Source organism: Phascolarctos cinereus, unplaced genomic scaffold (assembly GCF_003287225.1).
Source record: "Phascolarctos cinereus isolate Bilbo 61053 unplaced genomic scaffold, phaCin_HiC Scaffold_8;HRSCAF=390, whole genome shotgun sequence".
Taxonomy (NCBI): domain Eukaryota; kingdom Metazoa; phylum Chordata; class Mammalia; order Diprotodontia; family Phascolarctidae; genus Phascolarctos; species Phascolarctos cinereus.
Genome location: NW_027556291.1, coordinates 1,194,889 through 1,264,453, shown reverse-complemented (window position 1 = coordinate 1,264,453; position 69,565 = coordinate 1,194,889). Strand labels below are relative to the sequence as shown.

Below are 69,565 nucleotides of genomic sequence, written 5' to 3'. Positions count from 1 at the left end.
ATTTCTGTATGTTACCAACAGAATCCAGTAGGAAGAGAGAGAAAGGGAAATTCCATTTCAAATAACTACAGACAGTATAAAATACTTGAGAGTCGACCTGCCAAGTCATGGCTAATGCAGAAATGTGTTGCCTTCTCAATGAATAGGGGAGGGGCAGGGGGAGAAAGGGAGAGAATTTGGGACTGAAAATAAAATAAAATTGAATTAGAATTTTTTAAAAAGACCATTGTGGTGGCAGGCTGGAGGTCCAGGGCTAGGAGTCTGTGGATCAGAATAAGCCATTCTACATGAATCCATCATAATGGCAGCTCCTGGCTGATAAGCCCCATCTAGCCCCGTATGACTTAAGGGAAAACCTGTTGGAGCCTGACATGCACTGTAATTCCATTTACAGAAACCCCAGAAGACGTCACAAGTAGGCAGCCCATCTGGTCCAAACTCCTTCATTGGACAGATGAGAAACTGAGGCTCTGGAGTCTGGCAAAGTTCTTGCTACTCTGATGTACTTGTGCAGGACATAAAGCCCTCACAACCAAACGCAGAAAAGCAGAAAATAGTAAATACTCCCTTTTCGGATCATAATGTAATAAAAATTATATTCAATAAAGGGCCATGGAAACATAGATTTAAAATTAAGTGGTTTTTTAAATGATATTTCATTTTCCCTTAATTACATGTAAAAACAATTTTTAACATCTTTTGTTGCTTTTGTTAAGTTTTGAGTTCCAAATTCTATCCCTCCCTCCTTCTCTTCCTTACCCCCTCCCTGAGACAGTACGCAATCTGATATAGGTTATACATGTGCATAGATTAAAAATTAATTGGAAACTAAATAAACTAATCCCAAAGAATAAGTGGGTCAAACAACAAATCATAGAAACAATCAGTAATTTCATTAACAAGAATGACAATGAGACAACATACAGAAATTTATGAGATTCAGCCAAAGCAGTACTCAAGGTAAAATTTATATCTCTGAATGCTTGTATCAATAAAATAAAGAGCACTGTGTGACCCTGGGCAAGTCACTTAACCCCAATTGCCTTGCCAAAAAAAATAATAAAATAAAATAAAGAACAGATCAATAAATTGGGCATGCAACCAAAAAAAAAAAACTAGAAAAAGAACAAATTTTAAATCACCAATTAAACACCAAATTGGAAATCCTGAAAATCAAAGATGAGATTAATAAAATTGAAAATAAGAAAACCATTGAACTAATAAATGCAACTAGGATCTGGCTTTATGGAGGGGAAAACAAACCACTGGTTAATTTGATTTAAAAAAAAAAAAGAAAGAAAGAAGAAAACCAAATTGCCAGTATCGAAAATGAAAAAGGTAAATTTCACCACCAATGAAGAAGAAATTAAAGCATTTATTAGGAGTTATTTTGCCCAAATATATGCCAATAAATCAAACAACCTAAGTGAAATGGATGAATATTTACAAAAATATAAATTGCTCAGATTAACAGCATACTTAAATAATCCTATCTTAGAAAAAAAAAATTGAATAAGCCACCAATGATCTCCCCAGGAAAAGTCACCAGGACCACAAGTGAATTCTACTAAACATTTACAGAACAGTTAATTCTAATACTATATAAACTATTTGGGAAAACAGGTGAAGAAAGAGTCTTACCAAATTCCTTTTATGACACAAATATGGTGCTGATACCTAAACTAGGAAGAGCCAAAACAGAGAAAGAAAACTCTAGACCAATTTCCCTACTAAATGTTGATGCAAAAATTTTAAATAGCAAGAAGATTACAGCAATATCACAAAGATCATAGCCTTTGAGTAGGTGGGATTTATGCCAGGAATGCAGGGCTGGTTCAATATTAGGAAAGCTATTGACCATGTCAATAACAAAAACAACAAAAATCATCTGACGTCTCAATAGAAGCAGGAAAAGCTTTGGGCAAAATACAGCATCCATTACTGTGATTAGTATCTAAAACCATCAGCAAGCATTGTCTGCAACAGGGATAAGCTAGAAACCTTCCCAATAAGATCAAGGGTGAAGCAAGGATGCCCATTGTCACCACTATTATTCAATATTGCACTAGCAATAAGAAAAAGAAAAAGAAATTGAAGGAATTAGACTAGGCAATAAGGAAACAAAACTCTCACTCTTTGCAGATGATATGATGGTATGCTTAGAGAATCCCAGAGAATTAGTGGAAAAACTAATTGAAATAATTAAAAACTTTAGCAAAGATGTAACCCTCATAAATCATCAGTGTTTCTATGTATTACCAACAAAGTTCAGCAGCAAGAGACAGAAAGAGAAATTCCATTTAAATAATTGTAGACAATAGAAAATACCTGGGAGTCTAAATGCAATGCAATGCAAACCCAAGAACTATATAAGCACAATTACAAAACAGTTCACACAAATAAAATCATATCTAAACAATTGGGAAAATATTAATCACTCATGGGTAGGCCAAGCCTATATAAGAAAAATGACAATTCTACCTAAGTTAATTTATTCAGTGCCATACCAAACTACCAAAAACTATTTTGTAGAGCTAGAAAAAAAAATAACAAAATTCATCTAGAAGAACAAAAGGTCAAGAACATCAAGGGAATCAATGGAAAAGATGTGAAGGGGAAAATGACAAATGCTGGAGGTGATGTGGAAAAACTGGGACACTAATACTGTGTTGGTGGAACTGTGAACTGATCCAACCACTCTCGAGAACAATCTGCAATTATATCCAAAGAGTTATAAAACTGTGTACACCCTTAGCAATACCACTTATTAGGCCTGTTTCCCAAGGTGTTCTAAAATATTTATAGCAGCTCTCTTTGTGGTGATAAAGAATTGAAAATTGAGGAGATGCCCATTAACTGGAAAATGGCTGAATAAGTTCTGATATATGATGGTAATGGAATACTATTGTTCTGTAAGAAATGATGAGAAGGTTCGTTTTAGAAAAAACATGGAAAGCCTTGCATGAAATAATGCAAAGTGAAATGAGCAGAACCAAGAGAACACTGTATACACTAACAACAATATTGTTCAAAGAGTAACTGCAAATGACTTCACTAAGCTCTTCTGAGTAATATGATCACTCATATAAACTATGAAGGACTTATGAAGGAAGATGCTATCCACCTCCAGAGGAAGATCTGATATATGGAAGTATGTATTGTATGGCATCAATGTCAAATGTTGTCATTCTCTAATGCGGGGTTGGGAGGAGGGGGAAGGAGACAACTCAGAAGTCAAAATATAACCAAAAAAAATTTTTTAAAGAATTCCTTAAAAAGCAGAATTGGCCAAGTGGGAAAAGAAGTACAAAAGCTCACTAAAGAAAATGCTTCTTTAAAAATTAGAATTGGGCAAGTGGAAGCTAATGACTCCATGAGAAGTCAGGAAGCAACCAAAAAATGAAAAGGTAGAAGAAAATGTGAAATCTCTCATTGGAAAAACAACTGACCTAGAAAACAGATCAAGGAGAGAGAATTTAAGAATTATCAGACTACCTGAAAGCCAAAAAAGAACCTAGACATCATCTTTCAAGAAATTATAAAGGAAAACTACCCCACTATCTTAAATCCAAAGTGTAAAACAGAAATTCAAAGAATCTACTGATCGTGTCCTGAAAGAGATCTCAAAATGAAAACTCTTCAGAATAGTATAGCCAAATTCCAAAGCTGCCAGGTCAAGGAGAAAATACTGCGAAGCAGCCCGAAAGAAATCATTCAAATATCATGGAGCCACAGTCAGATAACACAAGATCTAGCAGCTTCCATGTTGGAGAGGAGCAGAAGGCAAAAGAGCTAGGATCACAACCAAGAATAACCTACCCAACAAAATTACTAAAAGGTGTCATAAACGATGAAGTAACATCAAACATGTTTACAAGTTTCTCTGATAAAGGCCTCATTTCTCAGATATATTTGGAACTGAGTCAAATTTATGGAAAAAAAAAAGAGTCATTCTCCAATTGGTAAATGGTCAAAAGATATCAGCAAGCAGTTTTTAGAAGAAGAAATCAAAGCTATCTATAGTCATCTTTAAAAAATGCTTTAAAACACTATTGATTAAAGAAATGCAAATTACAGCAACCCTGAGGCACCACCTATCAGACATGATAAACGCTGGAGGAGATGAGGGAAAATAGGTACATTACTGTTGGTGGAGTAGTGAACTGGTCCAACCGTTCTGGAGAACAATTTGGAACCATGCCCAAAGGCCTATAAAATGGTGCCTATCCTTTATCCCAGCAATACCACTTTTAGGTCTGTATTTCAAAGAGATCAAAATAATGGGAAAGGACCCGCATGTACAAAAATATTCCTAGCAGCTCTTTTTGTGGTGGCAAAGAAGTGGAAATTGAGGGATTGCTCATCCATCGGGGAATGGCTGAACAAGTTGTGGTATGTGAATGTAATGGAATACTATCGTGTGTGATAAGGAATAAAGAGGGAAGTTGTTTCAGAAAAAAACAAAACAAAACATGGTAAGGCCTATATGAACTGATGCAAAGTGAAGTGAGAAGAACCAGGAGATTACTGTGCACGGTAACAGCAATGCTGCAATGGTGACCACCTGTGAAAGACTTGGCTACTCTGATCAACACAATGATCCAAAATAGTTCCAAAGGAATATGATGAGAAAGTGCTTTCCACCTCCAGAGAGAGAACTGATGGACTCTGAGTGCAGACTGAAGTAGAATTTTTCTTGCTTTTTTTGCTTTTTTGTGATAGGGCTAATACGGAAATGTTTTGCATGATTTCACATGTATAACTGATATTATACTGTCTGCCTTCTTCTTGGTGGGTGGGGGAGACATAAGGGGGGGGAATCCGGAACTCAAAATTTAAAAAGAAAAGAATGTTAAAAAATGAATTCGAAAAACTAAAAAACAAGCCTAGCAGTTCGGCAAAAGCAAGCAATGCCCCGATTACGTTTGTGATCTGCTCCCTCAATTGTCCCCCACTGGATATATTTGGTGCCTTACATACAGTAGGTATTTAATAAATGGTTGGTAAATTTGATTAAGAAGATTCTTTCTTTGACCATCTTTGGGACTTGGCATCATTTAATGTATGTTTGTCGGTTGTTGATTCATTCATGATGTGAAGAAATGAAGTAAAGCTTGCATTTGGGTGTGGGACACAGAGAGGGGAGGAGGTTCCCAACCTAAAACACCAACTGATTTTGAAAGGTCTCTCTCTCTTTCTATAAATTCTCCTCTGCGGTGTTTTCTTGCCTGTCATAATGTCAGCCTCTCTGCTGGGAAGGGGAAGGCAGAAAGAGAAGGCTGGCATCCAGGCTGGCCTCCCAGTAGGAAGCTCTTCAGGCTTGGGTTTGACTGTGGGTGAGCATGTTAACTGGGAAAATGAAGCTCTGTAAGGGCCCAGTTTAGCTACTGATTATGGGGTAAGTGCAGCTCAGAGAGGGCTTGTGACCAACACAATCTGGTGTGGTTACTGGCAAATGTCTCCGATACTCCCCAAGATTCGGGAGCACTCCTCACTGGGGGACTTAGTCCTCCTGTCGTCTTTCCATTTCTGAAAGCATTTGTGCGACAAGTAAATTCTTGCAGACCCCAAATGACACAGGCTATGTTTTCTGGTGACTGGCGTCTACCTCCCATCATCCTCCATCTCCTGAAAATGCAGGGATCTTGCTTGGGTTATCCAAAGAAGCTTTCTCTGCCCTTTCACCCCTGGCTTGTGCCCAGCCTGAACCCACCCCTGGGTCTTCATTGCAGTGAGGACTTCACTCTCCCTGGCTCTCCTGCTAAGGCTACTGCTGCTCATAGAGGAAAAAAAAAAAGGCACACAAATATTTTCCCAGGGTAATTCTCTGAACACACTGGTTTTCTAATCCAATCAACCAAGCAATTGAACACCTAGTCAAATATCTATTAAACACCTACTATGTGCCAGGCACTGTACTAGGCACTGAGAGATACAAGGGCCACAGTCCCTACCCTTCTTATGGAGAGGAGGGACTATGTGTGCATATGAGTAAGTACAGAACACATATGTAGGTGTGGTAGACAGCTTGGACCTATGTGTGCCATTGGTCAACATTTGATCTGGGGTCTGGTCTCCTCCTCTCCAGAGGCCGCAGTTTCCCCTTTTGTGAAAAGCAGGAGGATGGCCATGGCTGAGTGTTCCATCCTTCCCGTTGCCTGTCTCCAAGAGAAGAGAGACTCTGATTGGTCTAGAGTTCTGGAGAGAGCCAATTTTCTGGATTCCCAGAACAGAACCCAAATGTGGCACAGGTCTCCTTGTATCCTTTGTTCCCACAGGGATTTTATGCTATTAATAAGCCCCACAGTTAGATTAGAGATGAGTCTGGTGGTATTTCTGTCCCTGGGAATCCGGAATCAGCCCAGCCCACCACTGCTTGGGATGCTAAAGACAAATGTCTTCTCTCTCTATGCCTTGGACTGTATCCCTGGAACTCCTTGATTCTGGGACGAGTACTGCCCTGTGTATTCGTGGGCTCTGTTGATGGTAGCTGGACTGGGACACTTCCATCCTTCAGCTCCTTTTAAAAGAAAGGAATTTATAACACAATTTCAATATTAATCATCAAGACAAGTAACTAGAAATGTTTGCAAGTCTATGTAAATCCATGTTAGTGCACAGGGTGTCACGGCAGTTTTGCAGTCACCCCCTGGAAGTTTCCATCTGGCTTCCTCGTCCATTTCTTCTCTTCTCAGTCCAGTCCTGCTTTTTCCACTCTGGGCCTTCCTTCACATGAATGTACCAGTTTATTCAAGCCATTTATTTCATCATTGCTGTTTCCAGGGTTGGGGTTGCTGTTTATTGTTTTTCTTCATTTCAATACCGTGTATGGCTTGGTCTGCCCATCAAGTGCACACAGTCTGTTCCTTGAGCTACACTATGGCAAGGCATGGCATGACAGAGCAAGGAAAGGGTGGGGGATGGGATGGGAAATATCCCATTACTACAGGAGGATGAGGAGGGAGAGGACCTCATCCCAGACTCCCCCCTCTGCCTTGGACTTCAAGGAGCCCCATTTCCTTCCTCAGACAGAGGGCACTGGAGTCAGCAAGACTTGAGTTCAGCCATCTTACTAGCTGTGTGGCCCTGGGCAAGTCACTTAACCCACATTTGCCTCATCTTCTTCAGCTGTAACATGGAGATCATAACAGCACTAACCTCCCAGGGTGGTTGTGAGGATCAAACGAGATCATAGTTGTGAAGTGCTTAGCACACTGCTTGGCACGCAGTGGGCACCCTACAAATATTGTTATCGTCAGCCCTCACAGGGCTCTGCTAACGTTTCTCCGAATCTCTCACCTGCCCAACAATTTTCTAATACATTCCTATACCTCAATCTGTTTAGCGGGTCCCTAATTAGTGGGTGGCGGCCACTTTGCTTTCAGTTCTTTGCAGCTACATCTCTGTCTTTGACATTAGTGGGATCATTGGGTCAAAGAGTGTGGACAATTTAGTCGCATGATATCAGGAACAGGTGGCCCACTTGCAGGCTGCCCAGCATTGTCTGCCCTCAGCCCCTCCAACATGGGCCAGGCCTGGGATGGGCTGAAATCTGAGTAGTTTTAATTTGCTTTCTCTCGCTATGAGGGATTCAAAGGATATTTGCATATGGCCATTCTTACTGCCAAAATGTACGCATTTCTACCTTCTGACCATTCATCTGTTAAGGATGCTCTTGGTATTATAGACTCGGGTCATTTGCTTATATATCCTGGAAAGCAGATTCATATCACTGATATTTGAGACCATTTCTTCCCACTCAACAGTTTCTCTGCTTTTTGCTTTTTTCATGGTTTGGTGTTTTTTTTTTTTCAGGTAAAAGCTTTATTTCAGTACTCAACATTGTCCATCTTGTGTTTTACCATTTTCTCTAGCTCATGTTTGGTTAAGAATTTTCCCCCTAGTTTGCCTTCTCAATGAGAGTGGGGAGGGAGGAAGGGAGAAAATTTGGAACCCAAAGTTTTAAAAACAAATGTTAAAAAAATTGTTTTCACGTGCAACTGGGAAATAAAATACATAGGCAATGGGGTATAGAAATCTATCCTGCCCTATAGGAAAATGGAAGGGGGAGGGGATAAGAGAAGGCGGGGGTGATAGAAGGGAGGGCAGATTAGGGGAAGGGGTTGAAGTTGGGAGAGGGACAAGATAGGGAGAAAAATTGGAACTCAAAATCTTGTGGAAGTGAATGTTGAAAATAAAAAATAATTTAATTTAAAAAAAGAAAAAGAATTTTCTCCCTAGCCAAGAAGGTTGTGAAACCTCATGATCTGACCTCATTCTTTTCCAATATTTTTAAATAATGTAACCATTTTATTGTCAGATCATGTACCCATTTTGAGTTTATTGTGGTATATCGTCTAATTTCATCTAAACTGCCTTCCAGTTTTCTCAATTGTTCCTGTTGAGTTCCTGAAAGGCAGTGAGACATAATGGTTAGAGAGCCTGCCTCAGAGCCAGGAATACCTAGGGTTCCAGCACTATCTCTTCCTGCCACACACTGGAGCTAATAGAGAAGGTGTTAAGCTGCATTGAAAGAGGGAGTGGCCTCACCTGGGGGTTCACTGGACCAAAGAAACCATAGAACCAGTACCTATTGCTTCCAGTCAAGGGTGTGTTGGAGCCAGCTCTAACTGGCAAAAGTGAAATGTTCACATCAGAAATAGGCGACCTAAGGCTTAATAATGCAGATTAGCTTAGAAGTATGTGTGCGTGTGTATTTTTTTTCCAGTAAGGCTGGTTGTTAAACATTTACTAGCAAACACTTGTATTACTTGCTTAATAGAGATGTGGAGATAGGCAGAGGTTGAATACATATAGAAAGATAGAAGTGAGATATAGACAGTATATAGAGAGTAAACAGGCACATAGACAGATAGAGATAGATGAGAGAGGGGGGGGGAAGGAGAGAGGGAGAGAGAGAGACTCGTCTATTTCCATTCTGGGATGAAAGGGTGACTCACTGGAATAGGAGGAGGATGGGTGGGCCTCAAAGCATAATTCTTTTCCAGCAGTATAACAAACCACAGGGTGGCATTATGAATTCATGGGTGACTTTAGGATCTTTTGGGAAAGAGAGCCTCATTGCAACATTGGGTCTTAGCCCACTGATGACAGCGAGTTCATTTTCCTTCTGAATGGAGTCCAAACACAATTGTATGGACTGCTCACAACTTGGAGTCCTTTATGTGTTTCTGGGTTCCTTCGTATTCCTTCTGAGGCCAAATAAAGTCTGCTTATATGCAACAGCTGCATTGTTGCAATGGGTGCTTTGAAGTGGACCTGGGGGACTCTGTTGCCCATACTTGTGGCTACCTGGCCATGAGCTGCATTTGGAGATTTCCCAGAATAAACTCAAGCCAAACACGTTTGAGGCCATCCCCAAGACTGGCCCTGGGCCATGTGAGCCCAGAACCAGGGGATCCAGGGCCTTGGGGCACATGTAAAATCAGGGGGTTGAATCAGATGATATTCAAGATCCATAATCCTTCTTCAGGCCTCTGTTTCCTCCTACATAAAAAGAGCAAGTTGGACTAAATTGTGTCTAAAATCCCTTCAGTCTCCAGCCTTCTAGAATTCACATCATCATATAAAGGAAATAAGTGATGACACCATATTTGGGGGGGGGAGTTTATTTCAACATGACCACAATGTTTCAGAGGTCAGAAACTGTCTATGGGTAATGTAGAAATCAGCTTGTACATTCAGAAAAGATCTTGACCCCACTCCCACCCCCCCCAGCCCACTCCCACCATGAAGACGCTGAAAGGAGAGGCAGATGATTCCAAGGGACTTTGGCACGGCAGAAGATTGGATTGGCGCAGGATTGGTGGTAGCAGATTTCGCTCTGTCCTCAGACATGGTATTTTTGGAGAAGCTCACTCTGCCATCGTCTTTTTTTGTTAGGGAAAGTGCAAGGGATCTTGATTTTGCGAAAGTCCTCAATGCATTTGCCCATTTCCATCTCCATGAGTCTCCGCTCCTCACTGGCCTGCTCTCTGTCAAATTCATTATCTATCCCTGTTCCTGGAATACAGGACTCTTCATTGTTCCATCTGGGACCTAATTGCTTTGCCTTCCCCAAATGCTTGAAGGGTTGGTAGTGACTACGGGATTCTGGCCTTGAGGGGCATGGGACCTCATCAGGCCAGACAAAAGGGAAGGACAACTCTGGCTCAGTTCCCCTAGAATCTTGAGAACTTTGGTCCTTGACTGCCTCGACATGAGCCACACCAGCCGCTTCCCAATACTGCTCTAGGCACAAGGCTGGAAATCTGGGGGCCCCAGACACAACTTCCAAGCCCAGGTTGTCTTCTTGGTGCAGCTTCAGCTCCCAGATGTTATGGAATCTGGCCACCCCCTGACTATTCTGTCCTATAGAGCAGGGAAAGAAATCAAATCATTAGAAGCTGGGAGGAAGGCACATGTGAGGAGTTACTTTGGACAAGTCATTTGACTTTTCCTGGCCTCAGTTTCTTCATCTGTACAATGAAGGGGTTGGACTAGATGGTTAAGATTCCTTTTAGCCCTACAGATCTCTGATGTTAGATCCATATGGCCACAGAACTGAGAGAGACCTCAGTTGGCATCCATTCCAACACATAACATCTGGATGGGAATCCTCATCTTTGCTGACGAGAGCTCATACTGCCTCTGCTTTCAGATGTCTGGTGATTGGGAACCCAGCACGTTTTTAGGCAGCCCAGTTCACTTAGGGACAGATCAAGTTGTTCAGACTTTTTTTTTCTTTTTGTCATCTGCCTCTCCATAATTTCCACCCTAAATGCTTCTCATTGGGTTCCCTGGGGCCAAACCCCACTCTATCCACAATAAATCAAGCCCCCCTTCCACATAACGGTCTTGAAATCCTTACATAAAAAGATCATCTCCCTCAATCTCTCCTTTACAATAAATATTATCAGTTCCTTCAGTCAACCCTCATAAGTCATGATCTCGAAGGCCTCCACCATCCTGGTCACCCTCTTTCAACGTCTGTCCTAAAATGGCCTACTGCTGTCTAACCTTACCTCCCTCATCTAATCCTTATGAAGCTGATGTTCGGAATCTAAACAGAAGACTTTCTTTATACGTATCCCAAATGAATTTCATCCCATTCGATTTAGCCTGTCAAGATCTCTTTGGAAGCTGAGCCTGCACAGTGCCCTAGCTCTCCTTCCCAGCTTGGGGTATTTTTGCCAAGCCCACTCTCTCTGCCTTCATCCATTAGACAGCACAGGGTCAAGCACCCCAAGGGTACCCCACCAGAGATGTCATTCCAGACTGTCAGCAAATTACTAATGCCTACTCCTTGAAGCTAGCCATTTCCAATGGATCCAATACTCCCCCCCACACACATACACATAGACACCTATATTATTAGCTAACCCCATTTATCTCTCTGGCTCAGTCCTCAGGCTCCTACAAGGCAAACCATGGGCAGGAGTGAGATGGCACAAACCAGAAGCCTTAGGCCCAACTGGTGTCTCTGGCTCTTCAGCTTGCTCTTGACGGCATGGAGCCTGGCCCCATGGGCGTGTACATGTGTGACTAATGGAAAAAATACAGAGGTTGGTCAGAGGCACAGAGCAGTCATCCTGATGGGCCCTGCCCAAGCATTACCCACCAGTCCGCAGGGAATAGGCTTACTTGCGATTTTCTTCTGCTTGCCGTCAGGTGAAGAGCGTGGGGAGGAGCTGACACCTTGCTTTCCATCCACTGAAGGGTTCCCTAAGAGCAGAGAACAAAGCACACAGCTGTCCAAAGGCTTTTGCTTCCTTGTTCCTAAATTTTCAATCCTAAAAGGGCAAATTCCCTATAGTGAATGATAGGAGACAGACTCCTGGGCTTTTGGAGTGAATGAGGGGGCACCTGGGATTCAAGTGGGATTCATCAGCCTTCCGAGGTGATTCCAGTCGGCGGAGTGGTGAGGTCTCTGGATCCAAGTGAATGGAATTAGAAGTTGTGAGTTGTAAGCGTGTGAGAGAAAGTGCACAGTAGCCGCTGCATGGGATGGGGAGGACTGGAGCTGAGCCAGGAGGCAGAAGAGAAAGAGACAGAGAGACAGATGGAGAAAGAGAGAGAAACGGAGAGAGAGAGACAGAGAGACAGATGGAAAGAGACAGAGAGACACATAGAGATAGAGACAGACAGAGACAGATGGAAAGAGACAGAGAGACAGAAACAGAGGGACTCAGAAATAGAAAGAGACAGAGATAGAGACAGAGAAAGAGAGAGAAAAATTTCATCTAGAAGCCAGGGCAAGCCAGCCTGTCCAGCTTCCTTCAGTTCTTCAAAAGCTTCATGGTCTTGTCAGTGTGAGCAACCCATCCACCAAGGTAGATCACAGCCCCTCCGTGCCTCTGGAGATGGTTCTTTGGGATATGGGCTACCTCCATGCCATCACTGAAGATGTTGCAGATTCCTTCTATTACCTTAGATTCTATTATCATGTTGCAACAGTTTAAAAAAAAAAACCCAACGACTGACCTAGTTGAAATGCAGGATAAAATCAGGAAAATCTGCTTAGAGAAAACTCTTGAAATATCCCTGAAAGCCCCCTTCTCATGCTGCAGTTTGGGAGATCAGTCCCTATCCCCTCCTATGACCCCTTTGCTCTATGTCTGCCAAAGTAATTTTCCTCAATAAGTTCCAATTACTCCTTAGGTTCAAGTAGAAATTCCTCTGTTTCGCATTCAAAGTCCTTTACAACCTGGCCCCAACTTCCCATTCTAACTTAATTCTGCCTCACTCCAGACACTCTACAATCCAGTCCAACTGGCCTTCCTGCTGATCCTCATACACTCCATCTTCCACCTCCAGACCTTTGAACTGGCTGTTCTCCATGCCAGGAATGCTATCCCTCCTCACTCCCCCCCTCCCACTTTGTGTAGCGCTGTTTCCCAACTAGCGCTTCAAACATTTGGGAAAAAAAACAGAATGAAGACATGGTGTGGAAGGGGCTGAGTGAAGACAGCTCCATGATTACACCATTTTCTGGATCTCTTTTCTTTTTCCATTACTTTCATTTCCCAGAGAGCCATCCCTTGGAACAGATTAGGAAGGTAAGAAGGAAGGAAGGAAGGAAGGAAGGAAGGAAGGAAGGAAGGAAGGAAGGAAGGAAGGAAGGAAGGAAGGAAAGAAGGAAGGAAGGAAGGAAGGAAGGAAGGAAGGAAGGAAGGAAGGAAGGAAGGAAGGAAGGAAGGAAGGAAGGAAGGAAGGGAGGGAGGGAGGGAGGGAGGAAGGGAGGGAGGGAGGAAGGGAGGGAGGGAGGAAGGGAGGGAGGGAGGGAGGGAGGAAGGAGTTCAGCAAAACTAGCCAAGGCATTAACAGTGTATGCAGTGCTCCATGCCCACTGATTTTCAGTGCTGTAAAGAACTGAGGTACATTTTCTTCTCTTTTCTGAGAGGAGAGCCAGTCGATTATAATTACATGCTAGCATTCAGTCGGTTTTCTTTGTTGTTCTTTCCATGGGTATTGTTCTAGTCATGGTATCAGTTGTTTTCCTGGCTGGTTCTGCTCCCTCTCTCTGCATCAGTCAATAGAAGCCTCCTCGAGCTTTGCTGAATCCTTCTTATGTAACCATTCCCCAATCAGCAGGTTTCTGCAATATTTCTGTCGTACTTTGCTACCACCAAGCCAAGAGTTACAACTATTTCCTTGTAAATGGGATTATATGCCCAATGGTGGGATGTCTAAATCAAAGGGTATGGACACTAATACACTCTTGGTAGAACTGTGAATTGATTTGACTATTCTGGAAAATCAATGAACTCTTTCTACTCTCACTGTCATACATCTAATGGGGGAGACCTTGGGCTGCCTCAATTTTCTTGGGTCTTCTTATTAAAGCAATTTTCTTGCTTTTCCTCTAAGCCTTCAGAAAGCCAAAGGAAGACATCTGGATTCTCTCCAAAACATTGAAACTCTGCCCGGCTGGGGCACGGCTGTGTCAGGACCCTTATTTAGGAAGAAGTTCCTGTTTTCAGAGGGGCAATGCTGAGCTTTTGCTTTAAATCTTCTATTTGAGGACCATTGTGCAGCAATCCAAACCCAAATACAGGATGGGATGGCCTCCCTGAAACCAGCAGCTAGAGGGGCTGTTTCCCAGAGTGGGAAGTCATTAGGCAGAATTCCAGGAGCAGAAAAGAAAGTCACAATTATCCAGGAATCTACTGGACTATTCTGTCTCCCTGACCGTTGCTCTGTCTCTGTGTGTTGGTCTGTCTGTTTCTCTCTTTTTCTGTGTGTATGTGTGTGTCTGTGTGTCCATTTATCTCTCTATCTTTGTGTGTCTCTCTGTCTCTGTTTCTATTTCTCTGTATTCTCTGTTTTGGTGTCTCTGTCTGTCTCTGTGTCTGTGTCTCTCTGTCTCTCTCCCTCTCCTCTCTCTCCCTCTCTCTATCTCTGTCTCTATCTCTCTGTCTCTGTCTGTCTCTCTCTCTGTCTCTCTGATCTACAAAGCGCAGAGTGGCTGGAGGTGCTCTGGGGTGAGAAGGGCAGCACTTTAGAGGTGGGAGCTCCTGTTGCCTGGCAGCCGTTCTGTGCGTCACTGATGACTGACATGGAGACTGAGAACGTAAACAGGAAACTCTTGTCTAAGCCTCACACATGCACGTCTTATCTACCCTGCATGTGTCACGGGGCAACCAGCTGTCCCTCGATTTTCTGACCTTTGGTCAAATGTTTTCTTATTAAAAAAACAACGAAGCAGTCTGCACCTGCTGTGGACAGGCATCGAGTGCCCTCAAGACCCGCCTCCTTGCCAAACTCCACAGAAACCTTCTTAGCCCACAGTAGAGGGAAGTGTGTCATTGACTCTAATCACCAGGTAGAACAGTGTCGCCCTGCCTGGAGTATGTATTGCTGTCTCCCTTCGCTGCTGTCCAGTGAAATTGGGAAGTGGGGTGGTAGGAGTAGATCCAAGTTGTTGCTTGGGGGCTCCCAAGAATGATGGGCCATGGAGGATGCTGCCACTTCAGCCCAAGGACACTCCTACTAATGGAAGAGTATGGGGTAGTCAAGGGGCACCTCCCTTTCTCCTTCCCCTTCTTCATGGCCACTGTTTGGCCAGACCCCAAGACCCTGGAGAGCTGCTGGGGCAAAGTGTGACTCAGGAAACACAGTTATGTCTGTTCTTTTCTGGGGTTTCTTGAAGGGTAGCACAGGAAGAACAGGAGTCCCCAGATTCCCAGGTACTGAGAATACATCTAACACAATACTATGGAGACTGACAGAGACCCTGAAAACCCCTGAAATACTTTGCTATCTTGTGCTCCCTGACAGGCTAAACATTCCAAGCTCCTTCAGCTCTTTTGGGTTTGGTGGGTTGGGAAGGGGGTCTTTGTACCCCAGTGTTGAGCACAGAACTTGGCCCATTGCTCACTGCTTATGAGATGCTTGAGTGCCTGCCCTTCATAGAACGTAGACTTGATGGTCTTTCCCTCTCCTGGACAGTCCTCGAGCTCATCAATGTCTTTCCTGAACTGTGGTGCCCGTGACGCACACAGGGTCTGCCCTGGGCAGAGGACGCCACACTGTCACTCTCTCAGTGCTGGAAGCTCTGTCTACCCCACTGATACCCAATTAGTTTTGGGGCTGCCACAGCCTTCTCTTCTGCCTTTGGAAAATCAGGACAATATGTGCTCTCTCCAGTCCTGTGCCCTCTCACCTGCGCTTCCCAGGATCTTTGCAATGTGCCTGACATATGTGCAGTCCCATCCACCCATCCCTTCTTTCTTCACCTGCAAAAGCATGGTCATCGTTCCTCTGAGCCAGGTGAGACGAATTCAGCAAGGGCAGCTGGGTGCTCTCATTATTTATCTTGGGGATGAGCTGCCTGTCAGCCACTTCTGTTCCATTTCCAGTACCAAAATCATTCTTCTTGGCAAAGAAAACAAACACAAAATACCAATGGAGCAACTCAACCTTCTCCCTGGCATCCAGGACTTTCATCCTATCCACCAGACGCAGATTTCCTAGCAGAGACAGACACACAGACATAGAGAATGACAGGCAGAGACAAAGAGACAGATACACAGAAAGAGGTAGAAATAGTCACAGAGATAGAAACAGTTATATGTGGAAAGACAGAAAAAGAGAGAGACAGAAACACGAAGATACAAAGAAACAGAGAGACAGAGAACACACTAGTGCATTCATGGATAACTGAAGCTATCCTTCCTCTCCTCCCCTGTCACACCTCTGCTTCCTAAACTCTCTGTCTCCCTGCATTTAGGTGGTCTATACCACAGTGTACCCCATGGGTTTATCCTCACTTTGGTCTTTGCCAGAGTGCCCTGCATCATGTTGATGCAGCTACTGGGATCCTGGGGTTCCTCACTTTGTAATACACAATAGCTGCCCGCCCCTCCCCCTTTACCAGTTCCTTCATTGCTTTTCTCCCCAAAGGAAATCATCTTTTTATTCCCAGTAGCATACATCTGTCCACATCTGTCTGACAGCGTTTGGATTTGCCTCCCCTGACCCAGAGCATGTTTCCCTGGATAGTTTTAGATAGAATTGGGGGGGGGGGCAGTGGAAGTGGGAAAGGGGAGGTAGAGTCCCCCAGCTCCCCCCCCTCGGTAGCTGCTCGCAGCCTGTTAGACACTTCCATTTGTCTCCTTTGGGTTTTTTTTAACCCTATTTCATCCACCAAGTCATAACACCCTAACTTCTAGGGACAGTATGAGCAGAGTATGACTTCTCTCCACTGGGGGCTCCGTTCAGACCCAGGCTTGCATGGAGCTCACACAGGACAATGGATGACATTAGCAGAGTGACTTCAAAGAGACTGGGTCCTTCTCTTTGAGGCTATGTAGGGGCTGGAGTGTTGCACACAGAGAAGGAGCCAAGGAAGACCTAATCTGGGCACTCCACATGACAGTGGTGAGGGTTCTAGCCTTGACAACTCTTGATCGAAATACAGGGGCCAGGGGGTAAAAAACTTCAAATGCTGAAGAAGCTTCTCTTGTATTGAATCCTGGGGGCAACAGGAAGCCCCGGAGTATATTGAGTGGGGGTGGGGGAGGGTGACATAGTCAATCTGTGTTTTAGGAAAATTACTTTGGTGGCTGAATAGAGGATGGACTGGAGTGGGGAGATCTGAGGCAGGCAGACCCTTCCCCCACCCCCAGGCAGCTACTACACCAGGGAGGTGACCATGTCAAAAGAGAGATGTTGGAAAGGTACAAATCAACAGGCCTTGGCAATAGTGTGGATATGGAGGGTGAGAGGGAAGTTGAGTCCGGGCCATCTCCTACGTTGTGAGCCTGAGGCACTGGGGGGATAGGGGTGACCCTGTAATAGAGAAGTAATAGAGAAAGGGGCAGGGAGGAGGGTTTGGGGGAGAGAATGAGTTCCATCTTAGACACTGAGTTGAGTGGACCTGCAGTTAGAGATGCCTGAGAAGCAGATGGAGGTGCAAGATTGGAGGTCAGCAGAGAGCCTGGAGGAGGAAAGGGAGATCTGAGAACCCTCAGCCTAGATCAGTGATAAGGCAAGGAGGCAAGGGACCCAAGAGGATGGTGTAGAATGATTCTGGTTCACCAAGGGCTCAAGTTAGGGAAGGGAAGAGAGCGTAGCCAGTAAAGGGGTGATAGGCTGGGAAAGAGCGTAGCGGTTGGAGATTGGAGGTCACAGAGAAGATGAAGAGGAGGCTTAATAGGATAGAGGGGGAGCTAGAAAACGCTGTGATTGGATGAAGGACCTTCAAAGATTGTGAACATGAAAGGGCAGCACTTGTGGGGGATGACAAGGGTCCAACCACCTTTGTGTATGGCTAAGGTGGGGGGGGGGAGTAAGTCATGGGAAACAAGTTAAGGAACTGGGAGGGTCCAAAGGAATGTTAACATCCTCTGTGTGAAGGCAGGCCCTAAGGAGGAGACAGAGACTGGAAGCCAGGCCCTGACCTCCTGGAGGAAGGAAGGGGGGAGGGGTGTCCTGGGGGGTCAGTAGACAACAGCCACCAGAATCTGCACTCTCCCTGGGGATGGCACTAGGGCAGCTCAGCTCTCCTTCCCGAAGTCAGGCTTCCAATGGCAGGAAAGGCCCTCACAAAGGGTCTGTCACAATGGACCAGCTCTGCCCGGAGAGCTGGGCCTGGCTGGCTCACAGCCTTCTTTTTCCACAGACCAACCCTGTTTTCTTCCTGAGAACCCTGAAGGACTTCCCTGCACTCTGCTCTTCTCCCAAAGTGCCTGAATTTCCACCCCAGACAGAGGCCGAAGGTGGAGATGGAGACAGGAAATTGTTTCTAAACATGTGCTAGACCTTAATTGCTTTCAAATTTGGAATCCAAATAAATGCCCAGGGTGTCCCTAATCCAAAGAGAGGATGGTCTCTAGTGATGCAGGCATTACTGTCATTTTCTTAATGGATATTTGAGCAAAGATGATCACGGCCAGTTGTCAAGGAGAGGTGCTTGAGCCTTCATCTGGCCCAGGTTTAGGGGAGAGGGGGGTGGGGTGGAGAAATCCTAGACTTCAGAGGCCACTGAGGCCAACACCTTCATTTCACAGATGAGGAAACTGAGACCCCCAGAGGGGAAAGCAAGTGCTTTATCTGCAGGTCCTATAACTGCTAAGTTGGGGACAGAGCCCCCAGGGAGCCGGGAGCCCAGGCCTTGGGGCAGGGGCATGTGTGGGGGGCTGGCTTGAGAGGCCACAGCCCAGGCTGTTCTCCCACCCCCACTGTCCTTTCGCACTCTGAGATTTACAGCAGTTAAATGACACGGTGAGCCACAGGTATTGCTGTAATGACTTTAAAGAGCAGGAGACTGAGGCTTGACCCAGGAATTATGACCGTGGTCCCATGGTCGTGCCACAAGGAGAGCAGCCTGAAGTGGGGCAGGCCTTTCCTCTATCTGGACACAGCTGTCTCAAGAAATGCTATCCCCTTATATTTACCAACCTTCCCATGCTGGGTCAAATGGACAGAGATGACAGTCCTCACTGAGCAGCTGGGCTGATCTCAAGCCAGTTACCTGGGCATTCATGGGACACTCCCTAGCTAGCCAGTACATCCTCCAGCTGCCTCTGGTCCCCCCCCACACCCCCACCTCCCCGACATAGCTCCTGGCAGCCTCTCCCCGTGAGACCACGAAGAGGCCTGGGATGGCTAGAGTGGATGGTGCAGGAGACCCAGGATGGCTAGAGTGGATGGAAACAGACCACTTGGATGCTGTCCACAAAGCAGGAGAAGAAGCCACTGGACAGACCCCAGGCAGAGGGTGGTCCAAGGTTACCATACACTCCTTCACCCAGATGGCCAATATGCACTGTGCCTCCCTCCCCAGGCTTGAAACACAGATTCTTGGGATGTCTGAGCTGGAAGAGGCTCATCATTATTTCATATAGAGAGCTGGATTCGGGGTCCAAGGACCCAGGCTCAGATCCTGGTTCCATCACTTACTACTGTATGACCTGGGGCCACTCACTTCCTCCCCTAGGCCTCAGTTTCCTCAACTATAAGTTGAACTAAGTGCCCTAATGTTCCTTTAAACAGAAAAGGACCAGAGAAGGGGAAGGGACTAGAGGACTGATGGCCTGGCTGACCCACTCAGGCTTCAGATGGGGGTGTCGAGTATGGTCAGAAATGTCTGAAGGGAAGGCCCAAGCCCAGCATACTGATCACCAGCCCAAGAGCCTTTCAGGGCGCTCCTAAAGTGGACACAGCAAGAATAAATAAGGTCACCAGCCAGTGCCATGCCTGTATGCCATCTCTGTAGCACCTTAGGGTCCAGTTAGATCCTCTGGCGATCATCGCTGAGGCTCCAGGCTGTGCAGCTGCTTCCTCACAGGTTCTGCTGAGCAAGGCCACTTGCAGAGGAGGTGAAGAAAGAGGCAGAGAAGGAAAGGAGGGCTCTTTATTGGTCTTCCTTTATTGCACGTGCTCAGTAAGCCGGGGCCCTGGCAGCCTTGGGCCAGCCAACATCAAGACACTGGAGACAGACTTTGCCCTCTCCCCATTCAGGTCCATCTGGGCCTTCATTTGCCCTTGTTTACCCTGAGCCCTTAACTCACTTTGCACTCTGTAGCCTCTGAGGACCACTGAGGCGTAAACCCTCTGCACTGCCCATCCCCCTCCCTTCCTCTCCTCTCCCCTACAGCTGTTTCGCTGACCTTTGCCAGAAATCCCCCTTCCCCAGCCTCCCCCCACCACCACCAAATGCCCAGCTGCTTAGGGCCCTCAGGGGCTTCTAGCTCACCTTGTGGGACCATGAAGATATTTCTGGAGAGGGAATGTGGAAGCTGTTGGACCCCTTTGACCACCCCACCCAGGGCCCAAGGCATCAGGTTATATAAATCGCAAAGTGTATAAGCAAACCCACAAGAAGGTGCTGAGGAGGAGGTGGGGGTTGGCAGCCTTGGGATTCTGCCTTTCCTCTATGGCATTCATCTCCCAACCTCCTCCCCCGCTCCCTGGGCTGGTTCCCTGACCCGCCATAGCAATATGTATATATATACAGCTGTATACGTCAGAGCCTGACAGAGCCTGACGACAGAGCCTCCACGATTCAAAGTTGCCACCCAAGGCCATGATCCAAGGAGAACTTGGGAGCTCCTAGTGATCAGGGTCAGAAGGAAGGATGGTGACTTTAGGGACAGTGAGCCAGGCAGGCCCGAGCCAGGGGAGAGGGGGCTGGGCCTTTTGTCGGGTGATCACTCACGGTAGAAAATATACTCGGTGTAAGAGGTCCAGATCTTGTCATCAGCCTGGTCCTGAGCACAGGCACAGGTGCCTGTAGAACTCGATGTCACCATGTGGAAGCCAGCGTTGGCCAGCTTGTCAAAGGCTTGTTCTAAGTAGTTGAATTTGAGGTAATAGCGGGAAGTATACCGCTCAGGAGGGCGGTCAGGGTCCCGACTCTCATTCAGGGTTTCCCCAAATACTTCTTTGGCCAGTGAGATCTTGCCACACACCATGATGCGGGCCACACGACGAAATTTGGCATCCGTTTGGCTATCCCGGCCTAGGGTATAGGAACCCCGGTAGCCAAGGGTGATGTAACCACCCTTGCGGGTGGCCACAGCCCCGGCCCCAGTTGTCCCTGGGGAGCCGCCTGGGCCGCTAGCTGAGGCAGATGAACTCGAGCCATGGTTGGGGTATTGCTCTTCCGAGTCATTTACCCGGGAGTCATCTGCCGTGGAGCTATTGTTCCCAGTCTCAGGGGCCAGGATCTTGACAAGATCTGGCAGTTTGAAGTACTCGGCCTCCCTCTTGAGCCGGCTCCTCTCTGGAAAGTGGTCCGGCAACACCAGCTGGTGGTCTCTCATGTAGTCTAACACATAACGAAAGAGGAAGCCGTCTCGATCCACGAAGAACCGCCCTTTGTTGTCATGGGACAAGGACAGGGGATTCTTCCGACTGAACATTTCCCAGAGCAGCGAACCTTGGACGCTGACCAGGGTGGGGTAACGAGTGATATACACCTGGCCCCCCACATTGAGTTCGATGATCTCAGGGAAAGTAGCGAACTCCTCTCTGACTTGGGTATTGTGCACTACGGCCATAATGACCTCTTCAACTGCAAAGGCAAAAGAGACTTGAAATTATGGGGGAAATGATCCTACTGGCAGTGGGGACATGCTGGCACCACCCACAGGCCATTCTCAGGCAGCCCAGCAGAGCAGCATGGGATCCGTTTGGTCATGGGCGTGCCTGGTGTTCTCAGAATTCACTTCAGGCCAAGTAACGCTACCACAACAGGAAGTCCACATTCTCTGCCTCCTTGCTGGTCCAGCTCCCTCCCTGCTTAACCCTTGAAGGTCAAGCTGGAATTCCAGGTTTCTTAAGAGCAGACACTCCTTCCCCAAGATCTTGTCCACCACCACCTCTAATAGGGATTGCTCCCAAATCTCCCAGTCACCCATATCTCTAGCTTCTGGATGAACAACTCCATTGGATTTATCCACCATCCATCCATTGGATGTCCCACCACTCAGCCAGGCTTGATTCTGAAAGGGGATTATTTCTGCCTCCCTCCACACCTCCCCATTTCTCTGAACCCTACCCTACCTATCCTTCCAGGTCCAGATCCCCAGTGTACACTTGTTGAGCAGGAGGACTGAGGGCCTGGTTCCTCGCTGCCTCTCTCCCTCCTATATGAAGCCCAGAGAGTCAGAGCTGAAGGGGACAAACCCCTCCGTTTTACAGAGGAGGAAATTGAAGCAGCACAGAGAGGTGTCACACATAAGAAATGACAATAGTCTAGATTTGAACCCAGGTCCCCAGGGTGCTTTAGTGGAAAAGATGGCAGAATTTGGAGTCAGAGGACCTGGATTCAAATTCAGACTTTACTCCTGTGACTATCTATGATTTTGGGTGAGTCATTTAACCTCTCTGGATTCTAGTTTCCCCCTCTGCAAAATGGTCCAGATGAGATGCAATGAAGGCCTGAGCTAAGGGATTGTGTGAGTGATGGTGATTTCAATGATGATAGCTAGCATTTACATAGCCCCAGTTATGTGCCAGGCACAGTGGTAAGCGCTTTACAATTGTGATATCATCATATCCTCCTAATAACCCTGAGAGGTAGGCGGTCATTATTATCTCCATTTTATGTTTTGGTGAGGCAATCTCAGTTAAGTTATTAAATGATTTGCCCAGGGTCACACAGCTAGTAAGTGTCAAGTGTCTGAGGCCAGATTTGAACTCAGGTCTTCCTGACTCCAAGGCTGGAGCTCTATCTACTGTGCCACCTTGCTGCCCCTATCTCCATTTTATAGTTGAGGAAACTGAGGCATACAGTGGGGAAGTGACTTGTCCAGGGTCACACAGTTAAGAAGTAGTGTACATGAGGCTGGATTTGAATTCAGGACTTCAAGACTCCTAGCCCAGCCCAGCTACCTTTCAATAGAGATAAGGAGACAATAAACTTGGAGAGATAGTATCTGGACAGGATTGACAGAATTTGGGGAAGTGATTAGATATAGGGGGAGGGGGTGGAGGGAGAGAGATGTCAAGGGTTGGGAGTCTGGAGGACTGGGAGGGTGCTGACATCCCTTGACAATAACAGGAAAGCTGTGAAGGGGGTAGGGGTTGGGTGGGGAGGTCAGAAGTCCTTTGATTTTGAAATTCTCTAAAAACTGAGGTTCAGCATTTTCCATGACCTCCCTAGAATTAGGGAGACACAGAAGGAAAGAGCAAGCTTGTTTTGCCGCCTTGTCTCCATGTCATCCATCAATCAATCCATAAACATTGATATAAACAAGCCCAGTTCCATAGAAATACACAGTGAGCTCTGTTCCCCTGGCCTGTTCACCACTGCCATTGAGAACATCAAAGTTGCCCCAGCGAGGGCAGCCTCTTACCTGGTTAAGTGCCTTCTAGTCAAGGTTAGCTTCGTGATATGTCGGAGGGTTTGATGAACAGGCTGGAAGCTGGAACCCCCTTAATTCATGATTTTCCTTGGTGAGTGTCTCTTCTTAAACAGCTGGCCCGGCTGCTGGATCCTGCTGGTCTGAGCAGCTCCTGTTCAACTGAGGGATGGAGGAGGGAAGGGGAGGAGGGGAGGGAGAGAGGGAGGGGCTTGGTTTTTCTGTGATTCTGATGTTGGCAAGAGCATTGTTGGCAAAATTCTAGTGACGATGGCATCATTGCTAGGCAACAGGTGAGCCATTGAGAGCCCAGCCTGGCCCCACTGCAGGAGCAGCTGTGGTCCAGCCTCTAAGCCATAACCAGCCAGGAAAGCCAACTAGCTCCTTGGAAAGTGATCATGAAACTTCCTCGGGTCCCTCCAGGCCCCACTGGTGGCTGCAAAGCTCAGAGGAGAGCCAGAGGGTCCTTGTCTCAGCAAAGATGGCCCTTTCTCATCAGCCCCAAAGAGGACAAAACTGGATGCTCAGTTTCCAGTATGGTCCCATTTACAGGAACTCCCTTCACTGAGGTAGGGGAAAAGTCCCTCTCTGCCTTCTTGGCTAAGGCTTAAGGCTCAGAAAGGGAAAGAGACTTGTTCAAGGTCACACTGCCCAGAAGTGTGGTAGGTGACGTTTTAACCCAGGCCAGCTAGTTCCTCTTTCTGGTGGTCTGCTTTTTACTATCATCCCTGTCCAAACTGCAGATAATGGGCAGCAATGAGTGCGTTGGAGCTGTCGGGAGAGATCGTGGGCTTTCAAGTTAAAAGACCAGCGTTCTCTCCTTTTCTAGCTGGGGGAACTTGGGAAAGTCCCTTGTGTTCTGCACCTCCAGGTCCTGGTGCTTAGACTACCCCCAGAGCCCTGCCCCCCACTCCCCACTCCATTTCCTTTGGTGCTCCCCACCTCAGCAAAGGGCTGGCTGGGGAGCCGGCTGCCCCTTCGCTGGGCTGGGCCACTCCGCACTGCCCCTCCACCCCTCCTCCTCCAGCCCCATCGGGTTCCGACTAGGGCTGGCTACCGCAGCTGGACTGCGGGCCCCTCTCAATGGCGGCGGCGGTGGCGGCGGAGTTGAGGGGAGGCCAGGCCAAGCCAGGGCAGCGGCTGCGGCCCGAGCGGACCTCTGCAGACCTGCCTGCAGCCCCCACCCCCACCCCCAGCACACGCAGGGCAGCACGTGGACTCCTTCCTGCTGCAATCGCTTCTGCAGCCCCGGCGTTAGCCCCCTCCCCGGCTTGGAAATTGGGAGCCCCGGGGCAACCCCCCCCCGCCCCCGACTCCGTTTCCGTCCTTCAGGCTGGCCGTGGCTGGGTCCCTCTGCCCCCCACCAGCCGCCAGCCCCAGCCTCGTACCCAGCTTAGAGAAGGCAAGCTGGGGATCTGCAAACCTGCTGGGGGCGCCCCCCTTCTCAGGCAGTGAGCAGCTCTGTTCCTCACTGATCCAAGACAGGCGGACTGGAGCCCAAAGGGTCGAACTGCAAGTGAAGGCAGGAACAGTCGTGGGTGGTGAGTAGAGCCTCCCCTCCCCCGGCCCCCCTCTCCGCTCCCCCCCACCCCAAGCTACAAAGAAAGGAGCAATACTTCCATAAGTTGGTAAAGGGCATGAAGTAGGGGGGCCTGGGGGATCTGGGGGAGTCTGCCACAGCGCGCCATCCGGCCAAAGACCGCCACACACACACTCACGCACACACCATGGCCCCCTTCCCTCCTCAGCTTCGGTTCTACTGCAGGGATTGGGGCAGGTCCCACAGCAGACGAGCAGCTGCCGGGCTTACCTGAGCCTCTCTCAGCAATGCTGCGGCTGCTCACAGGGTTTCTTCAGCTCCCAGCTGCTCCATGGCCCCCAACCCTGACTCAGCTGCCACTTGGCCTTACTCCTTCTCCCACCAGCCTCCCTCCCAAGTGGAAATTGCGAGCAGTGCGAGCACCAGTGCGAGAGTGTGAGAGTGTGAGTGTGGTGTGTGTGTGTGTGTGTGTGTGTGTGTGTGTGTGTGTGTGTCCGTGTCCGGTATTTGAGGAGGGGAAAGGAGGGGAGGCCAGGGGAGGGGCACTTGGGCACGCCCCCGCACAGCCACAGCAGAAAACCTTAGCGTTACAGCTAGAATGGGAAACTGAGACAAGGAAAGGGAAAGGACTCAGCCCAGATTCCCAAAGCAGATACCCTGATTCTTCCTGCAGTACGCTTCCCTGTCCTCTTCCTTTCCCTAGGGCAGATAAACACCCAGAGACTTTGCATCTTTGCCTTTCAAAGCTGGGACGCTAGGCTGGACAGCTCTGACCAATCTGCCCCCTTCTTCTCCCTCCACCCATTTCAAAGCATTTCCAGCTAGAAACGACCTTAAATGTCCCCTGCTTATTATCGACTCCAACGCCTTCGTTTTCAAAAGAGGTAAAGTGAGGCCCAGAGAGGCCAGGGAGTGGCTCAAAGTCCCAGAGCTAGTAAGTTAGCCGACCCAGGATTGTTCACAGCCCAGAGCCAGTGCCTGCTCCAGATTCTCTCTGAACGGCCACTCCCCTCACCACCTTGCCTCCTACTCCCCAAACCAAACTTCAATAATTGCTGAAACCCACTGGAAATTCCACTCATTTTTGTCCAAGCATGGTCATTCTTCCTTCCTGCCCAGCCCCAGCCCAGCGCCCAAAGCTTGGAGTAAATGGGACTCCTGCTCCATGTCAAATCGCTGCCTTTCCCCAAGTCTTCTGGTGAGCCCAGGGGTTGCCCATACCAAAAGGCAGTAAACACTTTAAACAGGTCCATTGAGCCTCACCAGTGGGAGTGTGTGCAGTCATTCATTCCTTCATTCTGTCATTCAACAACCATTGACTGAGCAGCTACTGCTCCCTAAAAGACACTGAGCACAAAGGCTAGAGTCTGCTGGACCAGCAGGTAGCACTCTAGGTCTTGTCGAGGGTGTGTGGCCCTGAGCCTGTGCTCCAGACGAAAGACTCTGCTTCTGTGGCCCCTGCTACAGGTTCCTTTGGCTTCCCATCATGTCCATGAGCCCCCAGAGCCTGGGTTTTCTTCTTTCCAGTTGTTGAACCACTTCACTTCATGTCACACAAAAAGAACAAATTTCCCTCCAACGAGATGTGGCATCTCCCCACCTTGGTTTCTCACCCACCCTGTACTTTACCGGACCAGCCATCCCATCCAGTCAGTCCACTTCTCCATCATTTGGCTTTGCTCACTGCAGACATGGGAGCGCCCCCTGATGGCAGGTGAGAAGCTCACAACAGTGCTATTGGGGTTCTGGGCCCCAAAGAATGCCTCAGATGCTCACAGGAAGCTTGGCTCATTCCAGGATTGGCTACCTGTCCACACCCTTTCCAACAAGTCCAGATTCACCAGGAATGGGCAAGAATCAGAAATGACGACCAGCCTCTGCACCTACCCCACCCCCCAGAGGACAAGGTGCTCACTTAGATTCCTCCTCAGTATCATCTTCTATTCTGCCTCCAGGACCCTAGACCTGTGGTTTGTGACTCCTATGCATCACCCCTTTGGTGACCCCAACTGGTGTGGGCAAGCCACCTCTCCTCACCCTACTGTTGGCTCTCTCTTGAGGCCAGGGGCTTGGGCAGCTCACCCTCCCTCCTAGGTACCCAAACAGCTCCAAAGCTGGTGAATATTGAGTTCTTACAAATGGTGCATGACAGCCTCCCATTTTGGAATCTGTTGGGCCTGACCTCTCTTCCTCTGCAGATTCCATGGGCAGCAAGAGTTCTCAGGCACAGCACATTCTCAGACAGCTTTTCTTCTAGAAAGAAGTTGCCTTTGCTACTACTCCAAGCTCCCTCTTTCATTCACTGCCTTGAACACAAATGCACATTGGGTGAGTTTAATGCATTCCACAAGCATTCACAACCTAATCTCAGCAAGGTTAGGCATTGGGTGAAATCCAGAGCTAAATGAATGACTGTCTCTGCCCTCCAGAAGCCAGCTTATGATTCAGTAAGAGAGGAGGGGGAGGAGGGAGGGAGGGAAGCCAAGAGGAAGAAGGAGAAAAGGAGAGACAGAGAGAATGGAAAGAGGGAGAAAAAGAGAGACAGACAGAAAGAGAGAGAGACAGAGAGAGAAACAGAGAGCAGATACAGGAAAAGACAGAAGGGAGGGAGGGAGAAAAAGAGAGACAGACAGACAGAGACAGAGCACTGCACAGAGACATCTAAAACAAGAAAAAGAGCCTTTAACAGTCTAACTTGGGGACACTTTAATAGTTCAGGACTAGAACTGGACCTTGGCAGATGACTTGGGACAAGGTGGGCTGAGGGGAGAAACAGGAAATAATTGGACAAGTTACCGGGCCATCGAAGCTGTGGCAATGGCGAAGGGCAAACTTCACAAGCACAAAATGGGCATGGGGCCCAGCAGGGAGGCCTGGCTAGGCAGCAGTTTTTGTCTGAAAACCACGTGGGGGTTTGAGAGGGCATCAAGCGTCACAAAGCAGAACAGTGGGGCGTGGCAGCCAAACCCCAGACTGGATGTCAGCCCGCTGGAAGAGGCAGTCAAAGACCAAAGCGAGAGGAGACCCCCGAGGGCGCCGAATCCAAGCCCTCATTACAGGAAACTGAAGCAAGGACGGCCTAAGTGACTGGTCCAGAGCCAGCATCTGAGGTGGGATTCAAACCCAGGATCCCCTGCCTCCACTTAGGTCACACTGCCTTGGCCATTAAGAGACTAGGGAATTTCCTGTGGAGGCTAACAGGGCTGGGAAGGATCTGGGGAGGAGACTGTCACGGGGAGGAGGGAGAAAGGAGGGCTGGGCGTGCTCAGTGCCCAAAACTGGAATAACGTGACGTTAGGCCGAGTACACCAGCCAGTTTTCACCAGGCCTCCCCTGATGTGATCAGTCCTAGAGTGAAGGGCTTTATATACAGGCTGGATGCTCATTTCTCCCATTTGCTGCCATTAAGGGGCTACCTGTCCATCCTGGGCATGGATGCTCATTTCTCCCATTTGCTGCCATTAAGGGGCTACCTGTCCATCCTGGGCAATCCTCAGTGACCACAGATGTCACCCTGCAAGGCAATGGATGGATGCCATGTGAGTCTGGGATTCCGGTGATGGGGCAAGTGAAGAAGGGCCAGGGACAAGAGTACCCATGGGAAGGGACCCTGGACTTTCTTCATGTGGCACCCAGGCCCCAGGTAAGGAGAAGGTGGGTTATGGATTTTGTTAGTTAATCACGAAAAAGATGTGCATCACAGGGCCATGATGTGACTGACCATGGGCAGTTCTCAGCGATGGTTCTTGTTCTCTGCAAAGGGCTCATTCCTTCCTTTGGGACCAGTTCTGCTCTGGAACTCCTAACCGGCGAGCCTTGTAGAGGACTGGCCTAGGTGCTCTCTAAGGTGCCCAAAGGAAGGGGAAGAAGCACTTATCCAGGGTCTGCTAGGTGCCGGGCACTTGCCTTAGTGCTTTTAGTAAACATTAAATCATTTGATAAGATTCCTTCATTCCCCACCAGATGCTTGGCTTGGTTGGACTCCAGGAACATCCTGCCTCCCCCAGGATAAGCTCATCACTTGAAATTTCATCATGGCTCAGGCAGATTGACTCAGCTTTCATGCTTGCTACCTCCTCCGCGCCCTCAGGTGCCTCTCCTCTCCCATTGGAGGGCTGGGGGGGGGAGAGGCGGGGAGCAATGAACACCTCCCGCAGTCGCCCCTCAGAGAGGGCTCAGGATTGGCCAGCTTGCTTCATCCCCTCGGCTGCTCCCCTCGCTGGGGTTCTCAGCTTTTCTGTAGGTCTTCTCTCATTAGATTGAGAGCTACTTGACAGCGTGGCACACTGGAGGCACTTAATAACGTTTATTGACTATTTGATCCTCACAACAGCCCTGGGCGGTAGGTGCTATTGTCGTCCCCATTTTATAGGTGTGGAAACTGAGGTTGCCGGAGGTTAAATGACTTGTCCAGGGCTACACTAGTCAGTGCCGGGAAGCAGTACGTCCTCTTGACTCCAGGTCTAGCACTCGGCGCACTGCTGACACTCAGGGTCAGGTCTTCTCTTCCCGATTACATCCTAAAGAAAAACAATTCCCACCTCGACACATACAAACCCATGCTTCCAGACTGGCCCCTGCAGCCACCATCTCCCCATCGTGATGGAGGAGAGCCACACACTCACCACCACCACCTGGCAACACCCGGCACAAATCCCTGTTGGCCACCTCCCGCCGAGAAGCTCAGCCCCCGCAGCCAGCCTCAGGGAAGTAAAGCCTGGGCACCCACTGTGCCAGCCACACAAGCAGCATAGCAGCAACGCTCTGCAGACCAGTGGGTTGTTTCCAGCCAAGTGCTTACATTAAAAGGAAAAACTCCTTGGATGATGGGTTGGACATCCCCACCAACCGCCAACCAGCAACACCAATGGGCCAATAAGCCCAAGAGGAGCAGGAATGGCGCTGTCCCCCTCTCCCCCGGACACCCCGGCCTGCATCCCCACCAACTGCTGACTGGCTGCCACCAACTGACAGACAAGCACAAGTGTCTTCCACAAGACCAGCATCAACGGAGCAGCGCTTTGGGGGGAGGAGGACACTATCCTTACCATCGCCAACACCAACTGCCAATATGGTCATTGTTCCCAGATCAACTTTCTTGCTCTCAGGACCGGCAGCCCCGCCCATTGGTGAATGGCCATACCATCCCCCCAGCCATCAGCAGCCATGGGCAGGGAAGCTCTAGTGGCCCAGGACTGGCAGTGCCTCCATCCAGCCATCACTGAGGAGAAAAGCTTCTGGCAGCAGAGAGCCCCAGGAGTGACAGTGTCTTCTACACCACCAATGTGGCTTCCTGCCTGGTCCCCAAGCCATGACTGAGTGGAGCAATGCTTTGTAGAAGGGGCTAGGCATCTCTCTCCCACAACAACTGACTAATTAAGCTCAAGAGCCCCACCGTAACACACAGGTCAGCCCTTACATCATTAGAGAAGGCGTCTGCACCCCTGCCACCAGATGCCATTGATGGACAGCTAAACCCAAGATCCCCAGGACTGACATTGCCCCGCCCCAGCCCTGCCCCTCTGACCATCCTTGCCACCAACACCAACCACAAATAAGCACCAGCTGCCAATCATCTGGTACTGCTAGGTGGGTAAGCCCAAGCCAAAGCAGGAGGCATGGGTGGGGGGGTGACAGTGGAGAAAGCACTGGATCTGGACTCAGGAAAACGAGTTCAAATCCAGCTTCAGACACTGACTAGCTGTGTGACACTGTGCACATCATTGCACCTGTTTGCCTCAGTTTCCTTATGTGTAAAATGGAGATCATAACAATCCCCACCTCTCAGAGCTATTGTGAGGAACCTACGAGATCCTATTTATGAAGCACTTTGCAAACTTGAAAGCACTCTAGAAATGCCAGCAATTCTTCTAAATACAAGGACCTCTCCCAGAAGATCCATCCTGCTTCCAGTCCAGCCCCCACAGACATTGTGGACGGGAAACCCCTTGGAAAACAGATTCTGCATCTCAAATACCCTCAACACCAGCCCTCGTTTTCCCTTTGCTCCAATCTCCAGAGAAGTGGGGACCTCCTTTCTTAATTCCCCCAAGTGCTTCTCTCTCCTCAAATCCTGCTCACGGAGCTCCCCCTTCCTTCCTTCTCTACATTCTCCTACCCCTTAACACCATGCCCCACTCTCTTCTCCTTTCTTCTAATCTTCCTCCCCTCTTGAGGTGTCCTGGATCCTGCCTCCTCCCCTATCTTCAGAACCCCTCTATCGTTCTATCTCTGTCTCTGTCTCTGTGTGTCTCTCTCTCTGTCTTCTCTCTCTCTCCCCCTTTTCTCTGTGTCTCTGCCTGTCTCTGTCTCTGTCTCTGTCTCTGTCCCCCTCCCTCCTCTCTCTCTCCACACCTCCTGGTTACTTCCTTGCTGCCCACACTCACAAGCACAACCTGGCCCTTAAACAACCTTTACTAGGCCCTACTATTCCCTCAAGCCATCATCCTCTATCTCCCCTCCCTTTCACAGCCAAACTCCAAGAAAATGCTGCCCCTTCTCTCTTCCCTCACTCTCTCCTTGACTCTCTGCAGCCTGGCTCCCAACCTCAGCATGTAACCTTCCCAAGGCCTCAGTGATCTGATTGCCAAATTCAAAGGCCTTTTCTGAGCCTCATCCTTCCTGACCTCTCTGTGGCCTCCCTCTTGGGCAGACTCTGTCTCCTGCTTCTCCTCCTCCTTCTCAGCCTCAGTCGCCGTTCCTGGCCTTCTCCTCTCTTTCTGGCCCCTCTCACTCAGTGATCTTGATGCTGATATCTCCCAGATTGCCAGATCTCACCCGTCTCTCTCCTGAGCTGCCATTGTGCACTCTCTCGTCTCCAATACATTCTCCTCAGAGTTGCCCGCCCTACCCCCAGCATTAAATGTGAATGACTCCCTATCGTCTGTAGGATCAAACACAGACTCCTCTAGCATTTCAAGTCCTCCAAAACTCTATCCCCATCCACCTTTCTGGCCTTGCCCACATGCTATGGTGTAGCCTTCTTACTGTTTTTCACATCTAACACCCAATCTCTCACCTCTGGGCCTTTGTCCCCCCATGCCAGAAATGCCCTCTCTCCTCACACTTTAGAATCCTTTACTTCATTTAAGACTCAGGCCAAGCACCACTTTCCCAGTCCCAACTACCCCAAACTGCCTTGTGCATTGCCCTGGAACTTCACCCTTTGGACATATTTATTCGATGTCTACCATGTTGCCTCCACACCAATAGAATTTAAGCTTTTTGGGGACAGGGATGATTCTCAGATCTCCCTTTGCTGCCTCCAACTCTCTGCTGACCTCCAGTCTCCCATCTCCAGCTGCCTTTCAGACACTCCAAACTGGATATCTAGACTCAGCATGTCCCAAATGGAACCCTCCCCTCCTCCTACCTTCTCTCTACTGCTGAGAGCACCCCCATCCTCTCAGTCCAGCAGGATCCCAACCCAGGAGTCATCCTAGACTCCTCACTTTCTCGCACTCTCCCCACATCCAGTCTGTTGCCAAGGCCTATGGGTATTGCCTCTACAGCATCTCCAAATCCACCGCCTTCTGTCCTCTGACCCTTTCCCCAACCCTGGGGCAGGCCCTCATCATCTCACACATGGAGCACTGTAGTAGCTGCTGGGAGCGGGGTCCATTCAGCTGGCAAAGTGATTTTCCTAAAATGAAGGTCCAATTGTATCCCCATCCTCCCACTCAAGAAACTCTAGTGACTCCCTATTGTCTCCAGGAGTGAATACAAGATGCTCTGTTTGGCCTTCAAAGGCCTTCCTAACCTGGCCCATCCTACCTTCCCGGTGTTCTTACGCACTCCTCAGTCCAGTGGCCCGGACCTCCAACAGGACGCTTCGTCTCTGCACCTTCTCTCTGACTCTCCACCAGACCTGGACTGCTCTGACTACGGATTTCCCTTCCTCACTCCAGGGCCTTCCCTCTGGTCATTATTTCCTATGGATTCTGTTTGTGCTTGTTCACACTGTCTCTCCTACTAGATTGGAAGTTCTTTGAGTGCAGGGGCTGTCTTTTGCCTCTTTCTGTATCCCCAGTGCTTAGCATAGTGCCTGGCATACAGTAGGCACTCAGTAAATGTTGATTGACTGACTGACTGACTGATATCCCTCCCCCTCACAAACTCTCTCCATTGGGCCTCCTCTATCTGTGCCCCGAGTCTGGAAGGTTCTCCTCCTAATTCTGACTCTTGGAACCCTTAGCTACCTCCCAGAGGAAGGAACCCTTTCCTGATTCTCCCTCCCACCAAGTTGCTCATAACACACACACCCCCTTTCATTTATTCCCCAGCATATCTCCTGGGAAGCTGTCCAACCCCAATTTCATAGGGAGAAGGGAAAACGTACACTCACACTGAGTGAAGGTCAATGCTTCCATATACACAGACCCTCCCAGGAACGGACTTAGGGACACAAACATTTAGGAAGATGAGGAAACGTGCTTAAACACATAGGAAGATGTGAGGGTGTGATGTGTGTGAACATGTGTGTGGTGTGTGAGCATGTGTGTGTGGTGTGTGTGGCATTACACAAACATAGGAAGATGTGAGGGTGTGATGTGTGTGAACATGTGTGTGGTGTGTGAGCATGTGTGTGTGGTGTGTGTGGCATTACACAAACATAGGAAGGTGTGAGGGTGTGATGTGTGTGAACATGTGTGTGGTGTGTGAGCATGTGTGTGGTGTGTGAACACGTGCGTGAGCATATGCTCACATACCATGCACATATATTCACACATGGTCACGCACATGCTCATAGCATCATACTACACACATATGCTCACATAGCACACATATATTCACATATCACACACGTTTGTAATGTGGTGTGTGAGCATGTGTGTGGGGTATGTGGGAGCACATATGGGTGGTGTGAGAGGGGTGTCCATCTCCACACAAGAGTCTTGATAAGTGTGTTTCCTCATCTCCCTAGGAGGGGATATTTGTGTTTAAATGGGTCTCCACATCTCCCTGTGAGTAAGAGTTTTCCATCTCTTGGTAAAGCTTTGTATGGGTGTTCAGGTATAGAGGGGTGCACTTACCTTTCAGAAGATGGGGACACTCACCCATATATCCAATCAACTTCCCAAAGCGCAGGATGGGGGAAGCCTGGCTAGACAAAGATTTCTGAAAAAAGATCTGCGGGTCTGAGTGGCCTGCAAGGTCAGTAAGAATCAGTGGTGGGAGGCAACAGACAAAAGAGCCCCTCAGGAGGGTCCAAGCTTCCAAGCCCAGGGAGGTGAGAGGTAGGAGAACCCCAGCAGATGGCACCTGGAATGTTGTGTTCAGAAGAAACATGCCTCCTCATCACCCAGGATAAAGGGGCTGTACCTCAAAGCATTGAGGAGCTGCTGGATGCTAGCTACTGTAAAGGAAAGGGCCCTAATTAGGACTCTGTTCCCACAGGGATCAGCATAACCAGGGGAGAAATGGACTAATTTATAGGAAGCCACATGAGGCTGGAGCCAGTGAAGGCTCAGCTCTCTCCCTCGTCTCCGTCTCTCTCTCTCTCTCTCTCTCTCTCTCTCTCTCTCTCTCTCTCTCTCTCTCTCTCACACACACACACACACACACACACACACAGACACACACACGCACATGCACATGGTCTCTCTCCTCCCTCTTCATTCCCTCGCTATTCTTCCTTCCCCTCCCCCTCCCCCTCCCTTCTCCCCCCTCTTCTCCCCCTCCTGCTCTCCCTCCTTCCCTCCTTCCAGGATTATCGGATTTCATCACCATGTAAATATCATATCGTTCATCCTAAGACTCCTCAATTATTGCCACAAATAGCCACTGAGGTAAGTTTTACAAACAGGTTAATGGAGCCCCAGAGAACCTGGCTATCAGAAAGGTGAACCAAGAATCGTAAGCAGTGTGAGATGTGCCCAAGGGGACCCAGACTAGGCAAGGGAAATTTCGGGGATCAGAAGACCACTGAATTTAAAGCTGGAACAGACCTTATTGGAAAAGCATCTATTAGGAAATATCTAGCCTAGACTCTTTTCACAGAAAAGGAAACTGAGGCCTAGAAAGAGAGTGACTTGTCTGAAGGCGCACAGCTTATAAATGCTAGGACTACAATTCAAAGGTGGCCCCAGCTAGTGGAGTCTTCTGCTCTAGCTTCACTGAGCCCGCTGCCATATTTCATGATAGTGCCCCCGTACTGGTCCCTGCCTGCTTGTCTGCTTCCCTCCAGCAGCTCTATGTCCACGGCTCTGTCCACTAGGTGGCATCAGAGCAACCTCCTGGTGACCTCTTGTCAGTGCTCCGTGCTAGCACCTCTGGTCCTTCTCAGCAGCCTCAGCCTCACACTGTTTCGCCACAGTGTACACGAGCTGTCTGGAAAATGAGAAGTTCCGTCATGTCGAGGGCATGTCACTTAGCTGGGGTCCTGTCTGATATGAAATGATTGTGACTCATTGGTATGGGACCAATCCAACTGAGAGGTTGTTGTCTTCCCTGAGTTTTATCCTCCAGTGATCTGAAGGGACCTCAGTCTCTTCCATCTTCTCTCTTGAAGCTCCTGAAGCAACTCAATGCTTGAAGAGCAAGTTGGGAGGAGTCCTTGAAGACTTGCTGCTCTGTCCTGCCACCAATCAGGAGAGTATCCTACACCAAAGGGCTTTGGGACACGTGTTACATAGTATTAAATACAACCTGACAGTTCCAAAATATGAGCCAGTGATTTGGGAAGGGTCTGAAAAATTAGGGACAGGAGGAAGGCAATGAAAATGGATCTAGAGTGTCTCCTAAATTTGGACAAATAACATTTGCCCTTGCCTACTTGGAGAGAGATAGAGACAAAGCAGGGGACAGCAGGATGCCAAGGCATCTGGGAAAAGATGCTCCCAGCCAAGATGGACCCAGGTCCTCGTGACCTGCCTGCTTCCTCACTGGCTTCCAAGGTTGCCCTCCCCCACCACCAACAACGTAGAGAAGTACAAGGGCTGGTGGGCACAGTTTCCTGGGTCGGCTCTATGCTTCTAAAGAGATCGGCAACTGTAAAGAGAAAGCCTCTGAGATGCTCATCAGCTGAACTGGAGAAAGAGAGAGAGACAGAGAGAGAGAGGACAGACAGAGAGAGAGAGACAGAGAGACAGAGAGGGAGAATGGGAGGTTGGTGAGAGAGGGAGATGGGGGGGGCGCCAGTGGAGGGGGAGGAGAGAGACAATGAATTCAACATTGCCAAAAATCGGCTCAGGTCCTCCCTAAAAACTGCCTGGGAACACACAAGATGTGCATGAATAAATCACCCCACTTCGCCAGCCCCTTACCTGGCCCTTCTCCGAGCAGCACCAGGAGGCCTTAGATCTAGAGCCTGGAACATTGATGGGGCAAATAGCCTTGAAGCAGAGAGGATGCTGGGGAAGCCTGCTCCTCTCCCTTTCCCCCACCCCTGCCTGGCACAGAAATGACCACACACACTAGATTTAATCAACTATTTAATCAACTATAAACAATAGACCTGTACACTATACAGTATAAAGTTTTCTAAAAGTCTATACAAATCAAACAGTAATCACAGGGAAAAAAAATGTACTTAGTTTTATTTCTTTCATTGAAGAGATCCCTGGGAAAAGGGTTGTGCCTGAGACCAGGAGGTGGAGAGACCTGGGGAAGAAGGGCTGTGCAGAGTGGGGAAGTTAGCCTTGTAGCCCCAAGAAAACACATGGAGATAAAAGGGACTGCCTCTGGAGGTAGTGAGCTCACTGCCACTTCCAGTGTTTGAGAAGAGGCTGGACTAACCACCTTTCAGGGAAGTGAAAGAGGGGCTGTCCCCCTGGGATTCCCTCCAAGAGGCTGCACCTGCTTCTCAGAGGCAGGGAAATTCTTCTGAGTGACCCAGAAGAAGAGCTGTACAGGGAGGGCCCTGGGAAGAAGAGCCTGCCTGGTACCGAGCACAGGGGCAGGGCCCGAGCGAGCGCCAATCATCGGGAGCCAGTCAGCGCCCCTCTCAGCTGCACCCCGCATCTCCCCAAGGCCAGGCTTGGCCAAACAAACCCTAATTCCAGAGGCTAGTGCCCGAGAGCAGCCAAACAGCCCATCTTCATGTACCCATCTGCACTAACCAAGGCTCTGTAGAAATAAGTCCAAGCTGAACACTCCAAAGAAGAGTAGAACTTCAAAACCCACCACACAATGAGCGACAAATGCTTTGTCTAGCCCATGGCAACAACATCTCATGAGGCCTGAGTGCAGATCATCCCCCACAATATCCCTCCCACCCCCACCCAGCTCAGTATCCGCCCAGGACCCTTCTCCCGACCACCTGCCAAAATGTGCTTAGGAAATGTAAACGTGCTTTAACATCAGAACCAGAAAGGGAACATCTCGTTCGTTCCAAGTCCCAAACAAACCCTTGGCCCTTGGCCACTCTCTCAGGCCTCTCTATGAGTCACAAACTGTAGGGTACTATTGAGGGAGCCTAGTGGCACCCTCCCCTAAAAGGTGTCCCATTTGGGAACAGACAGCATTAACTTTGGGCTCCCAAGTTCCTGGGTCTGGAACTTGCCAGTGCTTCAGGTAAGAAGCAGGGGGAGGAATCATGCCAGGAAGTTCTCCTCTCAATCTGCTGCTCAGCTCCTGGCTACGCCTGCCTAGAAGTCAGGCTAACGAGCAGGCCCCCTGACGCCCCTCAATGGGGGCATTTCCTTGGAGGTTGGTACGGAATACCAAAAGCAATTGCTGCAAATACAGTCCTTGTCCCCAGTCATGTGATTAGCAACCCATCTGGGGGAAGTGGAAGACAAGGTGGGAAAATGTCAGGCCTGGATCTTTCAGGTCCACTGACATAGGGTGCCCTCAGTGCAAAAGGCACTATGAGAGCCCGGGGCCCAGATGAGCCCAGCTCAGCCCCCAAGATTCCCATACCAACAAACAGCAAGGCCAGAAGGCCCCTGGTAGGCAGGGGCAAAGCACCCAACTAGAAAAAAGCAGGCAAAAGGTGGAGAGAAAAGCTAAGTGGCCAGTGGGACCTTCCAGTAAGGATGGCTCCAGCTCAGGGGCCCTTGAAAAGGGAAAGTGGGAGAAAACACGGCCTGCCGCCCTCCAGCTTGGGAGGGCAAGTGAGGCAGCAATGGCAGCGGCAGCAGCAGCAGCCAGTGGTCTGTGCATAAGAGGAGGCAGAGAAGCCCCAGGAACTGCTGCTGCCTATCTCCTCTCCCCTCCTCAGGAGTAGGACAAGGCCAGGGCCTGGGGGCTGCTGGTGTATTGGGAAACACTGTTTCTAAATGAGCCCTGCTGGCCTGACATTAGGAAGGCAGCAGGGGCTTACTCAGCATCCGAGTCCATTGGCAGGTAAGTGGGCAGCAGGAGGTACCCTGAAGTAGCTGCCAACTGGTCGTCTGCGTTCCACTGTTGGGGCTCAGTCTTGGAGAAAGATCCCAGGGAACTTGCCAGTTTCCTGGGAAGAAAAGTGCCTGATCACCCAGCAGCCCCCAGCCCTGCTCCAAGCTGCCATCTATCCCAGAACCAAGGCCCTACCTCCTGCTTGTGGCTTCTCCTGGCCAAGGGTCTCTAGCACTGGGGCATGGCAGCCTCAACTAAGTCACCATGGACAGCAGCTTCCCAGGTTTAGCTTGAACCCAGCAGCCTGTTATGTCTGGGCAGTGGGCTTGGGACCTGGGGGAAGGGGTGGCATGGGGTGGGATGGGGTTGGGGGGTAGGGAGGAAGCTCAGTCGGGGGGGCGGGGAGGGAAGAAATCTGGGCAATGACCAATTACTTTGCATTCACGTCCCTCAAGGGCCTACATGGGAGAAGGGGGGATCAGAAAGTTACCAGCCGACTCACTGCAAACACTGATCCGAAGCAGGGCAAGAGCTGGGTAGGAGGTGGAACAACAGAAAGGAAAAAGAAACGACAGGAAAGAAGAGAGAGAACAGGGTTAGCTCAGCCCAGACGTGAGCTCCCAGACTCTGTTCACTTGTGGCTGTGGCCAAAGGTGTGGACGGAGCCACGGAAGCAGTGTGGCCAGGCCTGGGCTCTAAGGAAGTCAATGGGAAGCCGCTGTGCTTCACCCTCCTCACTCTCCCTCCTCCTGGCAGCACTGCCAGAGCCGAGGGCCTCATGGCTGTGATGGTGGTGACTATGGTGTGGAATGGGAAGGGAGAAGAGAGAAAAAGGGGGAAGGAGGGGAGGGCAAGTGGGGAGGACAAGGAGGAGGAGGAGAGCAGGGAGAGGAGGTGGCGGCAACCAGGCTCACATCATGATGTGCCGCCGCCGGTGGAGGGCCAGGTGGTCTGAACGGGAGAAGCTTCGGTCACAGTCTGAGCAGTGGAAGGGTTTGATGCCCGTGTGCTTGCGGAAATGCCGGGTCAGCTCGTCCGAGCGAGCAAATTTCCAGGTGCAGCCTTCCCAGGTGCATTTGTATGGCTTCTCTCCTGGAAGGGGGACATAAGCAAGGAAGCAGGTCGGAGCAGGGACACACACATTCAACATGGAGAAGGGCTGCTACCACATGGCATGAACCTCCCCCAGAAGCCTGTGCCTGAGGGAGGGGGCCGAGCTGCCAATAAAACAGATGGGCACACCTGGGCACAGGTGATCAGTGCATTGGGTATCTTTGCTGTTATTCCCCCCCCTCAGCTGACATATTCACATTCCTCAAAAAAACCCAACAATTCAATCATCTCCTGTCTGAACCCATTTAAATATGGTAACATAGAGGCTACTCTACGAGTCATTTGCCAATTTGCTTCAGGAAAAGGAGTTCCTACAGTGAGAGTACTCAACAGGGACAAACTTGCCACAGTCCCTGCTGGAGTCAGCCTGGTAGAGTGGAAAGCGGGCTGACACATGCAGGCCCCCACACGGGGTTGGAAAGGAGCAGAAAGACACAACAGACCTTCTCCCCAGAAGCCTGGCAGAGCCCAGCCTTAACATCCAGTCTAAAGTCAGGACACAGGCTGGAAGAATGAGCAAACAAAAAAAAACCAAACATTAAGAGCTAGTACAAGGACAGAGAAACTCAAAAGGAAGAGAAGGGGGAAATCATTTAAATACTATGTGTCAAGTACTGTGCTAAATGCCTTTTTTTTTTTTTACAAATATGATGGGGCAGCTAGGTGGCGTAGTACATAGAGCTCCAGCCTTGGAGTCAGGTGGGCCTGAGTTCAAATGTGACCTCAGACACTTGACACTTAACTAGCTGTGTGATCCTGGGCAAATCACTTAACCCGATTGCCTCACCAAAAAAGGCAAAAAAAAAAAATACAAATATGATCTCATTTGATCCTCACAACAACCCTAGCAGGTAGTGCTGTTATTATCTTCATTTTATAGCTGAAGAAACTAAGCTAAACGGAGGTGAAATGACCTGCCCAGGGTCACATAGCTAGTAAAATGTCTAAGGCTAGATTTGAACTCAGGATTTTCTGACTCCAGGACCAGTGCCCTCTCGACTGCAGTGCCCCCTAGTTACCTCAAGCTCAACACACAAACCCAGAAGAAGAGAATGATTTGAAAATAGCTACAAGCAAAGCCTCAGAGAAAAACACAGCTGGGACACAAGACCAACAAGAATTCCTAGAAGAAAGTGAGAGTTTAAGAAAGAGCAAAAAAGAAAATTGTTTTCAACCAAATGAATAGGGAATACAATAAAGGGAAGAATGGGAAAAGAAGTGAGACCTGAGAAAGCTATGAGAAGACAATTAACAGCTTGGAAAAAGAAATATAAAAACCTCAGTGAAGAAAATAACTCCTTGAATTCTAGAGAGTCAACATTGTGAGTGACACTGACATGGCACTAGATAGTTGAGTGACAGCAGAGCTGATGAGGAGTGTGATAGGCAGCTGTGATGCAGTAGATAGAGCACTGGGCCTGGAGGCAAGAAGACCTGAGTTCAAATCTGGCCCTCAAACATTTACTAGCTGTATGACCCTGGGCAAGTCATTTAACCTCTTTTTGCTTTGGCTTCCTCATCTGTAAAATGCAGATAATAACAGCACCTACCTCCCAGGGTCGTTGTGAGGATCAAATGAGATTGTGTTTATATAAAGCACTTAGCACAGTGCTGGGCACATAGCATGTCTTAATAAATGCTTGGTTCTTCCTTCCTTTCTTCTTTCCTTCCTTCCTTCTTTCCTTGGAGGCAGAAGTTCCAATCCTGCCCTTGCCATACTGTGTAACTATGGGCAAGGCTTCTTACTCTTAGAGTCTCAGTCTCCCCATATGTCAGATAAGTCTGTCAAATACAGATCATAATACCTGTAGTCCCCTCCCTTGAAGGGCTGCTGCTGTAAGGCTCCCTGGAGATATTCTATGTAAAGCCTCATGGAAATATCCCAACTATTGTCTCCTTCACAGTATTGCTAGGGAGAAATCTCATGCTTTTATAAACAAAAGCACTTGACAAATCAGATCCCCAATAGTTACTGCAACTCCTGCTCCCATACATGCTGCCTGGGCCCTCACTGGGACACAGCAATCCTTTCACTCTTCCCTGATCCATTCTTCCATCCAACTCCCACTCGCCACAGAAGCTATTCTGAACCTTCTTTTCTCAAGCTTTCTACCTTACCCCTGATCCCTTCTTTCCCTCTCAGCAGAAGAGACCACCTCCTACTTCACTGGGAAATACTGAGGCTATCTCACCCTCTCCTCCCCAATCACACCTTTCAAACTATACAAGTATTATTCCCAGCCTCCTTTCCTCCTTTTCCCAAAGGTTCTGAGGATCCAGTGACCCTTTTCCTCCCCAAAGGCAACCTCTCCACTTGGACCTTTGCTCTTTGTCCCCTTCAGTCTCCTATGGCAGCTGGTCCCATCAACCCCCCCCACCTCTCTCTGTCTCTCTCTGTCTCTCTCTGTCTCTCTCTGTCTCTGTCTCTGTCTCTCTGTCTCTGTCTCTCTGTCTCTGTCTCTCTCTCTCTCTCTCTCTCTCTCTCTCTCTCTCTCTCTCTCTCTCTCCCTCCTTCTCCAATTTTCAGTTTTACTTTATTGCTAGCTGTTGTCACACACATCCAGATCTCACAATAGATAGAAATGAAAGAAATGAAACTGTTAGAATCAAGTTTGGCTTTGCCTAATGATATGCTGACCAAAATGAGGACTCAATGAAGTAGACGAACATTTACAAAAACATAAGGTGTCCAGATGAACAGAACAAGAAAATGAGAGGTTAAATAATTTGATCTCAGAAAACAAAAACCCACCGACCAAGCCATGAAGGAGGAGGAAGTTTCCACCCCAACAGGGTCATGAGAGAACTGTTTGCCTTTTCTGAGTCAAATATGGTCCTGATATATCGAAGAAGCCACAGCAACTCAAGGAAAAGAATCTTCATGGGGGTCAGGCTGGATTATAATCCACAAAGGCAAGCTAGGTTTAACGTTACGGAAATGACAAATGTAATAGCTCATATTAATGACAAAATAAAAAGAACCACAATTGTAATCAACAGATCTAGAAAAAGACTCTAGTAAAATGCAACAGCCATTTCTGTAAAAACACTAAAAAGGCCAAACATGGTGGTGCACGCCTGCGATCACCGCTACTGGGCTGGCAGATCTCCTAAGCTGGGCAGTTCTGAGCTGTTCTGATTGAGGCAGTATTATGGTGAAACCCCAGAAGCAGAGGGTCCCCACACTTCCTAAGGAAGGGCAAACCAGTCTGTGCCAATTAGTAGTGGGATCAGGGCCTGTGAGTAGCCCCTGTACTTATAGCCTGTGCAAGATAGGGAGACCCAGTCAACAATAGAGAGCTGGATAGATAGATAGATAGATAGATAGATAGATAGATAGATAGATAGATAGATAGACAGACAGACAGACAGATAGATGGATAGATGGATATACAGACAGACAGACAGACAGAGAGATGATAGAGACAGATAGATGAATGGATGGATGGATGGATAGATAGATAGATAGATGGATAGAGAGACAGATAGAATGAAATATCACTAAAAAGCCTAAGAATAAATGGAGCATTCCTTAATATGGCAAACAGTATCTGTTCCAAACTCTAGACCTACCATTATCCTTGCTAAAGAAATGCTGGAGACCTTTTTCAATATGAGCAAGGATAATAGAGACCATGGTCTTACTTGATATAGCCCTGACAATGCACACTAGTGGAATAAGACAAGATAAACAATTGAGAGAATAAGCCTGGGCAAAGAGGAACCACGTCATCATGTGCAGATGATAAGATGTTTTTACTTAGAGAACCCTAGAGATTCATAATTAATCACCTCATGAAGTAGCAGGGGCAAGGGGAGAGGAGGACACCAGAGAGAAAGAAGACAATAAAAGCCAACGTTTCCTTCTCCTCAAAAGCCCAAGGGCTAGGTCCTGTCACCTTTGTTAAAGTCCCAGGCCAGTTCAACCTCTTTGCTCATACATTTCTGCCCATATGGTGAGAGGCAGCCTCAGCCCTTCACTCATACCAACTCAAAGGCAGCCAACCTCCTCATCATGTTCCTATTCTTCTCAAAGACTACCTACCACTCAACATGGATTGTGTGCTCCTTTGTGCCCACATAGAAGAAGGTTTCTTTCTCAGTTGGACTCACTCACCTGAACAGGGATGATGGGGGAGGGGGCAGGGAAAGAAGGGGAGATAGGATGAGATGACTGATATTCAAGTTAGAGTCAAATAAAATGCCCAATGAGCTCATCTTAGGTACCTGCTAACAGGTGGCTCAGTGGATAAAGCACTTGGGTTTGCAATCAGGAAGACTCTTTTTCCTGATTTCAAATCTGGCCTCAGACACTTGCTAGCTGTATGACCCTGAGCAAGTCACTTCACCCTGTTTGCCTCAGTTTCCTCATCTGTAAAATGAGCTGGAGAAGACATGGCAAAGCCCTCCAGTATCTTTGCCAAGGAAACCCCCAATGGGGTCACGAGAGTTGGACGCGACTGAAAAATGACTGAAGAACAAAACATACTCCCCCTCTTCTTTTCCAGTGGTCTCTCTTCTGGTTTTATCCCTGTCCTCTTTCACATAGCCACCTTTTTAGAAACACAGTCTCACAATTTGCCTAGGAACTGAAGTCCAGCCCCCTGGCCTCTCGCTTGTATGGTCCAGTTCTTTCCTTTCTGGAAGGTGGTGATCCCATGTGGCCCTCTCTGGTCCTCCTTTCCCCAGTCTCTGAGATGTCTCAGAGAGTGGCTGAGGAATCCCATTTGTTAGTTTCTGCAGGGTGGGAAGATGTCACTCATCTGGGCCTCATGATCACTCTTTATCCTAGGCAACTCCCTGCTGACTTACTAGCTCCTTCCTCATTTACCTGGCTAAGTGTTTGATGAGTGACTGAATGAAATCATGCCCTGCTCTAAAGGGAACCCCAGAGAGAGGCTGGATTGGAACTAGGGTATTCTTGACTCCAGGTCCTGGGCTCTATCTGACGCAGCCTAATCTGCCTCTATTCAAGTCTGGTACTAGCCGGTATTAGCAAGGGAGAGGGCAGAGGTGAGCAAAGGCACCAAGACAACTTTTTTCGAAGTTATGATGGCTGCTTCAGCCATTCGGCACCAAGAAGACAGCAAATAAGGGGGTGAAAAGGTTTCTATGGAGAGGCCTTCTCTGGGTCAACAGCCCGGGGCCTTCTTTGAACCAACCAGTTGGCCCAGGGGCATTACTCCCCACCTTGAAAATGGCGAGATAGCATGATGCCATCGAAAGAGCCTGGATTAGAAAGAAGCCAGAGGCCCTCAGTTTGAGTCCCACTGTGTGACCCAAGTCAGTTTGCCCCTTCCCCAGGCCTCAGTTTCTTTGTCAGTAAAATGATGCATTGACCTAGATGACCTCTAAGGTCCTAGCCATCTTTCAATCGAGGATCCCCAGGAAGTGGCTGGCAAGGTTCTGAAGACTTTCTAAACTGGTGAAGCTCTGGGTCTTGGGCCAGAATGGGGACTGGGAGGTCAAAAATGCAGTAACTACCAATGAACTTTCCCTCCAGCCTTTCGCCTTGGGGGCCAAGCAGGGCCAATGATCTGAGTGAGCAGGCCTGGTACCAGCAACCTGTGCAATAAGCTGCTTTGGATCTCAAGCCTAAAAAGAGAGAGGCAGGACAAGCCCAGGGAAAGCTTGGTGGGAGAAACAGCCCTCAGATGCACATGAGCAGGCAGTGGCAGGCCAAGAGCAGGACTGCCCTCCCTCAACATGGAGAGCCAGCCACCAGGCCTCCCAATGTATTGGAGTCAACTTTGGACAGAGGAGGAGACTGAGGCTCTTGGAGACAAAGTGAATTGTCCAAAGTCACACAGCCAGTAAGTGTCTGGAGCGGGATTTGAACCCAAGTCTCTTGACACCATGGCCATGCTCTCTCCCAAGAACAGATGAAGAAACTGAGGCCACGAAGGTTGCCCCGTACCATGTCTACTGCCCTTAGCACTATGTCATAGTGGTTCTCTTTCAACTACGTCCCACACCACCATTCCTTCACAAGGGCAACTGGCTTGTGAGACACAGTCACTGTGGGGAGCACTGGCTCGCACCAGCCACATCCAGCCTAAAGGACAGATCAAGACCACAGCACCCGTGAAAAAAGGCCTGTCCCAGCAGAGCTGGCTGGGGAGCCATTTGGGGGCACCTGCCAGTTTACAAAGCACTTTACATGTATTATCTCATCAGATCCTGGGAGACAGGAGTGAGAAAAGAGAGGAAAGAACGGGAAGGAGAAGGAAGAGGGAGAGGGAAGGGGAGGGGGAGAGAAGAGAGGAGAGGGAGGAGAGGTGAGAGAGGGGGAGGGAAAGGGACAGGGAAAGAGAGAGAGAAAGACAGAGAGAGACCGAGAGGGGGGAGGGAGGGGGAGAGAGGAAGAGGGGGGAGAGGGAGAGAGAGAGAGAGTGAGAGCAGGAACACAGTGAGAGAGAGAACACAGCAAGAGAGAGAGTGAGAGAGAGCGAGAGAGAGAGAGAGAGAGAGAGAGAGAGAGAGAGAGAGAGAGACGAAGAGGAGGGAGGGAAAGAGGAGGAGGGAGGGGGAGAGGGACAGAGAAAGAGAGTGAGAGAGCGAGAGAGGAGGGAGAGAGGGAAGGAGGAGAGTGAGAGGGAAAGGGACAGGGAAAGAGAGAGGGAGGGCTGCGACACTCATGGGCTGGTATGAGAGCATTCCAACTGCCCCCTAACACCAGGTAGGGGTGAGCTCCAGCAGCAAGAGAAAGCTGATGGGGGCAGGGGAGGGGGAAAGGAGGAAGGAGCCCAGTGTGGAATGACAGACCGCGCCATCCTTGCTCCTAGGCTCAGACCAAATGGCATGGGACCAAATGGAGCAGATCTTGATCTGGCCTGAGGAAGAGTGAGGGGGACTGTGGGAGGGGCTGCCAGCTATACCAGTGTGGATTCTCCGATGGGCCTTCAGGTGGGAGCTCTTGGTGTAGACCTTGTTACATCCCGCAAAGTCACACTGGTGAATGCGCCTCTTCTTCAGGTCAGGAGACTCCGTGTGATGTAATGGGGCCCCCACAGACCTAGGGGGTGGGAGGAAGAAAAAAACAAGCTGGAAAAGGAGTGACAGGCTTGGGAGACACATATGTGTACACACACCTACATTTGTGTGCAAGAACACATGTGTGCACACAACAGCTTTCCCAGAAAGGCTTTAAATGGTACCAGCTCAGAGGTTCACGTTCTTTCTGTAGTCAAGGGGCAGATAGATACTCACTCTCTCTGTAGCTCCTGAAAAGCTGCAGACACAGACACAGTCTCCCCCATGCTGTCCTCACTGTCACTCTGCACTTCTACTGGAGACATGGAGCTGGGGTCTAATTTCACTGAAGGGAAAAAAGAGAAAGAGGGTGAGAACTAGTGAGAAGCCTCTGTCCACGTCCCTAGCTCAGCCCTTCTCAAAGGGCTGGAAAGGGGATGAGGGGTTTGAACCCATTAGCCCCTGGATGCGTCTGTCAACAAGAAGCTGAGGGAGATGCATGGAGAGAGGCTCGGAGGCCATCTGGATGTCCTCGGCCTGCTCTATTACAGACACTCCTCCGAGAGACAGCTCAAGGTTAGCACTGGGAGGCCTGATTCCTGAGCCCAGGGAGTACCTAGCAGGGCTTTACTGGGGCTGAGTCTAAATTGGCCCCCGCAGCCTCTGCCCATTGGCCCTAGGCCTCCCACTCGGAGTGAGAAGTCTGGTAAGAGAACTAAGACCCAAGGCTGGGGCTTTTGGCCCCTCTCCCATTCTGCCTGGCACGTGGCTTCCCCAGGATCCCCATGCACATAGCCCAAGCAGAATGCTGAGCTAGTAGCAGAGAGCCCTGGCCAGAGTGGGCTCTCTCCCAGGCCTCCCCAGGGGAACTTCCCAGAGAAGCTGGGGCTTGGGGAAGGGAAATAGCTAGTCACCGCCCAGTGCCAGGTGGGATGTAAGCAGCCAGTGGCTGCTGCAAGCTCTGTGCCAAGCTGGCACTGAGGAGCCTGGGAAAGGCAATGGGCTGCAGTGGGTATCTCAGTGAGGCATGTGAAAGGAGAGAAAGGATAAGACTTCAAAGGATAAACGGCAGGAAAAGGAGTGGCCCACCCCACATGCTGGGGAGAAAAGGCCTCCACTGGAGGATGGATTCCGAGGCTAGCTCCCAAATACCCTAACGCTGGGCATTCCAAAGTAGGGTCCCAAGCCCTTCCTCCCTAGCCAAGAAGGCAGAGGGTAGCTCTGGGACACAGCTCAGAGAAGCAGGACCTAGGGGCCAGGGAGGGGCTCCAGAACGGCTCTGCAGCAGCGACCTGCCTCTTCGGCATGAGGACTTGCAGCGAGGAGCTCTGCCCTCTTCTGTACCATTGGGGGGTCACTGCCAAAATCGGCCCAGATCCTTCTCACCACAATTTCACAAACAAGCTCCTGGCAAGTTGATCAGACATTTGCTGACTTGGGGACCTTCTGGGATCTCAGCTGTGGTAATGTCAACCCTCTGCTGGATGTTAGGGTTAGAAGCAGCGCTGATGATGTTTGGGGCCCCATCCCTCATCCCTCATTCTTCATTCTCAGGTATTTGTTTCAGTATTTCAGGAGGAAGCTGTTGTGATCGCATCATCTGGCCCATTTTTCTGGAGCTGATTCTTTCTTCTAGATTTTTAGGAAAGTGGATATTTGTCCTGACAAGTTAGTGAGTTGTCTGGTTGTACATAGCTAGCACTAACTCTGGGATCATAATGCCTCCTTCATCCATAAGACCAAGCCGTCTCCCTAGGGGCTAGAGGGTCCTCCATGCCCTTTGGAAGATGGCCAGCCCAGAGCAAGCCCTTCCTAGATGCAAAGGACTGAAATGTCTGGGGAGCTGCTCAGCCTCTGGCCCCTTGCAGTCATTCCAGACATTTCTGCTGCTCTGGAGGCAGAAGTCCATTTGGTTGATTCACAAAATAATGCCCAAGACTGACATGATTCAGATCTTCCAGCCATATGTGAATGGACGAGGGTCCCTCTCCCCTTCAGAGAACCAAGAGCCAAGTCTGCCCCATGGCCATTCCAGCAGAGGATGGAGGCAGGGCCATTGGACAGCTCAAGAATCCCCCCCAAGGGGCAGCCAGGTGAGGTGCTACTTTAGACACAATTGGCTCACAGTAGGGTTCCATCAGCAGAACCTTCAAGAGTCCAGAGCCAGCTGCCTCCACACGGCTACCCAGTGAGGCACCAAAGAGAGCGCGTGCCAAGAACTGTGCTGTGTCCTGCAGACACAAGGGCGAAGGTGACGTGGCTGGTGACTTCAAGTAGCACACATTCCACAGCTCTGCAAAAGAACTTTTAGGGGTGGGGAGAGCACTACATACGTCGACTGATAGTTTGAGACAGAAACAGGTGATAGATGAAGGCAGATCTACACAGACAGACAAATGGATGGATGATAGAGATAGAGACAGATAGATGGACAAATGGGTAGACAGACATAGACAGACAGACAGATGGATAGAGACAGACCAAGGGAAGGATGAATGGATAGAGAGATGATAGAGCGATATAAACAGACAGCTGGATAGAGATGGATAGACAGACAGATATATGGATAGATGATAGATTGATGGGTAGATAGATATAGACAGACAAATGGATGGATGGATAGATGATACAGATAGAGAGGGAGACAGACAGATAGATACAGACAGAGAGAGAGAGAGAGAGAGCAAGCTAACAAGCATGTGTACTGCGTGGGCTAAATGCCTGGGCTACAAGTCCAAGTAAACAAGCCAAGCCTGCCCTCAAGGAGTTTATACTGTAATTGGGAAAGGTGGGGGGGGCAGGAGGGACGAGGTGGCACCTTGTCTAAATGTTCATGACTCTTTGCCCTCAGCCCCCAGTAGTCTGCCTTCCTTCCTTTCACATGCTCCCAGAGTGAGTGGGGAAGGTGCAGAACAGAGAACAAAGGAGCCGGGGGGGGGGGGGGGGGGGGGGTCTCAGCGGCGCTTACCGGAACCTGCATTTTTGCCATCTCCTCCAATCAGCGGGACCGTGATGGCTGCCGTCACGCTGTCGGCTGCCATGGTGGTGTAGACCACGGGCAGAGACTGGACCACCACGGGGGATGGTCTGCAGACTGCCCATCTTGCTGGGCAGGTTAACTGAGGGGATGGTGTGAATCAGGTGCAAGATCTGCTGGCCGCTGCTGCCCTGGGTCGAGGCCAGGATGGAGCCGGGAGACAACACAGCTGGGATGGCAGAGGTGGAGGGCGAGGCCAGGCCCGAGGGAGACACCGACACCACAGGCGGCTGGACCGCCGGGGCCACCAGCATGGCTGAGGGCAAGAGTGGGGTTGTAGGTGGCGGTGAGGCTTTGGGCTTGTGCAGGGAGAGGTCCACAGGCTCCGCCTGGGGCCCGCTGCATTCAGGGGCCAGAAGCTCCTCGGGAGGCTCTGTCTTGATCTCACTCAGCAGTGTGGGCGTCTCTATGGAGCTGAGCTCCAGAAGTGACGAAGACGTCATCTTCCCCCTCTCTGTCAATCTAGAGAAGCCTTTCCCGTAGTCTGCAGCTGGGGCCTGAAAGACATGGGGGTGGGGGTGGGGAGCATTCATTAGATGGGCACAAGTGGAGGCTGAGGGAGGCAGGGACTGAGACCCTGACGTAAGCCCAAAGGGCTACACATCTGCATCTTCGTGGCCCACACCCAGAAGGTCCATGGGAACCCCAAGTTGCTTAGAGGAAGGTAAGGGCTGTAACACCTGACTCATAGGAGGAAAGGAATTGCCATACTGGGAGGGCAGGGGCTGTGCACAGGTGACTGGGTCAGAGAACAGGCCTGCTCCTTCTCCCTTCTGGAGCTGACCGCCAGAGAGAGCCAAGGAAAATAGAATCGTTCCTGCCCAAGAAACACATGGAGGAGTTATCCACCTGCCCCCATGGCACCCGGAACGTGGAGGCTTCCTGGCCTGAGACCTTTGGGTAAACCTTGGGGGGTAAGGCAGGGGACGGTCACCTCACAAAGCTTGGTGAACAGAGGGCTGGCATGAGAATTCTCTGTCTCTGTCCCTCTCTTCTGTTTTCTCTCTCTTTTTTTTCTCTTTCACTCTCTCCCTCCTCTCTTTCTGTGTCTCTCTGTCTCTCCCTCCTCTCCCTCTCTTTTTTCTCTCTTCTCTGCCTCTCTCTCTCTCTCTCTCTCTCTCTCTCTCTCTCTCTCTCTCTCTCCTCACACACACACACACACACACACACACAAAGTATCTGTATCTCTCTCTTCCCTCTCCTTCTCTCTCCCTCCCTCTATTTCTCTCTACCTCTGCCTCTCTTTTTCCTCCCTCCCTCTCTGTTTCTCTGTCTCGACTTCTGTCTCTTTCTCTCTCCCTCCCTTCTTCCTTCTCTTTTTCTCTTCCTCCCTACACACACACATACACACACCCACATCATTGTGCATAATATATTACATATAATACCCAATACTATGTAATAATTATATATTGTGTACAATAATAATTATATATATGATATCTAATTCCCCAATTCCCCCCCAGCTTTAAGGTTTGAAAAGCACTTGATTCCCCCCACCCCGCCGCCTTGGAGAAGGGAGAGAAGACGCCTTTGACTCATGGAGCAAGAACTGGGAAGTTGGCGCACCAAGCTTGGCACTGCCAGATCTGGATTCCAATTTCGCCTCTATGTTCTCTGGCAGCTCCTTCAGCACATCAAGGTTGGCAAAGTGCTTGACATGTTATCTCATTGAAAACCTTCCAACAACTGTGGGGGAGGGCTATCATTATTCCCATTTTACAGATGAGGAAACTGAGACACAGGGAAATTAAGTGACTTGCTGAGAGCCATCCAACTAAGAAGTGGCTGAGGTCAGATCTGAACTTGGGTCTACCTAACTCTAGGTCCAGGGCTCTATCCAGTGTGCCACTTAGCTGTCTACGACCCTTTCCCTCTCAGTGCCTCAGTTTCCATCTCTGTCAAATAAGGAGACTAGGCAAGACACTCTCCAAGTTCCCTTGTAGCTCCAGATTAATAAATGAATGAAAAGGCATTTCTAAGGGACTTACTAGGCACAGAGCCCTGTGCTGAGGACTGGGGGCAGAAGCAGCACGTCGCCCCTTTGGGAGGGTCGTTCCCACTGACGACACTAGACCCCCAGTGCCTCCCACAGAGCCAAGCACATCATGAGTGCGTAACACACACCTGCTGACGAAATGAATGAGCAGCAATTTCTTCTGGAAAACATTTTGCTTGAAATGAATTTTGCTCTGGTATGAAATTCGTTTCCAAGTATGCCCTGCCCCCACCACGTGAGCCTTCTCTTGTAACAAAGCATCTTTAAAAGGCCACCGTTTGACACAAGTAGCCAACACATGGGTTGTATCTGCCAGCAAATGTACTATTTCCCCCCTGTAGTCCCCCACCTCTTTGAGGGCAGGGAGTTCCATTTTGTCCTCTGTTCTCTGGGGCCCAGCTTGGCCCAGATCACGACCCAGGCCTCCACTTCCTCTCTGCACCACTGTTGCTTCTCCTTCCCTCACTCTGCATCTGGCCATGCCCCACTCCCCCAGGGTCTCCAAATCTGTGATGCTCAGGCATTGTGAGGCACCATCCCATAGCACTACATCCATGGCCACCAGAGTATCCGTTTTCCTTTCAGCTCTTTGCTAGTCTGAAAAAAGCTCCTATGGTGATCTGGGTGAGTTCTGTGGCACCTTTCCCTGTGGTCTCCCACCTCAGAGCAAGCTGTAGAATAAAGGTGAGGGACATGCACACCTTGGTCACTCTTTCCTGTCTGGCTAAACCAATCCACAGCCAAGATGTCTTTCTGATGCATCTGTGCTTCTGCTAGCGTGCCTACGGTGATGGCGAAGCCACTCTGTTATGACAGGACAAGTTTGAATCCTGCCTTAGACTCTCTATCTATGTGACCTTGGGAAAGTCACTGTGTTGCTCTTAGCCTCAGTTTTCCCAGCTGTAAAATGGGGATAATGACAGCCCCTCCCTCCAAAGGTTGCTGTGAGGATTAACTGAGTTCATGTCTGGCTGCACTTGGCATGTCATAACTTAGATAAAATTGCTTGTGATTGTCCTAATCCATCCCAGTTTGGGGCAACTGTCCAAAAGTTTTTTTCTTAATGGGCACTGATAGAAAGAGAAGGAGGTGAGACTGAACAAACAATATGCCCTACAATGACATTAAATGAACCTGGATGCCCTGAAGTGGTCCTGGCACAGGGGGTGGAACCAAGATGGCAGAGCAGCGAGAGGTGGGGCAGCTGAGCTCCGGTCCACAGCTCCTCCAAACAGATATAGAAGAGTCACCAGATGGAGTCCTGGGGAAAATAAATCAGAAAGAGTCATGGTGAGTTCTTTGTGTGGCTCAGGTCGGTGACTGGGAGGGAGGTCTGCAGATGTTGTGGGGAGGGGGCCCTTATAGGGCCCAGGGAGAGGCTGGGCAGCGACACTAAAGGAAGTCCAGAGCTATGCCAGGCTGCTGTAATGGGGACAGTTCTGGGTCACAGATCCAACGTGCACTGAGAAGGGGCCCTGGGATAGGATCATGGGGGCTGGGGCCCTGTGCAAGGATGGGGGGGGGGGAACCTGTGCTGGGAAGGGGGGCAGCGTCCTGTGTTGCATGGCTCTGGCTTGTGCAACAAGAAAGGTTTCACAAGCCAGCAGTGGCGATGGTAGGGTTCAGATCCCAAGTTCAGAGTAGGGTCTCACTTCTAGCATGTAGCCCAGCACAGAGCAAGGGGAGTGTACATTTCTGTAGTCCTGAACCACCAGCTTTCCAGTTAGCTGCCAGGAGGTGAGGCAGGCAACATCTCCTGTTGCTCAGACCCAAGCCCAGGCCAGGAATATGCAAAGCTTGGACCTGGGGGAGGCATGACTGGCTTTAGCCCTGGATCACACTCCTGTGGGAGCACTGAGAGCTTGTTTGTCCCCAGTCTGAGCTGTCCCTGAGATCCCAGAACTACGTGACACCAATACCCCCAAGAAAGCAGCGACAGGCCCAGCCCAGACCTTCCCTCTGCAAGTGCCCAGAGCCTAACTGAGAAAAGAGGCTGAAAGGAAGAGAATAAGGAATCCCATCACACAAAGCTTGTGTGAAGAGTAGGATGCTTGGGACACACACCCTGAAGAAGTGAATGCAAACCATATCAATGAGCAAAGCCTCGAAGAACAACACAGCTTGGGCACAAGTTATAATGGAATTCCTGGAAGAGATGAAGCGATGATTCAAAAACTACTTTTAAACATTTCTTAAAACGAATTCAGAGCACTAGAGGAAAATAATGAATAAGAAATGAGGGCTATGGCAGAAAGAATTGGGTAGAGAATCAATGACCAAAGAGGTACCAAATGCCTTGAAAACTAGAATGGACCAAATGGAAACCAATGACTCCATAAGACAGCAAGAAATATTAAAACAAGGTCAAAAGGCTGAAAAAAAGAAGAAAATACCAGATATCTTGTAGGAAAAACAAGTGACCTGGAAAACAACTTGAGTAGAAAGGGAAAAAGACCCCACCGGTTAGTGCTTAAAACAACCCTCTGGATGAAAACTGCCAGGGACTTCATGACCCTAACCCTTCTGGAGCTTTCTGGTCAAGCAGCTAGAAAAAAATGGAAGCTGTGAGGAGACAGGATCCCATAAGACTTAGCAGCCATGGCCCTTTTCCTCATCAGAGAAGGCCTTAAGAGGGGAAGAGAAATAGACTGGGCTGAAAGGGAAGGGAGGCTAGGGAAAATTATCTCACAGACCAAGTCTTAATTCTCAGCGATGTATTGCTGGCTGGGCCCAAAGTGAATATAGCACACCCTAGAGGGCGCCTCTTCCTGCACAGCTTTCTGGGATCTTTCTGTTTCCCCTTTCTCTGACCTTTCCTTTTCCTCTGGATCTCATCCAAGAATTCAGTGGCTCCCCCTGTGAAGCATTTGTAATCAAGACTACCTGGGTCCCAATCCCACCTCAGACATTTACCTTAATTTCTTCATTTGTCAAAAATGTTAGGAAGGGGGCAGCTAGGTGGTGCAGTGGATAGAGCACCGGCCCTGGAGTCAGGAGGACCTCAGTTCAAATCTGGCCTCAGACATATAACTTTCACTAGCTGTGTGACTCTGGGCAAGTCACTTAACCCCAATTGCCTCACAACAACAACAACAAAAGTTAGGAAGGTATCATATGGGCAGCTGCCTCTACAAAGGCCATAGAAAAGTTGAGCTTGGTTGAGAGTTTTGTTTCCTCTTTCTGATGGTTCCTCCTGTTGGTTTTAATTTTTACTTACAACTTCACTAATGTGAAAATATGTTTAATGGGTATGTAAATGTAAAGCCTATGTCAGATTGTGCGCCGTCTTGGGGGGGGGAGAAAAAGGGAGAAAAATTTTAAACTCAAAAGCATATGGAAAAAAAATTTAAAAAAAAAAAGAAGGTTGAGCTTGAGCACACCCCCCCACCACAGCCAGCTTCCTACCAGTCACATCCCCTCTTCTCAGGACCCTGAAGGGTACACCCATCTTTCTTTTCATACCCTCCACGTGGCCACTCTGCAGAGACATGTCCAAGGCCAAAGTGTCATCTCTGTACAAGCTTGTTGTGCCTGGCAGTAATGCTGGCTCCCAGGCCCTCCCTGCCCCTCAGTTTCTCCCTTAGCATCATGGGAGTCTACAACATCCATGATGGCACCACCATACAACCATGGGCATATTTTAGCTCAAGTTAAGAATAGCAGCCACCCTGATGGCCCTGGAGCTGTGCCCCAATTCAGGCCATGAAGTACTCCCTTCAGTGACATACACCATTGCCAGCCATGCTGTGCACTGTAGGCTACTTCTGTGTGAGGCTGCCTGCCACCTGCACAGGTCACCTGTGTTCTGGATTCACCAATGCCATCACCTGAGGGCCAGGGGTTCCAAATGTCCTGGCCCCTGCTCACAGCTGAGAACAAACAAGGGCACCTTAAGGAGGAATCTTAGAATTTATTTGCTCCTTCCAACTCACGGGAACCCCAACCTAGGATAGGTGCTACTGACCACTTGTACAGAACCATTTGCTTCCTGAATGTCCATATCCTTCCTGTGGTCTTTAAGTGCCCAGCAACAGCCACAAGCCGTCCCTTGAAGTACTTGCCATGGAGCTGGGAAGATTCTCACTTCTTGGTGCCATCTGACACAAAGTCCTGGTGGCATTTTGGGGTCCTCAGTGGTTCCCTGGGCAGCCTGGGAGTTCTCTGCTCCAGCACCCCAAGTGCTGGGGACCCCACTGCCAGCTGCTTTGTTAGGTTGAACTCACATATCCTTTGCCCAGGCACTTCCTGTCTGGTCCTTGCAGCCTCTGGAACTAACTTACTATTCCAGAACAGGGGGATCCCTTCCTTTGTTCTCCTCCAGGAAGCACTGGTTTTGTCCTTGGCTTCTTTTTTGGGTCATTTCGATGTATCCTGCTGCCCCTCCCCTATGAGCACAGACACCAAAGGCCCCAGATGGGTGGTCAGCAAGCCCCTGAATAAATCCCCTGCACCTCGCCCTGGGTGGGGGAGGAGCATGCCAACAATGCCATCACAACATGACTGGACACCAGGACTCAAGCTCTTTTGCTATTGGCCCCGATGTTGGAAAACACTTGACAGGAAAAGTGGAAAACAAGACTTGTTGGTTTCTTTGTCGGTGCCAACATCATGGGGGGGGGCGGGATCTTAAAGGCATTTGGCTTAAGGACCTGCCCCTCCCATTGCACCAGGCAAGTTCTTCCTAAGACAGCAAGACTGGGCCTGACAGATACCTGTAGGACAGTGTGGCTACAAAGAAGGTCCATATAGCACCAAGAACACTTCCAACACTGGAGATGCCCAATTCTATGATAATGTGTCAGAGCCATGGGGAGGGGGCACTGAGCCCAACCCACCCAGTTTCATTTTCAATGTCCCGGGGCCAACAGACTCTGCCCAGCTCCCTTCTCTTTCCCCTCCCTTAGCCCCCCCCCCTTTCTGGGCCTTAGTTCCCACCTCTGGGATCTGGGGATAGAAGGGTCAGAGATGTAGCCCCTCTTGTTACAGGGATTCTGAGGCCAGCCCTCACCAAGCCTCCCTTACAGGAACAAGGGAAGGTCATTCCTGCAGATGGCACCCTAAGAAAGACCATTTCTGAGACTTTCTTCAGTCCAGGCCTTTGGGCCCTGGCTTTTGTTACAAACCTTTCTGGAGACTTCTGGGGCTCCTCACTAAGAGGAGAAGAGCAAATCAGATCTTTGGCTAACTCCACCCTGTAAGGCCTAGCTTTAGAGGGAGTCTCACAGAAAGCCCCCGGAACAAGACGAAGGCCCCACTCCCTCCTCAGCCACAAATGAATCTGCTTCAGGGTTTGAAAATGGGCTGGAGGAACAGAGTGAGAGAAAAAAGCAAGAACAAAAAAAGGAAACAAAGCCTCCCCCACAGCCCAGTGGGTGGAAAGGGCCCAGGGGTTGCCATGGCAATGAGATAAAGCCTAGGCATCTCCCAGAGTGAGAGAAGAGAGTAACCTTTGCACACGATCCCTACTCCAGCACTGCAAAGGATGAAGGGATACGTTCCCTGCCTACTCACACACACAATTCATTTCCTTTTCATGGCCCATATCCAATGGATTCCTCCCAAACCCTTCCCCTTCCCTGTGACTGGGGAGGGCGCCCCCATCCTCCCAGTCCTCCAGGCTCAGTCTCACCCTGGACTCCTCACTCTCGTTCTCCCCTCCCTGTATCCAAGCTGTTGCCAAGGTCTGTTGCTTCTATCTATACAATATCTCTCCAATCCCTTCTCTCCTTTGACCCTGCTCCCATCCTGGTGCAGGCCCTGATCCACTCACGCCTGGACTATTGCAGTAACTACTGGGACTCTGCCTGCCTCAAGTCTCCCCCCACTCCAGGCCATCCTCCACTCTGACACCATTAAATTCTAGGGGCTTCCTGTTGCCTCCAGGATTCAATCCAAAATCCTCTAGACTTTAAAGCTTGTCCCCTCTAAGATCAAATACAAAATGATCTGTTTGTCATTCAAGGCCAAAGGACAAAAACAGGACTTGAACCTGGGTCCTCCAACACCAAAGCCAGGACTCTTCTAGCAAGGTATGTGACAAGCAACATTCTAGGCTTGTGGACCAGATGGGAAAAGATGGCCTGCACACCGGTCCTGTCACAGAGCAGCACAGCGTGCTGACCCAGACTACATGAAACCACCCACAAAATTGCCAGATTGAAAGCAACTGACGCAAGCCACCAATCCTGTCTGCGCCTTCACTTCTTTGGAAAAAGGCCGTGCCCTGGCACTGCGGACACCTCCAACCTGCAGGCACCCCAAAGGCCTAACAGCGGTACAGAAGAGTACGCACTGGAACCCACATCCTGAGCCTCCATCTGGGCCATACTGAGTCCCTGGAGATAGAAAACCAGCCCATTTCATGCCTACAAACCCAGTTAAAGCAACAGGGAAATAAACTGGGGCGGGGGTGGGGAAGCGGGGTCGGTCCGTGGTTCCAGCCCAACAACAGTACCTCATCGTGACCTTCCTGTCCACAAAGGTCAGAGGGACATAGAGGCAGCACCCTGGTATCACACTGGGCAGGCCTGACACGGAACAACCCTGGCACAGATAAGGTAATCAAGGCTGAAAGATGCCAGGGTCCGACAGCTAAGAAGCACCCAAGGTAGAAAGGAATCACAGGTCTTCCACATTTGAAAGGTCACCTCTGCCCACAACCTCTTAATGTGTTTTCAAAGCTCACAGAATAACAGTAACTGGTAAGAGCTGATAACAGTAACTGATAACCCTACTACATACATGGCGAGCACTTCACACTAACTCAAGTCGATCCTCACAAGGGCCCTGGGAGGTAGGTGCTATTATTATTCCCATTTCACAATTGAGGAAACTGAGGCCAACAGGGTAAAGTGACTTGCTCAGGATCACACAGCAGTAAGGATCTGAGGTGGAATTGTGAGCCAGACTGCCTTGCCTCCAAGTCCTGTGTTCTAACCACCACGGCTGTCTGTTTTTCAGTCATTGCTTACTCCTGTCTAACTTCTCATGACCCCACTTTCTTGGCAAAGATACTGAAGTGGTTTGCCATTTTCTTCTCCAGCTCATTTGACAGATGAGGAAACCGAGGCCAACAGGGCGAAGTGACTTTCTCAGGGTCACACAGCCAGAAGTGTCTGAGGCCAGACTGGAACTCTTCCTGACTCCAGGCCTGGCACTCTACTACAGCACCCCCAGCTGCCCACCACCATGGCATAATGCCTTTATTTCCATCCCTCTCAAGCTCCTCCCCAGAGCAGCCAATCAGATCTTCCCCTTGAGCCAAGCTAATCAGTTCTGATGAGCAGCATGGCTTCATGGATTTGGGCCAAACTGGAGCTCTGCTCCTTACTACCTATGTGATTTTAGGCAAGACATCTGAGCTCTCTGAGCTTCCGTTTCCCTCATCTGCAGGATGAGGGGCTGGACTAGATGAGCCAAACAAAGGTCCCTCCCCGATTCAACATTCCACAATCCCATCTGAAAACTCTAGTTGCAAGTGGAGTGTTTGGAACTCAGAACATCCATAAACAGTCACCGGCTTCTCAGCTGACCCAGCAAAGTTCACTAAGCCCTAATGCTGTTAGGAGAAAACCAAACCCCTGTCCTCTTCCCAAACGAAAAAGGGAGCAGCAGTAAAGCCGAGCCACCTTCCTTCACTTCCATTTCTCCTGATGCTGCTGCTTCAAGGAAAAGGTCAAGGCAGACAAGGGAGACTTACTAGAGACTAGACTAAGGCCATGGCTTTAGTCACCTTAGTGGAATCTCATGTCACCCCAAAGCTCCTGGCATGGCCTGGCCTCATTATGAGTTCCAGGGAGGAAACCAACCTGAGTCGTGATGGGGAATCGAGTCAAGAGGGGCCAATCACTCTGACATTACCCACGTGGCCGCCTCAGACCCAAACACCCTCACACACAGGCCTGCTACTAGCTCAGACCTGCTCCCTCCCAGGAATTTGTAATGAAGCCAAATGCTGCCCAGCCTGCCCCCAGCCAACACCCAGAAGATCTCTGCCCACCTTTTCACCTGCCTTTGGAGCAATCACGGATGCTCATTAGAGGTGTTTGGGTGGGGTTTGCCCTTATCCAAAAGATCTGCCAAAAACAAGAGGCAGAGCATCCCATTTCATTCAGAGATACAACGAAAATGTTCATCCCCATAAATCTGGAGCAAACAGCTGGAGAAGCAACTAAGTAGAAGAGGATGCCATAAGCCTTCTCTTGCTCTGCTCACAGAAGGAAAGAGTCCATAAAATTGAAACAAACTGCTAAAAGTAACTAAGTAAAATAAGATAAAGCTCGTCTTATCTTCTTTTGCCACAGAAGTTAGTAAGTAGGACAAAGGTTACGTGCATGCTTAATAGACTTACAAATATTAGCTTCTCCACCTCCAGGATGCCATTTTCTGAACATGGGATGTATAAAGAAGGAGGGATGACATGTCAAGGAGTAGATGTGTAAAAGGTGTACCAGAAAGTTGTACACTCCGGAGTACTCTGCCAATGAGGAAACAGAGGAGGGACTTTGCAGGCTGGGATTAGAGCTAAAAAGTGGACTCCTGCTTTGATACAACGTGGCCTAGTGCATAGGACAACCTTGGTTGCAACTGCGTAATAAACAGGGCTTTTAACTTCATCCCTCCTGAGTCTGAATGAGTTATTTCTCACATATATATATACTGTATCTGCTATGTGAAAGATCCCAGCCTTGGAGCTGGGGCATAGATCCCATATGGGCCCTGCTCTCAGAAGGCTTCTGATCTAAGGGGCTCTGGGGGCAAGTACACAAAAAAACTATGATTCAAGAGAGAAAGGGATTGGTTCAAAGGACCTTGAAGGCCAGCCAAAGTGCCAGGAGACACAAACCAAAGAAAAGAGGTTCCAGGCTTGGCACAGACCTTGAGTCATTCCCACACCCACCCCCAGCTCACCGAGTCAGAGCATCTAGCCCAGGAGTCAGCAAACTACAGCCGCCTGTTGTTCTGAGGCCAGTAAGCTAAGAATGGTTTTTGACATTTGTAAATTCGCATTACATTGACACACAGCCATACTCAGGCATTGTCATATTGTCTCTGGCGATGATAGAGACCATGTGGGGCATTTTCATCCCTTTACAAATCACAGTGATGCAATTCAACAGTGCCACACATAGGGGCAGCTAGGTGATGCAGCGGATAGAGCACTGGCCCTGAACTCAGGAGGACCTGAATTCAAATCCAGCCTCAGACCAAACCCTTGACACTTACTAGCTGTGTGACCCTGGGCAAGACACTTAACCCCAACTGCCTAAAAGAAAAAAACAAACAAACAAACAATGCCACACATAGCGCTGTACTGGGACATTTTCTTTTCTTTATTACCAGTGCATCCCCATCATGTCAAGACAAGAAAAGGTTTTATTATGATTTTGTGAGCTTAGGACTGAGACGGACATTCTTCTGAATCAGCTGCCATTATCAAACTGATCGGCTTTGGAAATGAGCTTTTGCTGAAAACTTGATCATGTTTCTTAATGAATTCAACCTCAACTTCTATGTAAAACATCATATAGCAGAGCCAGTCGGAATCACAAGTAACTGTCAAGCTGCTTCCTGTGCTGTTAGAAGTTCAAACAAGAGGGGAGATTCACCGTTCCCACACAAATTCACAGCAGATATATTTTCCAAGCTCAAACTACAGTTCCAGCAGCATTTTTCAGACCTGATAGAAGTGCAAAAGAAATTTCTGTCTTTCAAAATTCTTTTCACTGTTCAGTTGAGGAGCTTCCACCTAACCTTTGATTGGGAATCATTAATTTGCAATGGAACGGTGTGCTAAAAGGCAAAGAGCAAAAGAAGAATCTCAGAAAATTCAATGCTTTGGAGGATCTGGCTCTACTGTTGCTGACAACTACCCGGATAGTCCCAAGCATGGGAATACTGCCCATGCCCTTCTTTGTGCCTTTCCTTAGCTTTCAATAACCTGGTTAGAGACGTGGAGCTTCCCTTCCAGGGCAGTGAGGACTGAATGTACCTCTGACTACAGGTCAGGTTAGATTCTTACCCCCAGAGGGCACCTGAGAGCCTCTCTACAATGTCCACCCCATTTTACTTACTTTTCCATCTCTTCAAAGTTTTGTGCCCATGATCTAAAGCATATGTGGCAAAGGCCGGAGAAGGGAAGAGGCAGCCAGGCACCAAAGATCTATCATGCTATAGCAGTGCATGTGTTTAATGTTCGTTTGTTGCTTTGAGGCAAGGCCCAATGACTGCTGTGCCCTCTGCACACAATCAAGCAAAAGAAATCAACGCCTGGTCCAGTCCCAAAATGTCCACCCCTAGTGTCCCACCTCTCCCTCCTGAGAGGCAGGAAGTGCGCTTCCCCAGGCCTCTGAAAAGCACATCTTTGCAGTCCCCCAGCCAAACTGAAGGCACAGAGAATGTAAGCCTCCACCATGTCTGCCCTCTGTTGACTATAAGAAAGCATCTGACACTCTGAAACAATCATCATCGAGATGCTTTGAGGCTGGTTAAAAAATTTGAAAAGTCAATCATTGCCCAAGAATCGCCAGGAAAAAAGAAAAAATCATTTGAGGGGGGCAAAGCTAGAGCAGCATCCTCTACCACATAGTACAACAAGCTCCAAAGGACGTTCAAAAATCACATCATTTTCCAAAAGAAGAGGAAATGGATGGAAGAATTCTTTACAGCCAAACATAGAAATATATTCCTTAGCCAAACAAGAGCTACAGGAAATTCCAGAAGGTAAAGCAGATCATTTCAACTGCATGAAGTGGGAAAGTTTTTTAGCAGCTCAGATAAGGGGAATTTAATTGGGGGAAGACATCTTTGATGCAAAGATCCCTCTGATAAGGTTGTGACATCTAAGATATATAGGGAATTAACATGACACAGAGACACAGAGCCCTTCTCCAAAAGATGGGAAGAGAAAAAATGCAAACTAGCCCCACAACATGCAGACAAATGACTAAGGAAAAATTCAAGACCAAGTCACCTGAAGTCTCATCTTACACCCTACAAACTGGACAACATGACAAAGGGGGAAACGGTCCCTGCTGGAGGAGCTGCAGGAAGATAACACATACACTGGTGCTACTGATCGGATTCAACCACTTTGGAGTTAGGAGGCACCTTCCAAGTATGTGATTAGGCTCGGATTCTTCAAATCTAGCCAGTAGTGCAGACTCACTAGGAATCTCGCTCAACCCAGTTGGTGTTTCAATCAACCCTGTCTCTAAAAAAACAACAGCAACACCACCAACAAAGTATGTAATTCCACACAGCAAATGCTACCTGAAAGGTTCTCCTCCAACAAGGTGTCAGCATCGTCCAAAATGTAGCAATGGGCTAGGCCTACAGCCAGGGGAGATCTCTTCTCATCACAGAGAGGACAAAAAGGTCTGAGTCCAAATGAAAGATGGGGAGCTCCTCCAAATACTCCTCTTCGGGATGACAACACGAAGCCTCCAAACACAACAATGCTTCCTAAATGACATTATAATCACTCCAAATTTGACCTAACTCTCCATGCAGAATAAGAAGCCTCCAGTCAAGAAAGGTTAAGTGAATTGTCTTTGGTCAGTTAGCAGTGGGTAGAGTCCCGGGCCTGGAGTAGGGAAAACTCATCTTCCCGAACTCAAATCTGGCTTCAGACAATGACTAGCTGTGTGACCCCAGGCAAGTCATTTAACCCTATTTGCCTCAGTTTCTTCATCTGTCAAATGAGATGGAGAAGGAAATGGCAAACTTCTCCAGGATCTTTGCCAAGAAAACCCCAAAGGGGGTCCCAGAAAATTGGACATGACTGAAAAAGAACTAAACAAGTGAGAAGCAGGATTTAAATCTAGGGCCTCTCTGACACCACAAGTTCAGGTCACAGTAGCTAAAGATCTAAAAAGACCTTGCAGCCTAAAATGTTAACCTAAAATCATCACAAGAAAATGTTTCAGGAAGAACTGTCAAATCTTACTCTTGGGTTCAAAAAAACAACTTTATAAGTATAAGAAAAATAGCCATGAAGTAGGGAAAAGATTCAAAGTCCAAGGATTTGGATTCAAATTCAGGCTCTGACATTTACTAGCTTTAAGAGTTTGGCTAAGTCATCTTCCCTCTCTAGGCTTCATGAATTATAAACTGAGGGAGGGTTTAGACCAAATGACCTCTTAGGTCCCTTCTGCCTCCACATTTCTGCTCTTCTGATCACGAAGCGGGGGAGGCACAGCTAGACACTTTTTTGTCTGGGGGCTTCAGTGACCAGCAACGAGGGTGGGCTCCCCATCACTAGATGCCTTTAAGTAGACAACAAGTGGATGACCACTTGTTGGCGATGTTATAATCAACATGGCTTGGCCTACGTGGCTACCAAGGTTCCAAGATCTCCAGAAGCCAAGCCTGGGTAGCAGCAGAGACATACAGAAAGGGTGGCAGACCTCTGAGCCGCACCCCCCACCTTCCTTGGGTGTGGGCCCAGAAAAGTTAAGTCAGGCTAGTAGGAAAGGAAGAAAACCTCCAAGAAGGCTGGGGAAGGGCACTGGCCTGGGGTCTCTTTTGTCCACAATCTTTAACAGTATTTCTTTTTAAATGTATATTTTATTGCTATCTTTTTTTTTTCTCCCAGTCTCCCTCCCCGTCCCGGAGAACCATCCATAACAAATGTTTTTAAGAAAAAGAAGAAAAATTCCACAAATCCAATCAACATATTGAAAAATGTCTGATACTATATGCAGTGTTGCACACTTGGGGACCTTAGCCTCTACAAAAGAGTGGGGGGGGAGGAGCCAGGGAATGGGGGGGGGGGTCAATATGGCAGAGACACTCCCAACAAGCTTTGGCCAAGGTGTCTCTTCCATGCCTTTAAAAAGCCCTTTCCTTTCCTTCATCTCTGATCCCACCAATAATCCGGTAAAATAGACCAACAGGGGCAGGATTCCTGGTGACCATTTTACAGCTGAAGAAACTTAGGGAGGTCACAAGGTTAGCAAGTGGCAAGGCCAGGAGCAGAACCTTAGAGCCACAAGAAAAACTAAGTCCAGTGTTCATTCAAGGACAACAGTCTAACAGCTTACACTGACCTAGAACCCAGAATGGCCATCCCAAGAGGGGTTAAACAGATGTGCAGACTGTCAGTCAAAAATCATTTCTTAAGTGCCTACTGTGTGCCAGGCACTCTGTTAAGTGCTGCGAACACACTCACAAGCAAAAACCTTGCAGGTGAGGACTGAGTCCCAGATCAGATAGGGCCCCAGCTCACTGCCAAGCAGCAGACTGGGAGCTCCCTGAGGAGAGGGCCCAAGTTTTAGCCTCATTACCCACCCAGAACCATGCCCTGCACACAGGAAACACTCCAAGCAATTCAACAATACATCGTTAAAAAAGGTTTTTCAAGTACCCACACAGCAATGCGTAGAGGGCTGGGCCACACCTGCCCAGTTCAGGACGCAGCTTTCTTAAAGGGTTTTCTCCCAGAATCTCTGTGAAGAGCTTCAGATTGCTAAGGTCCAAATAAGTCCTCTGTGAGGAAAGAAAAGCATTGCAAAGGTAAAGTGAGTGGGGCACCACACACCTGGAACTGAGTGGGGAGGAGAGGAACATGAGGGGGCCTGCTGCTAACTGCCAACTGACTAGCGGCAGGAATGCAGATAAAGTTCCTGGACTGGAGGCTGCAACCTAGAAACCAGAAATATTGGGGCTCCAGGGATCCAGAGAGCAAACACAACCCAAGGCTTGCCCACCAATAACTTCCACTCTGCTGGACCAGCTCTGAGGTCATGGCAGACAGACAATGCAAAGGAGGGTCTCCCTAGGGATGGCCCTGAAGGAAGAGTTGGGGGACTGGAGTTAGAGTAGCCACTCCTGATCCTGAGCCAGGAAGGGAGCCTAGACGTTCATGGACTCCAATGTGCTCATTCTGCGTGTACACATGGGAGATAATCTCACACTGTTGAGCTGTACAACTCTCTGTGGTCTACTTGGACAGCAGCGGCAGTGAGTAGGAAAGGGCAGCTAGGGGGCGCTGCAGTGGATAGAGCAGTGGGCCTGCGGTCAGGATGACCTGAGTTCAAATCCAGCCTCAGATACTAGCTGTGTGACCCTGGGCAAGTCACTTTACCCCATTTGCCTCAGTTTCCTTATCTGTCAAATGAGCAGGAGGAGGAAATGGCAAACCACTCCTTATCAGTTGCTTATCAGCAGAGTCTGGACTGGACCCCAAGTCTTTCCAGCTCCCAGGCAAAAGTGAGAGTAGAGGGGCAGCTAGGTGGCGCAGTGGATAGAGCACTGGCCCTGGAGTCAGGAGGACCTGAGTTCAAATCCGGCCTCAGATACTTGATACTTGCTAGCTGTGTGACCCTGGGCAAGTCACTTAACCCCCACTGCCTCACCAAAAAGCAAAAAAAAAAAAAAAAAAAAAAAGAAGTGAGAGTAGACCTAAGTACCACTTAAGGGTGAGGCTGAAATGGATGAGATTAGGCCTCTCTGTGCCCATTCCTGGGGATATAGGGTCAGAATTTGGGCCCTTTTCTTTCCTTTTGTCACGTGAAAGAGGTCAGAGAAAACACACTCTTGGGCTGTGGAGACAGGGACAGAGACAAAGACAAGAATGGGGGCTGGGAGGGGCCAGGCCAAGACATTGGAACTCCACAATCAGGGAAATGCCCACTGAGGAGAAAGTTGCAAAGCAAATAGCCCCCTTACCCTTGCCCCACAAAGAGCTTCCATGCGTGACCCTCAGCAAGGCCCAGGCCATGGGCTTCCCAGCCTCCTTTGCAACTAAGCTCCAGAGACCCCATCCCCCATCCTCTAACAAGCAGAGGACCAAAACTGTTAGAAATGATTGCAAGAAGATGGCATTGCACCAGAAAGGCCAGCAACCAAAAGAAGCCATGCAGGCTGAGAGACAAAGCCTGGGAAGCTGCCACCCAGCAGCCCCTGCCAATAGTCCAGGCTCTGGAAGGGACAAATGTACCAGCATCAAAAATGATCCTGAGAAAGGTGGAAGGAACAGGGCCGCCTTCAAGCTGCAAAGGCCATCTACCAAGATGGAACTCGATTTTGACACCGAAACTAGAAGTTGCCAAAGGACTTACAAGCAGAACAGATGGAAAATGTGAACGCAAACCAGAGAACAGGCTCCCGAGGCAAGCTGAGAACTCTGTCTGAAGAAGAAGACACATCAAAGGACCTGGGTTCCAATCCTGGCTCTGTCACTATTCAAACGACCTTGAAACAGTCTCATCTTTACCATAGAGGGGAACCAGATGGCCTCTGGGGGTCTCTGGGAGTCCTTCCAACAGTGAATCTACAGGATTTATAAGGTGCCTACTAGTTCTAAATCTACTCACAAAGAGCAGTAGCTACTATTGAAGAAGAGCCAGACCGCCCAAAGAAAGGTAAGGAGAATCCCTTTATCCATTGGTACAACTATTAAAACGTGACCCAACCAGGACTGACAAATAGTATTAACAATGACAGCCCAGAGAAGTGATCAAAAGCTAGAACCAGACAATTCACAAAAGTAAGAGAAATGCAAATCAAAATGACCCAGAGGTTTGACCTCCCTTCTCATCCAGCAAATGAGCCGGGAAGAGTTCATGTTGGAGGTGCTGCTGGAAGACAGACTGACGTCCGTGAATCCATACGACCATTTTAAAATCAGGGCTAGCAGCCTTTTACACCATCGGTCATTCTCTCCTCTTTGATATGCTCTTCTCTCTAGGTTTTCAGGATGCCTCCTTCCCCTGGTTCTCTTCCTTCACCTCAGACAGACTCCAGCCCTAACCCTAAATGCGCTCCTGGGCTGGCTTTGGGGGGTGCAGGACCTGGGCCTGGCACAACCAAGGTATCCCTATGGGGCTCTGGGGAAGGGAGGAGAGCTGTATTAGGAGAAGCCCCTTCCCCAACATCTCGTGCAGATTTCTCCAGCTGGGGGCCAGCAGGAGGGCGGGGAGGAGGCTGAGCCGAAGAACACTGCCAGACGGGGGTGCGGGGCCAATGATGAGAAGACTGAAGTCCTGATACTGGATGGCGGAGGGGAGTGGCTGCTGCTGCTAGTCCCTACGAAAGCCTGGTTAGGCTCAGGAAGAGGGGCAGGTTTGCAGGTGAAGAGCAATTCAGCCAGGACATCAAGACCTAGAAGCCATCTGAGAAGGCATATCCAGTTGGCCCAGAGCAGAGGAGAGAGAGAGGGAGACATGGATGTGTGTACAGACTGGCTCAGCATTTCTCAAGAGGAGCCCAGCTGAACCAAAGGAGTAGATGAAATCCCTAGGGAAAAATGGAGAGAGGATACTGGGACCAAGCAGGTCAAGCCATCCTTGAGGGCCTGGAGGAAGAAGATGAAGTGGCAAAGACAACTGAGAAGAAGCAGTCAGAGAGCTGAGAGGAAATTCAAGAGAAAGCACAGCCCTGAAAACCTAGGAGAAAAGATGCAGAAGGATGGACGGGCATCCCTGTCAGATCTGCAGGGGTCAGGAGTAGGCGAGAAAAGACTGTTGGATTTGGCAGCTACAAGGGAGCAGGTTCCAGTGACTGGTTTTATGGAAGCCAAACTTGGGAAGGAAGGAAGGATGAGGAAGCAGGGGCAGCCCCAGCAAATCGCTGCTGCCCTTTGGAGACATTTAGCAACAAAGAGCCCACGAGAAAGCACAAGAGCTTAAGGAGATGGCAGGGCTGAGGAGGACGTAGAATGGGACAGGAAATTAGAACTGAGCAATGAACATCTTCCTTGGTCAGTGGGCAGGAACCAGGAAAGTGAGAGACTGGAGGTCAGAGAAAGAAGGATGGGATCATTAGGGGAGATTCGGGAGGGGCTGGGCAAGAGGGCTAAGCAGGGAGACAGGGAAGAAGAGTGCTCTGGAGGGAAGGAAGAAGAGAGCTAAGATCCTGGGAAGGGCAGGGTGAGAAACTGATACCAAATATATTCAGAAGTGAACTCTTCCAAACTACCAGAGCACACATCCCTTTATGACACAGACTGTTCCTAAAAATGGAAAATGATCATACGGGGCCCCATGTTTTTAAAAAACAAATATAGCTTTGATTCCCCAAACCAACTATAGATAGAGCTGAAAAAGAAAAGTGCAGGCTAATATCCTTAATGAAGATAAATACCCTTAATATCCTTAGGTCATGATAGCATTCATTCATGACCCAATGGCCCATTCAGCAATAATGAGCGAACCTAGGGACATGATTGACTGTGCTTCTAGAAAATCTGGGAGACAACAATGAATGAATTAAAGACGTTGAATGAGTTTAGGAAGACAGCAGCAGACTCAAAGATAAACTGTAGAGAATTTTTGCACATCTTATATTCCACTATTCTCTCCTGCCTGTGTCTGTTCAAGTTCATATTCCTTTTGATTTTCAACAGCTGAGATGTGGCCCAGTGGATAGAGTACTGGGTTTAGATCAGAAAGATTCACCTTCCTGAGGTGAAATCCAGACTCAGATACTTCCCAGCTGTGTGACCTTGGGGAAGTCACTCCACCCTGTTTGCCTCAGTTTCCTTATCTGTCAAATGAGCTGGAGAAGAAAATGGCAAACCACTCCAGTGTCTCTGCCAAGGAAACCCCAAATGGGGGCAAGAAGAGTCAGACACGACTGAAATGACTGAACATATAGCTTTATGGAGAAGTGGAGAAGGGTGATTTCCATACTTCACTAATTTGGTTTTTTTGAGATTCATGCTACAATCAAATTATCTGAAAAAACTCTTCATTTCAATATCCAAACCAAAGCTATAAATAGGTTACAAAAAAACATGAGATAAACGCATAGATTCCAGCTCCACAGAAGTGGACTGCCAAGCAAACTCAGTATGTAACAGGGGCCATTGCTGACCATTGGCACTTGGTGTCTGAGATGGCACAAATGGGCTTTGTTAGACAGAAGGGGGTAGGCCATAGCCTGGCCTAGCATTTCAAGAGGGGATGCACTCACCAGCAGAAAAAGTCCTGAGGGAAGTAACCTCTACAGGCTGAACGCATCAGCTGCAAACTGCTTTCCACTCTAAATACATAGACCAAAAAGCAGAGACATCACCTTGCTGACAAAGGTCTGTAGAGTCAAAGCTGTGGCCTTCCCAGCGGCAATGTAGGCTGGGAGAGCTGGACTCTAAGGAAAGCCGAGTGTCACAGAATCGACGCTTTTAAATTGTGGAATTGTGGGGCTGGAGACTTCTGAGAGTCCCTGGGACAGCAAGGAAGTCAAATCAGTCAGTGCTTCAAGAAATCAGTCCAGGCTAAGGGCAAATACTAAAGCTGAAGCTTAACTCTTTTGGCCACATAATGAGAAGATGGGACTCATTGGGAAAGACCTGATGGTGGGCAAGACTGAAG

General features: G+C 49.0%; 3 protein-coding genes and 1 long non-coding RNA gene across 10 annotated transcripts in view; 1 reads left to right on the top strand and 3 right to left on the bottom strand.

Moving 5' to 3' along the window:
- Positions 1-9,621: 9,621 nt before the first annotated feature.
- Positions 9,622-24,822, bottom strand: LOC110201107 (BTB/POZ domain-containing protein KCTD12-like). 5 transcript variants are annotated; one of them, XM_078147848.1, is made up of 6 exons: positions 24,701-24,791; positions 23,307-23,474; positions 20,663-21,520; positions 11,644-11,724; positions 11,383-11,544; positions 10,283-10,371 (listed from the first exon to the last, which is right to left on the bottom strand). In XM_078147848.1, the coding sequence occupies exons 3-5, from the start codon at positions 21,504-21,506 to the stop codon at positions 11,408-11,410; spliced, it is 1,062 nt and encodes a 353-aa protein (XP_078003974.1). In that variant the 5' UTR covers positions 21,507-21,520; positions 23,307-23,474; positions 24,701-24,791; the 3' UTR covers positions 10,283-10,371; positions 11,383-11,407. The 5 variants fall into 5 exon arrangements, with proteins under 5 accessions (XP_078003973.1, XP_020832289.1, XP_078003974.1 ...); XM_078147850.1 differs by lacking the exon at positions 11,383-11,544 and adding an exon at positions 19,724-19,811 and having other exon boundaries at positions 10,284-10,371; XM_078147849.1 differs by lacking the exon at positions 10,283-10,371 and adding an exon at positions 19,724-19,811 and having other exon boundaries at positions 11,452-11,544.
- On the top strand, positions 24,768-32,937 carry LOC110201110 (uncharacterized). Of its 3 annotated transcripts, XR_013483632.1 has the most exons (7): positions 24,772-24,853; positions 25,556-25,736; positions 26,320-26,566; positions 26,650-26,759; positions 27,051-27,180; positions 28,319-28,495; positions 28,816-32,937. It is a non-coding gene; the product is annotated as an uncharacterized LOC110201110 (long non-coding RNA). The 3 variants fall into 3 exon arrangements; XR_013483631.1 differs by having other exon boundaries at positions 26,650-27,180; XR_013483633.1 differs by lacking the exon at positions 25,556-25,736 and having other exon boundaries at positions 24,768-24,853; positions 26,650-27,180.
- A 3,334-nt stretch (positions 32,938-36,271) lies between these two features.
- LOC110201109 (Krueppel-like factor 8) lies at positions 36,272-49,349 on the bottom strand. The gene is made up of 6 exons (XM_020976636.2): positions 49,184-49,349; positions 46,453-46,561; positions 46,122-46,258; positions 39,045-39,222; positions 38,633-38,662; positions 36,272-38,245 (listed from the first exon to the last, which is right to left on the bottom strand). Exons 1-6 carry the CDS (start codon positions 49,254-49,256, stop codon positions 38,113-38,115), a joined length of 660 nt encoding a protein of 219 aa, XP_020832295.1. The 5' UTR covers positions 49,257-49,349; the 3' UTR covers positions 36,272-38,112.
- An 11,213-nt stretch (positions 49,350-60,562) lies between these two features.
- Positions 60,563-69,565, bottom strand: part of LOC144455000 (uncharacterized) — a 16,261-nt gene continuing 7,258 nt past the window's right edge. Inside the window, exons 3-4 of the mRNA XM_078147851.1 lie at positions 64,622-64,739; positions 60,563-61,043 (exon numbers count right to left, since the gene is read on the bottom strand). The gene's annotated coding sequence lies outside the window, so the exon portion shown is untranslated. The remainder of the gene's footprint in view (positions 61,044-64,621; positions 64,740-69,565) is intronic.

Excerpts from the sequence above, each read along its gene's own strand:
- LOC110201107 (XM_078147847.1), bottom strand. The coding sequence starts at position 21,506 with ATGGCCGTAGTGCACAATACCCAAGTCAGAGAGGAGTTCGCTACTTTC. Across the intron at positions 11,725-20,662 it reads CACCGAGTATATTTTCTACC|GGAACCCTTCAGTGGATGGA; the intron begins GTGAGTGATCAC and ends CTCTGCTCTTAG. Across the intron at positions 10,372-11,643 it reads CAAGCAGAAGAAAATCGCAA|GACAGAATAGTCAGGGGGTG; the intron begins GTAAGCCTATTC and ends CCTGCTCTATAG.
- LOC110201109 (XM_020976636.2), bottom strand. The coding sequence starts at position 49,256 with ATGGCAGCCGACAGCGTGACGGCAGCCATCACGGTCCCGCTGATTGGA. Across the intron at positions 39,223-46,121 it reads CCATCGGAGAATCCACACTG|GAGAGAAGCCATACAAATGC; the intron begins GTATAGCTGGCA and ends TCCCCCTTCCAG. Across the intron at positions 38,663-39,044 it reads CGGCGGCGGCACATCATGAT|CTCTTGCCCTGCTTCGGATC; the intron begins GTGAGCCTGGTT and ends CCTCCTACCCAG.